This window comes from Eublepharis macularius, chromosome 3 (assembly GCF_028583425.1).
Source record: "Eublepharis macularius isolate TG4126 chromosome 3, MPM_Emac_v1.0, whole genome shotgun sequence".
Classification (NCBI taxonomy): Eukaryota; Metazoa; Chordata; class Lepidosauria; order Squamata; family Eublepharidae; genus Eublepharis; species Eublepharis macularius.
Window position 1 is genome coordinate 10,475,339 of NC_072792.1, and position 72,089 is coordinate 10,547,427.

Here is a 72,089-nt window from a genome sequence, read left to right on the forward strand (position 1 = left end):
GCCCTTTAATCTCTTTCTTGGTGATCAGCAAGCGAGATTGGGCCAGAAGAGGAGCGAGATACCGGAGGGTGGGGGGACTTCAGAACCATAGAATCTGAAGAAGTGAGCTGTGCCTCGAAAATGCTCATGCTGGCATAATCATTAGCCTTTAAGGTGCCGCTGCTGGGCTTCTGTTTTGTTTTGCTACAATAGACTTAACACAGCTCCCCCTTCGGAATTGCCACGGAAGGCATTCTAATACCCTGCGTGTTCTTTGTCTCTTCCAAATGTGTTGAGCAGCTCAAACAAGCGAGAAGGTACATGAAAGCCAAACTGTGGGGGGGAAGAAATGCTGGATCGAATCCCCCAAAATGTGCTTGACAACTTATTTCAAGGGGAAACGACCAGAAAGCACAGCGGGAGTGTACTGAAAGTACACGTGAATCGGTATGAAATCCACATTATTGTGCCAAGGAAGGGGGAAAAATGAGGTCACTCTAACCCTAAGTAAAAGAAAATAATCATGATCTCCTGATAGCTCTGAAATGAAGAAGTGATGGTGATTCATATACTTAGAAATGAAGATCCTTTCATTATCCATCCTTTTAAAAGGTTCATTAGACTCTGGTGTCAAAAAGGAGGGTAAGGCGGACAATGGGTGCCGCTGCTTGTGCCACTAGAGAGGACAGCTAATTATGTTCAGCATCTGAATAGTAGCTTTCTACCACCTCTCTGCCTTTTTTCACTGTTTATTGTCTGCGGCAGGAGCTGTGGCTGACACAGGGGAAAGAAAGAGGCCTTTGAATTCACGAGGAGCTTGGCCAAGGTGCCAGCCAGAAGGCCTCTGCTCAGCCCCTTTGACTCTGTTGTATCCAGGGGTCATTTCATAGAAAAAGAACTGCAGGAACTCATTAGCATAACTCATTAGCATACACCACACCCCCTGACAACACTGGAAGTGTGTCAGAAGGCAACACTCACCCTCTCAGGCCCCTTTCCCCAAAAATCTCCAGCTATTTCCTGAAAATAAAGCAGAATGGACTCAAAGCAGCTTACCCTCCTCTGAAGAGCCAGCCCCAGCAGCCCTGCTTGCACGCACGCACGCATGCACGAAAGTAAAGCAGAGTGAATTTAAAGCAGCTTACCCTCCTTTGGAGAGCCAGCCCCAGTAGCCCAGCTTGCACTCACTCACTCATGAGTCACGAATGAAAATAATGCAGCAGAATGTATTCAAAGCAGCTTACCCTCCTCTGCAGAGCCCTCACCACTGGAGGACGGGCCACACGGCTGCCCCCCCCGCACAGCCGCCCCCCTCGCGCAGCTGCCGCCGCCCCCCCCGGGTTTCTACAAGGGAATCCAGGTGGTGGTGGTGGTGGTGGTGGTGCTGCAGCTGCTGCTGCCTCTGCCGTTGCCTGCTGCTAAAGACACGGGTAGTGGGGAGGAAAAGGAATCACATGGGCGGGGCCAAAACCCACGTGACCTCTTTTCAGATCTACAGGAATGCTGTTCCGGCGCGTTCCCCCTCCAAATGAGCCCTGGTTGTATCTACTGGGCCTCATTTCTTCTGTCTTGTGGTGCCATGCTCCTGCCAGGTTGCATATCTCATTAGCACAAGATGTTAATGCCAGGAGACCTGCAGTGAGCTTTGCAAAACTGCTTAAAAAAAAATCTTTCTCTGGTTGCAATTTCTCTTCTAAAATACTGGAACCTGAGGGAATCCAAGGAAGCTGGTGGGCAATAGATTCAGGGTGGACAAAAGGAAGTCCTTCTTGGCACCATGAGTGACTAAAATGTGGAAGTTGCTGCCAGAGGATGTAGTGATGGCCGCAAGAATAGGGTCAAGCTAGACATGCAGATTTTGAGAGTTTGGTCTGGGTTCCTCAGACCCAGCAAGGGTTCCTTACAACCTCATAGCAGCTTTGGGGAATGGCTGTTAAGAAATAATGGAGACCCCAAACGGCCTCATAATGCCTCTGCAGAGGGAAGAGGGGGTCGCCCCCCTGAGCCATTTCCCCATGTCAAAATAACATGAGGGGAGTTTCCCCCTCCCAGATTTTACTCCTCCATGTGCACAGAATACTCTACGTGGAACAGAAAAAACAGGAAAAACCTCCCGTGTGCAAGTAAGCCATTGTTTGTCCACCGCAGTGGAAGTGCTGCTTAGTTCCAGCAGAGACAAGTATAGCATTTGCTGTATCCCTCACTAAAGTTTTGTGCCCAGTAGACACAGCATTAAGAAGACCAAAATAACAAGTTAATGGGAGGCACTGCTTTAGAGTTCTCTGAGCCAGCAATGTGATTGTCTAAGAAAGACACTGGAAAGACAGCCCTAACAGCAAAACCAACTTCTCTGGCAAGATCTGTGTGACTTCACTAATTGGAGAACATCCCTGTTAGTTACATACCTGCTGAATCACTGTCTCTTTATTCTCTGCCCTCCCTCTGACTTCCTCGAGCTCAGAGCTGCACAGAAAAATGACCCAGTAAAAAGCTATTTGATGATTGCTGTTCAGTTTTCAGCTTCATTTCCTTCATTAAGGAATACGGTATTTTAGTAGATTTTTTTATTAGGCAGTAGCCTCCCAATACACATTTCTATTTTATATAAATGTTACATTCAAAACACCAGAGAGATGTTACATTGAAGTGTAGGACACCTCTATTTTTCACAAGTGGAAAACATTTTCCTTTCCTTTACAAACAAAACTGTGGGCATATTTTTTACTGTACCTTAATTAAACTTGTCTAGAACCACCGGAGACCAGATCTAATTACCCAGGGGGGGGTCACATTCTGCTCACAGGCTACCTGTAGATGTCCCTAGTCTATGGAAGGGGAGAAAAACCAGCCACCCTCTTGTAATTCCTAGATCATACAATGACAGTGCCATCCTAAACAGAGTTACTCCAGTCTAAGTCCATTGGGTTTCAATTGGGGAGTCTTCCCTTCCCATCAAATGTTGTGGACAATGAAATTGGCTGTTGGTTTCAAGCCATTCTACCAAAAGTAATTTTAATTCATCCGGGGAAAAGGGAAGTACAAGCCTGTGAGTTGTCTTGTTTGCTTTATCCCAGATGAGTTCAAATAATTCTAAAATGTGCTCATTTATGCAATTAAAAGTGTTTGTGCAAGGATTTAAACATGGTTTCAAATGCAGTCTTAATGTTTAGTTCATGTTATGTGGCATGGCCAAATAAAATATTCCAAGCCCCTGGATTTGAGGTGTCAAATTAAACATGTTGCTTTAAAAGCTTGTTTCCTTCTGTCAGCCATTTGTGTCATATCTGAGCCCCATCCATGCCAATGCTAATACTGAACCAATGTTTTATACTGTAACTTGATGTCCTATTGGCCAATGCCATAACTGTTTCTTTCACAGGCTTATTCCAGGTGCTTATCTAACGGACTGTAGAAACTTTCAGTGTTCATGACCTTGTGTACTACTCACTCCTGTGAACTGCTATGTCTTGCTTTCTCAGTGACTCAACTTGATTGTACAGCTATGCGAGATGTTCTCAGGGCAAATTCGTGCCAAAATCCTGTTTACTATTGGGAGGGGGAAGGAGCAAACGTGTGTGTTAAGAAGAAGGTTTTCCCCAAGAATTACTATTCCTGTCAATCTTGCTCTTACTGCTTAGATGCTTACCTTGCTTCTGAGTAATCCTATGGACATATATATGGAAATGATTTGATTTCTGAATAAAACCATTTAACCAAGAGCCTGGACTTCTTGTTACAATGGTACAATTTGTGGCTTACTTTGGAGAAAGAAATATCAAGACTCTCATCCCTTAACACACTGGACCAGCCCTTTACCCTTGGTAGCACCTTTCACATAGCAACACGTTCCAGACAGGGGATCTGCTACCACCCAAACAACAAAGAGACTAGTTGTGGCACCTTAGAAGACTAACACATTTATCAGGAGATAAGCTTCTTCTAATCATCGTGCGTCTGACAAACGGGATTTGGAAAGTGCCTTAAAAATTAATGAAGGAGAAGGTGGGGAGAAATACTTTGTGTTTTATAGATTATGTTACATATAACTATCTCTGATCTGCAAAACTAGGTGCAGTTTGGTGTACGAGTGGCAGGAAACTAATCTGGAGAGCCAGGTTTGATTTCTCACCCCTCTGCTTGCAGCCAGCTGGGTGATCTTGGGTCAGTCACAGCTTTCTCAGAGCTCTCTCAGCCCCACCCACCTCACAGGGTGACTGTTGTGGGGATAATAATAACATACTTTGTAAACCACTCTGAGTGGGCATTAAGTTTTCCTGAAGGGTGGTATATAAATCAAATGTTGTTGTTATCATCATAATCATCCCTTTTTTCTTTCTGTATCCCCTCTTATTATTATTCTGTTTTTCAAAATAAAAATATATTATATTGCCAAGAGAGAGAGAGAGAGAGAGAGAGAGAGAGAGAGAGAGATCATTTTCCTTGGGTCTTGATGTTCTTAGGGTCGTACTAAGCCAAAATGGCCTTTCCAATTTCATTCACTAGGTGCAATGTTAAGACGTTATGTTATTACTGAGGGGGCGATTTGTGAACAAAGTAGACGTACTTGACCCACTTACCAGTTGTGGTGATTCCCCTTCCCCTTTTCCCATTTTTTTCTTTTACTTTACTTGCAGTATGCTAAAACATTGTTTCTAGTGGTGCCAACAACCTTGAGAAAAAGATTTCCTTCTCTTTAACAGAGGCTTTGTGTGTGGAAATGGGCAAGAGGAGATTTTTGCGGCAGGGTGGCGGAGAACATCACCGGCTAAATAACATTCCCCCCACATGTTGTTGGTAACCATGAGTTTCCTTCCTTCACCATGAATAACAACTCCTCAGGAGATCCGACTACATAAAGATGTCTGAAGGGGAGGGGGCAGGGCTTTTTTTCAGGGGGAACGCAATGGAATGGAGTTCCAGAACCTCTTGAAAATGGTCACATGGCTGGTGGCCCCGCCCCCTGATCTCCAGACAGAGGGGAGTTGAGATTGCCCTCCGCGCCGCCGAGTGACACGGAGGGCAATCTCAACTCCCCTCTGTCTGGAGATCAGGGGGCGGGGCCACCAGCCATGTGGCCATTTTCTCCAAGGGCAACCCACTGAGTTCCACCACCTCTTTTCCCAGAAAAAAAGTCCTGCATACATACATACATACATACATACATACATACATACATACATACATGTGTATGTATGTATGTAATATGTGTATACATATTAGAGATGGGCACGGATTGAAATGCAAAACAAATTTCATGATGAACCGGGACGGTTTTTGGTTCGCGAACTGGCAGTTCGCCGGAGCTCATTTCTGACAAACCAAAATGAACCACTATGGTTTTTAGAGCGGTTCATATGGTTCATTTTTTTGTCCATCACTGCAGACAGCCTGGTGCCAATCGATCTGTTACCTAGGCAATGAGGGGGATGGGCTCTTTGCAGACCTTCTGCAGCCCTGGAAGTGACGAACCGATGAACCAAATGACGAACTGGGCAAGTTCATGGCAGTTCATGGTTTGTGGTTTGAGAAACGTGATGGACCATGAACCGCAACAAACTGCCATTTTCCCGGTTCGTGCCCATCTACATATATAACACACACATGTATGTATGTATGTATGTATGTATGTATGTATGTATGTATGTATGTATGTATGTATGTCATTTGTGACATTTATGCACAAAGCCATATTTGCATTGGGGGGTGCAGTGCCAGAGGAAAGGAAAATCACCATTATTTGCCGCATTCTTCAATGCCACCCTAGCGGAAAGGCTCAACAGGATTCAAAGTGCCTGCATTGGGAGAGAACCGGATATCCCCATGGAAGAAGCTCCAGGCTTATTTGGAAGAAAAAAGCAGGATGTGGCTGATATAAACATTCTCCCTTTTGGGAGAATGGAAGCCAGCTCCAGTTTCAAAATAATGCATGCTCCGTCCGGTACAATAGCCCTGCTGAACTCCCTGTCAATTGCAAACACACATCAGAGGGGAAGAGAAGAGGACTAAATATGACTACACTAAAGTGTTTTGTTTCTAGATCCAAGAAATACATCTGTAACCCATGAATTTTAGTGACAGATCTGAGCAGTCCAATCCCAACACTCGGCCCATCTTGGAGAGATGTGATTGATACAACAGGGTTAACATTGCCTCGCCTGCAAGCTTAGGAGGTTTTGTTCGCTTTTGATAAGAGCTAAGTCTAGCTCCCAGGGAAGGATTACGGGAAGAAGGGAGAGCAAAACATTTGAAAAGGGAAACACGTTTTTGTTTCTTTCCACATCCTGCCTTAATCCCACACCGAGCAGCTGTGGCCATATTGCATGTGTGAGTGAGAGGCAAAAAAAAAAAAAAGAAGAAGTGATAATCAGACTTTAAACTAATTAGACAGAGGGCTTGCCAAACGGCTGCTGCTCACCACTGAACACTGTGCAAATTATACATCCTAACAGCAGCAGTAGCGGAATCCTTAGCAGAGCACCAGAGTAACATGTGGAGGAAGGTAATTAATGCCTGGTCTTGCCAGGCACATCCCTTTCTCTGTTCCGAGACTTCGACACCTACTGAGCATATTTATGAGCAGGAGAGGAAACGCACAACGAGCCGGTCACATCCTGCCACTCTAGGAAGAGAACTGCACCTGGTATTTAACTAGGTCTTTGGCCCTAGCTCCATTGCTCTGAGACATTGGGATGCGACATTGAAATGAGTGATGATGGACGGTTGAGTCCCATAGATGCTTGAGGGCTTCTGTGCTTTGGCGAAGGGGATCGGAAGGACTCAGTCACTGAGCACATGCTTCTGCATCCAGAATGCTTCCCATTCCTTCCCCAGCCTCTCCATGGAAAAGCAATGATGAGAGGATGAAGGGGTGGGAAAGACTTACGTCTGATGGCTTGGAGACCAGCTGTCAGTCAGATACTTTATAGCATGAGAGTCCTGATGGATCCTGACCTACACATGGAAGCCCAGGACTCTTCCATAGCAGTTAGTACCTATAATCTGCCTTGGCTAATATAGCAGCGATAGCTGTTCCTTCAAAAGTATAAATCTGCCTACCGTGATCCATTCTCTGATGACATCCAGGCTAGATTACTGTCATGCACTTAATGTGGAAGTAAGCCCTGTGGCGCAGAGTGGTAAGCTGCAGTACTGCACCCAAGCTCTGCTCACGACCTGAGTTCGATCCTAGCAGGAGCTGGGTTCAGTTAGCTGGCGCGATGACTCAGCCTTCCATCCTTCTGAGTTTGGTAAAATGAGTACCCAGTTTCCTGGGGGTAAAGTGTAGATGACTGGGGAAGGCAATGCGCCAAAAAGATCTGTGCTGGCTTTTCATTTATTTCTGGATACAATTTGAAAGGCTGGTGGTTACTTTTAAAGACTTAAATGGTTTGAGGTCTGTGTACTTGAAGTACTACCTCCTGCCATATCGTTCAGCCCATCCACTAAGATCTTCTTCCAAAGCCCTGATGATTATCTATTTCCCTGCTAATATTTTTCATAGCACCCACTTGCTTCTTGATCTTGAGGATTAAATCTAAAGGTCCCTGAAGGGAGCAGGAAAATGTAGGGAGCTTCAAATTGTAGAGCTCAGCCTAAACTGATCCAGGCTTTCTTCGACCTCCTTGGAGAAGAAGCTGCTCCAGGAGGTATCATCTTTGAGTCTTTGTGAGTTCCCTTTTGGAAGTTGCTGCCATTCTCATAGGATGATGTTTGTCTTGAAACTTGCCAGCATTTTTGTGATTGGTCCCAGCTGCCCATGGTAGCTGTTTTGCAACTGCCAGTGTCCATGGCAATCATTTTATCATCTGCATCATCTCCTGGGGCATTAATTTTGTGATCCTGCCTTGCTCAAAATTCCAAAAGCACCCACAGACCCAACAAGGTTGGTCCCATGGTCTGTCTCCTTCTGAATACTCATCGCTTGGTGTTCCAGGCCTCAGGTGATAGAGATGCATGAGTTAACCAGCCCTTAGAGCAGCTGTCATTGGTACTTTACTTTGTGATCTATGTTACATTGAAGATACATTTCAATGAAACTAATAAGCTTTATATTGTGGAGTTCCATTCATTTGAATGGATTATGTAACATATTTGGAGCTGCAGTGATTAATATGGCTGATTGTATCAATTTACTCTAGTTAGTTGTTCAAGATTTTCTATTCCTTGGCTCAATCATCAACCACCAACGACATCGTGCAAATCTCGCGTGAGAAAATGCGATCTTCCTCGTTTTTTGCGCGATGTTCCGCGTCGTTGCGACTGAAGGTAAGCAGTGTGAAAAGGGCCCAGATCAGTGTAGCTGGTAGTGTGTGGGAACCAGGCGTGGGAACTTCGGCTGGGCATCTTTTGCAGGACTTTTGCTGACTTCAACTAACTCGTTTGGATCGAGGGAGGGGAACTGGAGTATAACCTCTCGGGGAAGACTTTGCTTCAGCATTCTGGGCAATCTCTATGTATCAGTGCACTTCTAGGGAGTTTTATCTGAATAAAGACCCTTTTAACTCATACAACCGTGTTGGATGAAGTGGAGAGTCTGAGAGAATCCCTGAGAAATGTAGCTCTTGAGAGAGATGTTGCCTGTATCCTGTAGTTTCTCCATTGTATACTCATCCCTCAAGTGATTCAAAGTACAGTCCAATGGTGTTAGATTCAATGTAAAAGTGAGTGAACAGCAACCCATCAGTTGTTAGTGATGCCATTTGGAAGTGCAAGATCCCATGGAGAGAGCAACCTAGATATCTCTCAGAGTAACAAGTTTAATCGGCTGGGCTCTAGAGGTGTGAACCTCTTGTTTGTACTGCACTAGAGGGACTTACTTCATCACTGGAAACTTCTTTGGAGTGGTTGTACGAGGCACATAGACTGTCCAGTAAAGCATCCACATTTTCCACTATTAAGTTTGCAAAAAAAAACAACCCTGAGTTATGCTTGGCAGTCTAAGAGAAAATATTTTCACATAGTCTCTATGAACAGGGGTTTTTTTTTGTACTGTTTCAAAGTAATTTAACTCAGGGGAGGGAACAGAGGGAATGCTCATCCGTCTAGGATCAGAATTAATAGGACTAGTATTGATCAGCCACAGCTCTTTACACTGAGTTCTGGCCAGAGTCAAATAGAACGTTGCTTCCCATCTGCCTTTGATTTCCTCCAGAGACTTTCATCTCAAAGATGAGCTAGTTCAGAATGTTGGGTATTTGATTCAGCCCACCCGGGATAGCAAAGGGGTGAAAATTGCCTTAAACCCAGCGAGATAATTGAAAGCAGTACAGGCGGAAAGACAATGCCTTGCAAAATTTTACATAGCAAAAATATGATAAAGGACGTCACCAGTCTGAAAATGAAGGAGTTGTGTTGTTGTTTTTCCATGTAGCTTAATCCCTCTAGGCAAGGTTGCCATTTTGGGATTGACTGGTAAGGGCAAAAAGGTTTGAAGTGGGGGACAGGAAAAAATTCATAGCAAAGCTATAAAAAACAACAACAAAAAAGAAGAATGTGTATTTTAAGGGAACAGTTGAAGTTAATGTTTGATTCTTCATAATAATTATAGCAAGGTCATCTACACAGGTCACACAAAGATAGCCTTCAGTTTTTGTAAAATCCTTATTTTGCTTCAGATACACAAGCCTGGCTTATGAACCCATTCAGTTGTTTATAACAATAATTGCTCAGTGTTCAGAACCCAATTTCTAGCTACAGATGTAAGCGCTGCTGAGAATAATCACTCCGGGTCTGAAAGAACAGGCTGAAAGGACAGCCATGGGTTCTCTCTCGCTACACATGGTTTTGGAATGAGACGACAGCAAAGGAGAATTCTAACTCTGGGCCAAGCTACACATGACGAATGACACTTGAACGGCAAGTAGATTGAATGGAGGGCAAGTGAACAGGGAGAAATACACTTGCCGTTCAAGTGTCATTCGTCACGTGTAGCTTGGCCCTAAGCTGCCAGTTGAGTTGATGCTAGGTAGGGTGCACAAAAATGATTTCTTTTTCATTTTAGCTTTTCATTTGCTACCTGACAGCCATGATGATTCTATGACTCAGTATGAATGTACCCAGATTGGGAAAGGAAGGGCATGAAGGGATGAGCCGGTACTAGTCGCTCTCATGGCCTTTTTTTGGGGGTATGCCCAGGGTAATGTCAATTGTCACTTTGGGGTCAGGAAAGAATTTTCCTCCAGGCCAGATTGGCAGGGATCCTGCAGGACTTTTTTTCAGCGGGACCGTGGTGGAACGGAGGGGTCACTGGGGGAGGCGAGCCAGGGGAGATAGCTGTGAATTTCTTGCATTATGCAGGAAGTTGGACTAGATGACTCTTGGGGTACCGTTCAGCTCTATGTACATATATTTCTATGCAGGGCTTTTTTTCAGCGGGAATGTGGTGGAATGGAGTCCCAGCACCTCTTGAAAATGGTCACATGGCCGATGGCCCCACCTCCTGATCTCCGGACAGAGGGGAGTTGAGATTTCAACTTTAAAAAACTCCCCCCTTGTTCCAACTGATCCAAAGTGACGTCATTGTGCAGTCCTGAGTTCCATCACTGAGTTCCACCAGCTCTTTTCCCAGAAAAAAAGCCCTGTTTCTACGTTCTATTCATTTTCTGTAGTCTGTTCTTTATTCATTTTCACTGGCTTCAACGGGAAGCACATTTCTGGCTATAACTTTTCCTGCAAAGTTTGTGTGGGATTCTTTGGAATACCCCTCACCAAAGAGAACCCCCTTGCCAAATTTCGGATGTATAGGAGCCTACTCCGAATCCTACAAGAAATGCTGTTGTAGGTATTGTGGTGACAGAGAAAGGCAGGATACGTTGGTTAGGGAGGCTGTGATCTCAGGGAAAATGTTCTTTCCTGAGAATGAAGCAATAAACTCTTTAGATTTCAGGATGAGGGGACACAGGTCTGCTTTATGGAAGCAAGGAGAGGCAAGACAGGGGGATATTTGGATATCCTGAGCGGGGCCATAAAAAATTGAGGATATGTGCATGGGTGTGATTGGAGAAGGCTGCATATCGGCACATGTGGAAATTCTAACCCAATTTCAGGATAGATCAATATTAAACACTCAGGGATGTGCACTGAAAAAAACCTTTCAGTTTTGAATCTGAGTTTTTCCCCCCGAATGTACCGTCCCAAATGAATGGTTTTTGTTTTTGTGTTACCGGCTAGGATCTTATCTGTTTGGCGGGTTTTTCGTTAACATGCGTTTTGCCCCCAGTCTTTGCAACAAGGGCTTCCAGGCTCACGGGGGCAACTGTTTTTGCACTTCATGGCACCCAAATACTGCAGAACACAGTCCTCCCTCTAAACTATCAATCCACTGAGTTTTTCCTCATACTACAGAGAAGGCGAGTGTCAGCAGGTACACATTGTGGTGAGAAACTGGCTGGCAAAGGAGCAGCGGGGTGACGGCAGCAGAATCAAAAAATCCCGCTTTGTATTCAGTTTTTTCTTTTGCTATAGTATCAAATGATCATTAGCTTTGCAGGTTGCTGTTGCCTGTCAGTGTCATGTTTCCTTGTGCTTTGCAGTTTTGTTACCACAGCAAGGGGCAAATTCTTCCTTTTGAAGTACAGCGTTCCATTGCAAAATGGGGTGTTCTTGCATTAATCACTACCATTCTCCATCGCCCAGGCAGGCAGGCAGGCAGCATGATTCTCTGACACCTCCATCCCCACCTATACAAATCTGTTTTTTGCATAAGTTTTCCTTTTGCTGTGAGAAGGCAGGATTCTATTTGGAAGGCAGAGTAGGCGAATCGCTTGACATAAACTTGATATGGAGAATTTGTTTTTAAATAATGTTTCAGAATATGTTGGATGGGGTGGCTACAATCTTAACTAGGTCTACTCAGATGTAAGTCCCATGTTATTCAATAGTGCTTACTTTCAGGGAAGTGTCTTTAGAATTGCAGCCTATCGGCTCATCCCACCTTCCAAATGTTTCCAAAGATGATAGGCAAGGACCTGATTGGCTGGGAGTCAGTGCCATTTCCCAGGCAGCCACAGGAAAAGGGGATGCACTCATACACAGTCCGCAATTCCCCCTTCCCACCAACAGAGTTAATTAATTACATAAGGGCCTTTCCCCCTTGGGTTACAACTACTGAAGGCTGTTAAGGGATACAAGATGCTGCTGTGTTGGTCCAGTGCCTGCCCGCCTGCTGCCGCCACTGCTGTGAAGTAAGAACTGAAATGAAACTCTCAACGTTTTTAGTGGGAGTGTCTCATTATAATGTGGTTTCCTGGGTTTGGTTCAGTGTTCCAGAAGCTGCTTTAATGAAATGAAACAGCAATTTCAGGGTGTGTTTCCAGTTATTTTTTTTCTTTTCATTTTGCACATCTCTATTAAAACGTCTGACATATTGCGAGAAAAGGTTGCAAGTTTAGGGAGAAGAAAGGCGTGAAGTCTGTCTGGATCAGCCTCTGTTTCAAAATTCCAGCAGATTTGTGTCCATTCCACAGAAAGGAATGCCAAGGTAAGCCCAGTGACTATACAGCTTAGTTAGTCTCTTAGTTCTGTAGAACCCTGTAATATAGTGTTTTTCCCGGGCTCCTGTGCTCAAGTGAACTGAGACTGTACTTTAGGAAATAAAGATTTTTCTTCTTCTGAAGTTCTCAAGCTGTGTTCAAAAGATCTTTCCCAGGGTGCCTGACTGTATATCCATGTATAGACTAGAAACTTGTGACTGGGCTACAGACAGCTAGCCAGGGAAGACGTGGTGTTAAGCAGTTGACACACACACACAAATAGCCTCTATTTTTTCCTCAAGCCACAGATAGTAAAAGAAAGCGCCTGAGTGGTGCTGGCTACTGAAGAAAGGCAAGAGAGGGAGAGGAAAATGGAGGAAAGCCCTCTCAAACTTATATAAACCAATCCCCACCACCTCTTGGGCATGTAGAGGAAAAGGGAGGTGGAGGATCAGGTGCTTACAGATACCACCTCCCCTTTTACTACAGTGTCCTCTATCTTTGTAGTCCCCTTTGTTCATTCTGTTATGTCATGACTCAGACAGTTGTGTTGCCTTGGTCAGTTTTTGTTTACATTATTTTCCCAGTTCCGTAATTCTAGTCCTACCCCATTGTTGATTGAATTGATTTTCATAATTTTTAATCTACTTTGAGTCTCAATGAGAAAGGTGGGCTATACGTGAAGATAATAATTTTCATCTGCACAGCGAACAGAAGTAAGTGTCTGGCATCACAAGGAAGGATCTATTGGGTAGAAATAGTATGCAATTGAGTCCAGAGCACCTCCTTCCTACAAAAAGAGCTCCTATAAAATCCTGCAAAATCAAAGTTCTCCTCCCCAAGCCAGTGTCTGGTGTAAATCAAACTGTTGCCAACAACATGGAAGGACATGCAGCCGTTGAGATAGGTCATGCGTTTTCCTCAACTACCCATTGTGTATTTTACAATAGTACTGAAAATGCCTTGGAAAAGACAAAAGTAGAGATCAACACACAAACACATAGACTGATATACTATAAAATGTATTAAAGTGTTCCTTTGAAATAATGCAATGTATGTCAATGATCAAACCTGTCTGATCCCATAGTTCGCTCCAAATACACTCCAAAGGTCCAAAATCTTTGGTGTTGAACAATGCCTACAGAAGGCCTTTAATAGTGCAATCCTAAACAGAGTTACTCCAGTCTAAGCCCATTGAAATTAATGGGCTTAGACTGGAGTAACTCTGCTTAGGATGGCACTATAAGATTATTAAAAAGTCATTGCCTCTTTCTTAGACTGTGGTCCAAATTGCAGTAAACCTGAAACACTGTCGTCTACACCAAAGATTGATGCCCTCTCCCTCTGCATTAGTGATCCATTTTCCTGCAGTCATCTTCCTTACATTTCTGAAAAGTCAAGCATATATTCTCTTTTCTGTTTTTCCTTACTGAATCTAGGAGAATTTTATTGCAGAGGTATCTGGAAAATAATTTTAATATATGAGCTGTATATTTGGCTTTGCCAGACAGAGGCCCTCTGAATTGTGTCAGGAACCACAATCAATACACACAATAATAATCAACGCGTGAGTGTGGCGTGACCTCATATTAGTGTAATGAGCTGCGCTTGGCCGTGTCACGTACAGTAAAGTGAGAGATTAACAAAGCAAATCATTATTTTTGCACCCATACATGGTCTCCTCAGGAGCTGAAAAGAACTATTAATGCCTCTTTGGCACATTGATTCTCATAGTGATATCGGAGATTGTCAAGGGGCCTGGACATTAACCCATATATTAAATAAAGACATCATTAACAGTTATGTCCTCAGTTTCCACTCAATTGTGGATGACCTCCTCAGTTAAAACGAAGCCTTCTGCTGTGGGAGAAAGGCAAGGATGAAAATATGGGCCCCGTAGCAAAGTTTTAAATGTATAAGAAGTAGAAAACAAACCATTTAATCTATTCAGAGATAAATTCAAATCTGTGAGGGGGCACATTGGAAGGGGTGGGACTCCACGTTCAGGAATATATTTGTTTTGTGAGTGTGTTTTGTTTTTCTAATGGAGAATAAAAACAGACAGAACACTAACCCATGCTTCATTTTAACTAGTTCAGGAAGCCAAGCTACACGTGACGAATGACACTTGAACGGCAAGTGTATTTCTCCCTGTTCACTTGCCCTCCACTCAATCCACTTGCCGTTCAAGTGTCATTTGTCACTCGTAGCTTGGCCCTCAGTTCACAGACAAAATCTCAAATGCCAGTTTGCCTGGACAACTACTGGGCCATTTCCACACGGCTTACCTTGTTCCGGAAAACAGCGAAATCTTGCATGAAATCACGCGAGAAGACGCTGTTATTGCGTCTTCTCGTGCGATAACAGCATCTACTCACATGATTTCGTGCGAGATTTCGCTGTTTTCCGGAACAAGGTAAGCCGTGTGGAAACGGCCCTGTTTTTTTTCCTTCTCTCTCTTGCCTGAGATGGCAAAAGAAGTCAGAATTAGGCCAGAATTAAGCCGGGATGTCTCATTCATACATTATTCAGCCATAAACCAACTGCAGAACTTAGTTTGATTACCATAGTCAGTGGAGTGGTACTCCCACACTGTTAATTTTAATTAAGCCCTTGTTTCTTCTGTCTGAAGCACGCTAACTGTAAGCTGGGCTGATTCTGCACGGCTTACCTGAAGCCGGGACGTTGTGAAACATGCCAGAAAAAACGTGGAAGATTGTGTTTTCTCGCACGATATTGCACAAAACACACACGAGAAAACGCGATCTTCCGCGTTTTTTCTGGCATGTTTCACAACGTCCTGGCTTCAGGTAAGCCGTGCGGAATCGGCCATGGTCTTTGACTTTGTGGTGGTTTTTCTGTTTGTCTAACTGTACGAGCCTTAAGTGTCTTAAAAACTGAAGTTGATTAGTCAGATTTTTTAAAAATCAAAGATAATGCAGTTAAAAGGCAGATGACTCAAAAACAGGAATATTTCAAGCATGCTATCCAGTGTACTTGCCATTGGGGGAAAAGCTATCGGCAGCCAGATGTGCAACTCTTATTCAATCAAGCCTGAAGGACTGAGAATCATGTTCTACTAACATAAAGAGCATATTCAGAGTAGAAATGGACAGCATCCATATTCTGATGTGCGTTGAATGCACAATTACTAATCCTACAAGCAAGAGGTATACTATGGCATTTCCACTGATCACAGGGGCAGAAAACTCTATAAAGAGGCAGGGTTTGCACATCTTCTATTCTTTAAATGGCTGCCAGTCCTTTTCTGAAGAAACAATTGTGTTCCCCAGTTCCTTTCTGAAGGAGAGACTGTGAACAGCTTCATCTCTATCATTATTATACATTCTTGGTAGGAAATTTCCTTTGCTGCACTGCAAATGTCATTGTCTAGTAAAATACATCCAAGCTTTTGAATGGCAGTCACCAAGGATACACAAAGATTTCGCCCTGTTTGCTGAACAAGGGGGGCCGGCTGTGTGGCTGAGCAACACGAGGTTTCACGGCTTCATTAGCTGACTTGGAAGAGCTGCACTTTTTGAACACTGGAGTTCCAGACGGGATCTCAGCCTCTAGGATCCAATTCTCTGGGAAGTTCTTCCCTCCTAATGAATGTAGAAAACCTTCCGAGGGAATTGTGTGCTGACTTTTAAGCACCTCTTTAGTTTTCTTTCAGACACTGAGTGTAAGAAGCAAGCTTCTTCCGCAACCCAGCCTGTTTATTTCTTGGTTTAAAATCGGCCTTCCTTTATCCAGAAAGTCGTTAATGGTAGCAGAAATGTAAGCAGAGAAATGTGGGACATGGGAGCCTGCGTCGCAGAGTGTGTGTGGAAGAAAGAAAGAAACTTACACCAGAGCCTTGTTTAAGCTTTTAAAAAGAAATAAGAATTCTTTTTTGTGGGGACTCCATACATGATAGGAAAGCTAGATCTGTATCTAGCTGTCTATTCTAAGGATGCCAGTGGTTGGGAGAGCAGTCTGTCCTGCCTCAGTGCTACCAAGATGGTGAAGAGAGCAGCGAGTGTGACAAAGAGAGGAAGAGGAAGTCTCACAAAGAGGAAGTCCCTGACAATAGCAATCTTCACATCAAAGGGTAGTAAAGAGCAAAAGATAAACAGATCCTGACTTATCTTTCTAATTCTTTCATTCCCCCCCCTTCTAAAACCTGAGTAAGGGACCTCCTCTTCTTATACTTAAAACCAAAACATTAGGCTCCGTAAAATTAATGCAAAGAACATGGTTGCTATTCTATATCATAGTACAATGTTGGGAAAAAGGGTGTGATGTGTATAATAAAATAATATGTTTGTTACGACCATCTCCAGCTTGGGAAATTTCTGGAGATTTGGGTGTGGTGCCTGGGGAAGGAAGAGTTTGAGGAGGGAGGGGACTCAGCTGGAGTTTGTTGCTATGGAGTCCACCCCTGGAAGCTGCCCATTGCCCCCCCCCCCCCGCAGTCAGAAGAAGGAGCCAGACACAAAGGATTGGATTTAAAAGCCGCTTTATTGAAATAAAACGTAAACTATTAACTGCAGCCAAGGCCAACTGGTGGTACAGGACAAGCCACGGGGTCAGCCCTGACCTCTGCCTTGACCTGTGTGGGTGAGCCCAACTGCCCCAGGTGTAAGCCATTCCATAATGGCATCTACCCAGCCAGCCAGGCAAAGGGTTCCCCCCCTATCAAGCTCCTAAAGCCTCAGCAATACAGCATGAGGGTAGGACTTGCACCTGGGGTTCCCCGGAGGTGGTCTGCCAAGTGGTGGTAGCCGTACAGCATACCCTCCGCTCCTGTCAGACCCCATTTCCCCCACTAATGGGGGATTGCCAATGGGGGTGCTCACTGGCCCGCTCCCTATTCCCCAACTCTCTCCTGCCAATGCAAAGGCCAAGCCTCTTGCGCCCCACTGGTGGCCTAGCGCCACCCCGGGCCTTGCCGCAGGTTCTATGGAAAATGCCGTCACCAGTCGTAGACAGGAGAACCCATCCACTAAATGCTGGCTAAAGCGGCCTGAGCTCTGGGTGTATATTAAAACCACAACTACCCCACCCCGGTTAATCAGGCCTCAGTAACATGGCCTTGCCACTGTAGCCCTATGAGCGTGAGAGGACCCATCCTCCCTCGCTAACTAAATAGGGGCGGACCAATCCGCCCCAAAAACCTATGGGGGAGACCTTACAGACCCCAAACACAAACACGGGGGGACCCCTTCCTCGCCCAAACAAACACAGGGGAGGACCCTTCCTCACCCAACTTACCAGGGGAGGACCATTTCATCCCTGAACTGGGATATGGGAGAGGACCATTCCTCCCCCCAAATCAATGAGCAGGGTAGGACCATTCCTTCCCCCAAACCAATGGCATGAGCCAGGGGAGGACCGTTCCATCCCCAAACCTACGGCATGATCCCAGCCATCGTGGCCAGCTGTCACTGCTTCAAGGTGGACACTCAGCCTCCCTCTGGAACCCGCCTGTTGTCACCTGTCGCTCCTAGGAAAAACTACATTAGTAATGAACCAGTATTAGCACACCCCTAGACCTTCTACTGGGGGCCGTCAATCTCCAAGACCGGCATCTGCCCAGGAGAAGCAGCTACGCCCATAAAATAACCTGAAACCAATTGAAACACTAAAAACACCACAACTGATGTGTGCCTAGCATCCACTATTGCCGGGAATACACCCAAAGGCATTCAAATGCCCTCGGCCTCACTGAGCTGGTTCCCCTTACTTGGTTACTGCCAGCCACCTCTCCCTTTAGATTGTCTAGCAGGGCAGGCTGCATAGGGGTGAGAGCCGGCACAAGAGCGGCATTCATGCCTGTATTTGCAGGCTTTCCTGTTACAGGCCCCCTTAGCCATGAAGTCCCAGCTAAGCAGCCAAAGATGTGACTGCTGCCCTTTGGGCACCCAGGCCCCAGATGTTAAGGGGCGGTAGATAAGATGACCACTATCTGCCCGATCCCCCATGTTAGGTTTACCTGGGGGCATAACCTGCAGCCACAACTATTGGTGACTCTGGTCCCACGGGAGCTGGGGGTTAAGGGCCACCCTCACCCTGAACTCCTCGTCATACTGCAGCCATGCAGTCCTGATGAAGTCAGTGTAACCCCAATAAATGATATTGAGGTACTGAAACAAAGCGGCAGCCCTTAAGGGCGGGGCTCTACCCAAAGCCCCAGCGTATATCAAAAATCCTGGTAGCCAATCGGCCCAGGTTTGGCCAACTCGCCTGCATTTTATTTTCTCCTTTTCCCTCTCATCAAGATCCTCCTTGTCCTTTTCCAATTTGCAAAAAAGAAGGGAAAATACATCAACATACTCACCCCTCACTATCTTGTCATGTGTGGCCTGGGTGAGATGGTCCCCAAAGGGCAAGGCAGTGTCCCCCAAAGGCAGAGCCCCATAGGGAACCTGGCCATAGCTTGGCAATCCATAAAGGGGGTAACCCCAAGGTGAGTATGGGGCCGGCTGTAACCCAATGGTGGGGTAGCCATGGGCTTGACCAACCCCCGCTTGACCAACCTCCACTCCCCACTGGAGGAGGGGCATGCTTCCAGCCGCCGGTAGAATGCCTGATGTGGGTATCGGCTGGCTGGGCAACCCCAGCTGACCTGACCCAGGCCATGAGGGGCAGGGGGAATTCCACGTGCTAGAAGGAGAGGGACCAGCAGCCTGACACCAGGGTCCCCAAGGCCATGAGCTGGCTTGCTGTGAAAGAGACAACTTACCCTCAGACATGCTGGGCTGCACTCCCACCGCAACCTGTGCCCCTCCAGCCCGCCTCCCCTGCTCAGGCACGAACAGCACGTCTTCATCGTCTGGTCCAATAGCCTCCTGGCCAACTTCGCCTCCTTCTGTCGCTAGGCTTGCCCTGGACTCAAGATCAGAAAGGCGTTTTAAAATCTCCTGCTGAGACCCGAGCTGTGAACCCGCTCCAACTGACTTTGCCTGCCTGGATACTCCAGACGCTGGTGGTGAGGCATCCTGTGCATGCTCCAACGCCGCCAGTCGCCTAAGTGTGTCCTGACCACCCTCCAAGCCTACCTCACCGCCCGCGGAAATTGCCCCGGGGGGACCCTCTTTGGGGGGCTATTTCTTTGCAGGCTGCTCGCTCTTTGATGGGCCCTCGCCCTTACCATGTGTCATATATCAATATTACATCCAATGGCAGTACCCGCCAGTAAGCTAAACCTAAGCCCTATTGCCCAGAAATAAACACAGGCTTACCCCAAAATGGCTGCTGATCACTAGGCTCCACAAAATGGCCGGCCTCAACTTGACTAAGATGGCCACCCCAGCAAGGGAGGGGGGGTAAGGTGGCAACCACTCCCCCCTGGATCCCCAATGGCCCCGCTAACAGTCACTCCCAACCTCCTTATTATTGTTGTTGTTGTTGTTGTTGTTGTCGTTATTGTGTTTGCTTTGTTGGGGGGTTACCAAGCTACTCTAGATTGCCACAACAAAGTGGCTGGGAGCCAACTGCTTGGGCAGGAAAGCCATGGTCAAGTCTCGTGCTGGGCTTTTCACCCCAGGGCACTTCCCCGCAACACCGGCCCACAATGCTGGGGGTGAATGCCCGCCCGACTCTAGCCTCCTGTGCTCACGGGGGCAGTGAAGAGCCATGCAGTGCCAGCTCTTGAACTCCCCAACACCCGGGACCAAGCAATGCCACAGGGCAACAACCCTGGGCCCAAAGCACTCGCACCGCTGGAGCTGCAGCCACCACTCCACTGCTCCTGCCTGCAGCCATAGCTGCCAGCCCCAGTGCCAAATCTGGCTCGCTGCTCGGACGCAGCTCTGGGACACAGCCACTGCCGGGAGCCCTGCTGCTGCAAAGCTTGCTATTTGCTGCTGCTCCAGACCGCAGCCTCTGCTGCCGGCCCACCCAGTAAAAGACGTACCAGCCTGGCCCTTTCCACGTGATTGGGAGCAGACACAACACACGGCGTACTCCACCGATCATGAGGAACAACTGCCAGCCTGGTGGGGTGGAGCAGCATAAAGGCCTCTGTCTCCACCCCCCACGCCCGGCCAATCCCCAGATGTCTGGGAGCTGCTGTCTCCTCCATTCAGGGAGGCAAAGTCGGCCCCCGGCTTAAGCCGTGTTGCGGCTGCTGGGAAGGGGCTGCATTTCTTCCACATGAGCTGATCTCTGTAGTCTGGAGATGACTTCTAACTCTGGGAGAACTCTAGGCTCCACCTGGAGGATGCAATAGAGAACACTAATCATGACAACCTAATGAATATAAACACTTGCAAAAATATTGCTATTGCATAGTTCAATTTGCCATTCAATATATATCAATACACACAGTCTTCATATACAGACCTATACATAAAGTGCTAGTGCAAAGCAATGGTGATACTGCCTATAAACAGTTGATACTTTTAAAGTCCATTAGTATTCCTTAGGATCACTCAAAGTTCATAGGATCCAACTTCAAGTATAGGTCCAAGTACATGCAGGTTGGAATTTATACCATCTAACGGGCAGACCGGTTGATTTGGGGGGTCTCGTTTCAGGGTCTTTTTCAAAGATGGTTATCTGATGTTATTTTCAATATTCAGAAACTCCCATTCAAACTACACTTAGACGTGCATTGGTTGCTACTCCTAAGGAAGGCTGCTGCGTTCCTTAGCTGTAAATGGCTCTTTCCTCCTCACTTTCATATTTCAGGCAAAGGAGAACGAGTGTGTTCTGTTGCTACATCGGAAGAAGGCACACTGACTTGCACGGGGCTAGTTGCATTTTTGACATGTGGCCCAGAAGGGAAGAGGAAGAATCATGGTTCATGTGTTTTCTAAGTGGGGAAGAAGAGAGAAACAGCACCCAGAAACCACGAGATTTCCAGGGTCTAAGCTTTTGAGAGCCAGAGCTCTTTTCTGCAGATCAGAAGAACAACTGAAGAAGGAAGATGTGACTCTTGAAAATTCGTACCCTTAAAATCTTGTTGGGTCTCTAAGGTCCCACTAGACTCAAATCCTGCAGTTCTACTGCAGAGCACAGCTACCCACCTACCAGCAGGAGGCTGGAAAACAGACCGGATGCCAACTCAAGGTGACCATTTAGCAAGGCAAGGGGTTGGGAGGGACAATGTGTTTAACTTTGTTAATCTGCTAATTTCTCACCAATTCCTAAAATCCAAGAATCATTGCCCTATTTTAAAATCTCCACTCACTTAAATAATCACTGCCGGGCTCTATCTGTAGTCTTCCGTACGTGAGCTTTATACAAGCTGCATGTCTTTGAATGATATCATATTTGTTGTTTACAAAAGAGAATGGAATCAACATTATTGTCAGACGAGTTGTGTTTATTCTTTTCTAGAATGCTTTCCTGTCCTTAGACTTCAAGCCATTCCTGAGAGATGTCATTTTGAACTGTATTAGTCACTTCGTGTAGCAATGTGTACCGGCAAAAAGTAATTTGATGGAACACACGAGCACAATCCCTGCCTTTGCAAAACGGGTCAGGCCACCAAGAACCTTTCAAGCAGTAATTGGAGAAAACAGCATCTTACAAAAGAAATGTTATCTGGAACTTGTTCCTCTATTGCTCTTTGTGTTTTGCAACTGTTGTTTATTAACAGGTCCTATTTTAGAAAACAATTGCCACAGTTTTGAACTTTGCAGGCTAGATCCTATAAGGACATTACTAGGAGTCCAAGGGTGTATTGTCGAAGGCTTTCACGGCCGGAGAACGATGGTTGTTGTGGGTTTTCCGGGCTGTAAGTCCAAGGGTTCTACAGACAGAAGGTGACTTCAGAGACCATCTAGTTCTTTCCTCTTCACAGGACTTTCAATGCCAGGACGTTCCCCGTCAATTGCTGGATACGCCTCTGCTTGAAGACCTGCAGTGAGGGGGAGCTCACCCTTCCCAGGGGAACTGGTTCCATTGCCCAACCACTCTTGCTAGCCCTGTTCAGTCGTTATGGTTTTGGTGATTCAACTTCTTGTAAGGAGAGATCATGCTATGTGGTCACCCTTTTGCAGTAATAAGACAATGCACGTATTTTCCAGCTTCAGTACATACAAGCAGAAGCCCAGATTTTTTAGAATATGTGTTAATTATCCTATCCGTGGTGTCGGTATACATCAGGAAGATGCTTTCCTGCTCCACAGGGTTGGAACACCAGAATCAGAACTGAGCAGGGCTGTCATTAGGGAGTTTCTCGTAATATCCTGCTGAAATCTAACCTTCTTCTAGCTTCAACCCATGTTGTTCCATCTGGAACAACAGAGAGCAAGTTTGTGCCCTTCTCCACATGACAACACTTCCAATATTTGAAGAGCACAATCATATCTTCCCTGTTTTCTCCTCTCCAGGCTTAAACTTACCTGGATTCTTTATACTTTCTTCATAGGAATTGCTTTCCAGAAACCCAACCATCTTCATCGCCCTACTCTGAACCTGTTCCAAATCTTGTTACCAGAACTGGTCTCTTTGAGAAAAAGATAATTTGTGGGGGATATAGCAAGCGAGGAAGATAGCTATGCGAGAGGCTGATAACTACGGGATCTTGTGCACCAATGTCTACGAGGATCCCTTCCTCTAGAGACCCCTTTCAATAAGCAGGCAGATATTCAATCAAAAAGGGTTTTTTATTTAAAATATTACAGATCAACTGCACACAAAACACACAGCACACACACATAGAGCTAACTAGAAAAAAAACCAGGGAGGAAAGTTGGAGAGTTGCAGAGTTGGTTTTATAGTTACCAGGTTCAGAAGATGGAGAGTGTCCAAGGGAGAGCAGCTTCAGTGACCAGAACTTCATGGCAAGAGGGAGAAGGGCTCAGACGTGCCATTTGAGGGCGTGTGGAGGGTCCAGAACACACACACACTGTGCACATGACAGAACAGTTATATATACTGTGCAACATGCCCTGAGGCAGGACTGAGAGTCTCTGCCCTAAAACAATGCCTTGGATGGTTCTTCCCAGGGTGGGACAAAAGACTGGGAAACTGTCTCCAAGGTAAGATAACAAGACTGGTGAACTGTCTCCGAGGTGGGATAATGAACTAGGAAGGTTTGAGTAGGTCTTCCTGGGAGGAACTACAGGTATGAAAAGATTATTTGATGACCCACGATGGCTGGATGGGTGAGGCTACAACAGGAAAGCGGGTAAAGGGTAGAATTGGCAGGGTGTGTGGATTCATTCAAGTACTTCCAGATACCTCCATTGTTCTGTGGTTATGCACGAACTCCGGAGTGTGGGGCTAAGTTAGTCTTACTTCTCTTCTCACATTCCAGTACTTTTCCATCTCCTGCCTAGCCAGGCAGCTTGTCTGTGTTTTAAACACATGAGCAGAGGGGGCTTATGATATTGCCATCTTCATAAGCCTTCATATCGTGAGGGCAAGCGTGACCGCTTACAATCCTGTCTACGTCCTTCTTCAAGAATGATGCCCAGAACTGATTCCAGCACACCAGATGAAGTCCAACTAGGACAGAGTAGAATGAAACTGTTACAACTCTTGACTTGGATGCTTTGCTTCCATTAATGCAGCGCACAAAATCACATTTGCTTTTTTTGAAAGTGCAGAAGGCTTCTGGCTCATGTTTATCTTGTGATTCACACCACCATCGCAAGATTTTTTTGCACATGTTTCTGCCAACCCAACTAACCCCCATCTTGTATCTTTGCCTTTGAGCTGTTTTGTTTAAAGGCAGAAGTTTGTATTTGTTGCGTAGCTCTCATTGAGTCTTCTGAATAAACACCCTTAAGACTGCACTGTGTTTCTCATTGATTTCTATAGAAAATTAATAATGGTTGCATTGTGTGGTGTGCCCAGTACAATTTGTGCATGGAACATAGCTAATCCAAACGTATGCTAATGTAGTAGAGTAGCAATAAAGTACGTACATACACTCAAAGTCATAAAAGACAAACCATTTGTCATGATCTCACCAGCCACAGAAGACTCACAGATTTTCTTGCTGGGTAGCAAGCAAGACTGATTGTTCAAAGGCACAATCCAACCAACATTATAGGCACTTCTAAATCCCATTGAGGTTGGTAGAAAAGAGGTCTGATCCCAGCTGTGTGAAGGCAGCGGAAGGGCACTGACACCTGCTCTGTGCCTGAATCCAACTTGGTGAAGGTGGCAGGCGGGAATTGACACCAGTTCTTCTCCTGATTCCAGCTGGGTGAAGATGGGGTGGGTATCACTCCTCGCTCCACACCTGATCCCAGCTGGGTGAAGGCAGGGGTGGCCATTGCCACATACTCCACACTTGATCCCAGGTGGGTGAAGTGGGAGGGGGCATTGCCACCTGCTCTGATCTTGAGCACAACTGGGTGATGGTGGTGCTGAGCACTGCCACATGCTCTGCTGCTGATCCCAGCTATGTGAAGGCCAGGGGCAAGCATTGCCACCTACTCCGCTCCTGATCCCAGTTGGGTGAAGTGGGGGCAGCACATTGCCAGCTGCTCCGCTCCTGATTCAAGCTGTTTGAAGGCAGGGGGCGGGCATTGCCACCTGCTCCGTGCCTGATCCCTTCCTGGGCTCCCCGCCACGGTGCACTCTTGGAGGTATGGGATGCCTCTTCTGGGCTCCCCCGCACGTCAGCGCCCTCTAGTGGTTCATCAGGATAGGAAGTGAGTTGTCAGGAACATGGTTAGCCTTTTATATAGTAGGATGGGAAAAACTATCTGGGGGTGGGGTTTATATGAGGGAGCTGAGGGTTGAATTTTCAAGCAGACTCCACCAAATTTACAGGTAGCCTATTCCTGAATATTCTCCAAATACCACCCAGGTTTCTTGAAGACTGGGCCCCAGGGTCCAATTCTATGAGCCCCTTAAAAAAGTGTCCCCAGCTACTTTGTGTTTTTTTTATGAGGGAAACATTTTTAAGCAGGCTCTCAAGCCGAAACACACCGAAGCAAGGCTACCAGTGGCCAAATACAATCTAAACCAAGATAAAGCCAAACTGAAGTCGTCCTCCCCCCCCGAATCCCAAGTGCCCCCTGGACAAGCTGCCCAACCACTCTCTATTGCTTCTTATGGGGGAAATATTTCCAAGCAGGCTCTCAGTCAGAAACATACAGGGGCCAAAGGCACACTCGAAATGCAAGAGGAAGTCCAACAGAACCAAACCGAAGCAAGAAAATGGGGGGAATCCCCTGAGACCCAAAGTGAATCAAGGGGGCCAACATCAAACCAGAGAATCAGGTCAAAACAGAGAATTCCCCCCAAACCAAGCTGAAGCAAGGGACATTGTTGTAACTCAGCTCAACCAAACCAGTGTCACGCACAGAAGCCAGGCAGACAAACAGAGCTCATGCACAGATTGGCCACTCACTCCCTTTCCCTCCTCCCTCTCCTCTCTTGGAAAAAAAGTGAGAGAAACCCAAGAAGATTTCAATCAGAGGTTCCTGAATCGAATCCTGGATTCAGGAAAGCTAGATTTAGCCAAATCAGCAAAATTCCAGCTTTTTCCTGAATCTTGGATCTGGATTGCACACTCGTATAAGCGATGACCACGGGAACTGTAGCCGCCATCTTTGGCAGAGATCCACACCAGTCTCCAATTTGCATTCCTGCAGAGAAACAGCAAGGGTGTCTTTAACCCCACGAAGTGCCTTATTTACAGTTAATTACACTGTGTATGTTATGTGCTGTGAAGTCACTTCGAATTTATGGCAACCTTATGCATTAACGACCTCTGAAATGTCCCATGATTAACAGTCTTGCCCAGGTTTTGCAAATCGAAGGCTGTGGTTTCCTTTACTGAGTCCAACCACCACCTGTTAGATCTTTCTCTTTTCCTTCTGCCTTTAACTTTTCCTATAATTATTGTCTTTTTCTGAGATCGGCAAAATTATGAGAATGCCAAGAAAATAATTTGACAATTGCACTGTGAGCCTCCCAGCAGCTCTTGTCTTTTTCACGCGCATAATAACCTCAAATCGCTCTTTTCCCCCTTCTCCTAAGTGATATTTGCCCTGACCTGGAGTATCCAGGCTAGCCTAATCTCATCAGATCTTGTAAGCTAAGCAGGGTCGGCCCTGATTAGTAGTGGGATGGGAGACCACCAAGGAAGACCTGGGTCACTATGCAGAGGCAGGCAATGGCACACCACCTCTGAATGTCTCTTGCCTTGAAAACCCTATGGGGTTGCCATAAGTTGTCTGTGACTTGACAGCACTTCACAAACACGCACAAATGATATTTATTGTACTCAAGCCAAAACCTAGATGTTTCTTCTTGGCATCTAATGGTCTATATGTAGGGATTTTTGTGTATGTGTAGGAGCATGTAGTTATGTAAGGCTTCATCTGTCATCTAAAGTGGTACAGATGAAACAGAGCTTCATCGCGCAATTCCGCTTGTGATAAGTAGGTCTGAGAGAGAGCGAGAGAGAGCGAGAGAGAGAGAGAAGAAAAACACAAGACCCCAAACACATTTTGGAGTCACTGAGTCGATAGGAAATGGAGACAAGCAAGGCTTCCTGCTGGCTGTTTCTTGAGACCTTTCCTTACACCAGTGAAAAATCCCCCCAGCCTAAAAACCCTGCTTAATGTCAGGTTCAGAATGCTTTCATGTATATCCTTGCCTAACCGACTCCATGTTTAATCCTTTCAGTGTTTAAGTGCTTTCTTCACAGGTGCCAAGGTTCCCAGGCAGCTATCTCACAGAGAAGGATTGTTTTGGCTACCGCTGTTCCACCAAGAACCGGCCTTGAGAGACTTTCGCTTTCCTAGCTTCAAAGGGGTTGTTTTGAGAACTATGGGGGGAGGTTGGGCCTGCTGGGATCTGTTACTTTGTACCTCATGCTTTGCCTGTCATTGGTAACAATGCATATGTACCATCCTGGATATTGTATTCAGGCCAGTGGACTATAATGAACTAATTCTTCAGTAAAAAACCTTTTAGGAAACAATGGACTGTTGTCTGATTGCAGAAGGTAGTCTGGAGTAAGGACATTATCTAGCCACAGTTCTGACATTTTGTTACCAATCATCTTTCCAAAGCCTAAGCCGGATCAAACGGACTCCAAAGCAGCCCCTATCAGGGACCCTCTGTTTGACCCGTATGCCTCTCCCGGCTCTCAAGGATTGGAACCTCAAGGACCCGTACCAAGAGGGAATGGCTCCTCTGTTACCACTATTTACACCATCGCTCCCAGCAGTGTGGATAATCGGCCCAGAGCTACAGCCGAACCCCTGTTTTTTATGCCCACTCCTTCGCAGTGGGGCGCAAGACCTCGGGAGACGAGAGAATGAAGGGTCAGCATAATGTTCACGCAATCATCTCTGGACGGCCGACGGAGTTTAGAAGCGATTCCGGAACATACCGGTAGCCAGCCATGGCTTTACTGGAATAGAACGGCCGAGCAAACAGAGTGGGAGGCGTCCCACCATGGCGTTCTAAGTTGGGATTACACAGAAGTCACCCCGGGAGCGGGGCAAGCGGATGTAAGTGAGCACCATTGGGTGCAACTGCAAAGCAGGACTATTGCGATTGACTCCGGGATTTCTGCGGTCACCGGCTTAGCAAAGGGGATTCTAGCTGCAAGATCCCAAGAAGAGCAAGCCGTAGAAGACCCCCTACCTGGGCCAAGGGCGCCACGAGACCACATGCTGAGTATGTGCCGACCTCGCAGGCCACGGGAAATACGGAACAAGAGCTAGGGAACTCAGACAGAGTTCAAGTTTTAGAGTCCAGACTAGTGAACATGGAAGAAAGTCTGGCCCATGCGGTCCACCTGCTGTCAGTACTCATAGTGGGAGATGGACGAGAGCTGCCGACGGGCTACCCGGATATCGCTCAAAGTCTGTCTGCACTACAAAATATCGTCCCACGGCCCGAGGGACCGATTCAACCATGGCCACAGCAACCCGACTATGTTACAAAATTCTGACAGCTTGCTGCCAAATGCCCAAGGTGTGAGGAATCCACCAAAATCATCTTATTCAAACAGGGATTAAATCCTAAATTGTTGGATAGAGCTCTCATGCAAGATAACCCTCCTACGCTGTTAGGATGGATCCAGTTAACTTGCAAAGTGGAAAATCGCATGCTAGAAGTTCGTTTAGTGGAACAACATCAACAGCCCACGGGCCAAAGGCGCTCCTCAGTTCTCGTTCGAGGAGGCCGAGGGGCTGGATACGCTACGCGCGGAGCGAGAGATGCTAGATGGCAACAAGGTTTGTGCTTGCAGTGTGGCCAAAGTGGTCACTTTGCAGCGCAATGTCCGTACCGGCCTGTGCAAAGACCTCCGCTCCAACTAAGATGTCCAGCTCCCGCAACCTACTCGGCGCCACCGCGCCCAACACCAGCTCCCAGGTCAGTGAGGGGCAGAGGAGCTCCTCGAAAAAAACCTCCCCGAGAGATGATTAGAGCTGGAGGAAGTTATGGAATATGATTCAACAGCTCTAACCGGGGAGGAGAATCCTGAGAGTCCCACTTCGGGAAACGAAATGGATCTGTCGTAAAAGGACCCAAACAGCAGATCAAACCTCAGTCCGTTCCTGCTTTGAACAGACCACCAGGGTCCATACTTTTCATACCTGTAGTATTAGTGAATCCAGATAGAAAAATGCACATCCGCGTGCAAGCACTGATAGATTCGGGCTGCTCAAGAGACATTATCGCTCCAGCCTTGGTGAATGGATTAGTGCTTCCAGTACAAGAATTGGAAACGCCTGTCATCTTTGAGCAAATGGACGGCACCAATATGAACCCAGTCACTACTGAAACCACTCCGGTCGTAACCGGCATGGGGCATCATTGGGAAGTAAGATCGTTCGTCATTAGTGCCACTGCCAAATACCCCTTGATCCTGGGAAGCCGGTGGTTGTGCGACCACAACCCCTATATAAATTGGACAGAAGGAAGCATCACATTCAGCCACAATGCCTGCAAAAGTCACCGTTGGGATAAAAATTGGGGCAACGATCCTACCCACAAAGAATCAGCTCTCCTCACTCAGGAAGAAATCAATCAAATACCCAAACAATATAGAGCCTACCTCCAAGCCTTCACAGAGGAAGAGGCCAATACTCTACCTCCACATAGGAGGACAGACTGTGCTGTAGAAATTTTACCGGGCGCCTCACTGCCTAAGGGCCGCCTGTATCCCATGAGCCCCAACGAAAGAGAAGAACTCCGCAAATTCATTAACACTAATCTCCAAAGAGGATTTATACAACCTGCGAACAGCCCGCACGCTGCGCCAGTGCTCTTCGTCAAAAAGAAGAATGGGGGCTTAAGACTGTGCACTGATTTTCGGGGACTTAACGCTGTGTCATCCAGCAACGCATACCCCATCCCGCTCATCAGAGACCTTCTCAACGTCGTGGCTCAAGGTAAGATCTTTACGAAATTAGACTTAAAAGTTGCCTACTTCCACGTTCGTATCAAAGCAGGGGATGAATGGAAAACCGCGTTTAATACGCCCCTCGGCCAATTTGAATATTTAGTTATGCCGTTCGGCTTAGCTGGGGCCCCATCGGTTTTCATGTCTATGATTAATGAAGTATTACATGAATTTTTGTACAAAGGAGTGGTGGTTTACCTAGATGATGTCTTAATATATTCAGAAACTGAGGAGGAACACGTAGACCTTGTAAAAAAGGTTCTGACCACACTGATGTGTAACAAACTGCCCATCAAACTATCGAAATGTGAATTTCACCAAACAGAACTCACTTATTTGGGCTACTGCATCTCCAAAGATGGTTTAAAAATGGATCCGGGCAAAGTACAAGCAATCCAAAGTTGGCAAACTCCTGCTACTCGCAAGGAACTGCAATCCTTTTTAGGTTTCGCCAACTTCTATAGGGAATTCATTGCCAACTTTGCTCAACTTACACTCCCCCTAACCGAACTGTTAAAAACTAAAGACAAGGGGGACAATGCCAAAAAGCCGAGTGCCAATTTGCCCTGGACACGAGAATGCCAAGAGGCATTCGATCTCCTCAAAATGCAGTTTGTTTCCAAACCCGCCCTCCAACACCCCGATGAAAATCGCCCCTTTGTAGTGCAAGTCGATGCCAGCGACACCGCGATTGGGGGCGTACTTTTGCAAAAGGGGGAGGACGGAAAACTCAAGCCCTGTGCCTTCTTATCCCGGAAGTTTTCTGAAGCGGAGAGAAATTGGAACGTGTGGGAAAAGGAGGCTTTTGCTGTAAAGGCAGCCCTCACTACCTGGAGGCATTGGTTAGAGGGAGCCCGTCATCCATTCGAGGTTTGGACAGACCATAAGAATTTGGAAGCCCTCCGCAGCCCTCGGAGGCTAAATGCTAAACAGCTGCGCTGGGCAGAATACTTTTCCAAATTCAATTTCACTTTAAACTTCTTGCCGGGCAAAACGAACTTTCTTGCTGATGCCCTATCGCGCATGCCCTAACACAAAAGCAAAAGGGAGGAGACTATAGACACCGTCTTTTCCCCTACGCAATTAGGGGGTGTGGTAACAACGCGCAGTCGCACTGCTCATCCCCCTCAACCCGATCAGGGATGGAGGTTAAAGCTGAAAGCTGAAGTGGAAAAGGAGGGGGGAAAGGTGCCCAAAGACAAACTGCAACAATCGAAACAAGGAGAATGGCTTTGGGGGGACCGCTTTTATGTTCCCGACAGTTTAAGAAAAGAAGTCTTGCAGCGCTGTCACGATGCCCCTACAGCAGGACACTATGGTTACTTAAAAACGCTTCATTTAGTACAACGCCAATTTTGGTGGCCAGGCATGCGTAAGGACATTTCCCAATATGTAGCATCCTGTCCCATTTGCCTCAGTGCCAAATCACGCAAAGGCAAACCTCCCGGATTATTACAACCGCTAGAAACACCAAGCAGACCATGGGAAGTAATATCCATGGACTTTATCACTGATTTACCCCCCTCCAAAGGTCACAACTGTATTCTGGTCGTAGTGGATTTATTCTCCAAGCAAGCACACTTTATACCTTGCACCACTATACCTTCAGCTAGAAAACTGGTGGATATTTTTATGAAACACGTTGTAAAATTACATTCTTTTCCGTCTAAGGTGATCTCGGATCGCGGCGGACAATTCGTTGCCAACTTCTGGCGGGAGCTTTTACAAATGCTAGATATTGAACAAGGTCTAAGTTCAAGCCATCATCCGCAAACCGACGGGCAGTCTGAAAAAACTAATCAAATCCTAGAACAGTTCCTTCGCTGCTATATCAATTTCCAACAAGATAATTGGGTCGATTTGCTCCCCCTGGCAGAATTCTCTTACAATAACAGCGTGCACGCCTCAACAGGGGAAACTCCATTCAAAGTCATTTATGGCTTCCACTTCAATCCCTTCCCGTTCGAAGCGCTCCCCCCTCCTACTGCAACTTCCAGAGACGTAACGGAATGGTGGGGGGAAGCTGCTCACCAATGGACTCAAATTAAAAAACATCTCGACAAAGCCAAAGAGGATTACAAACGATACGCCGACCGCCACCGTGCGGCTGATTGGGATTTACAACCCGGCGACCTTGTTTATCTTTCCACGAAAAATCTGACTCAAACCAGCCGTAAGCTTGCGTTAAAATTTCTTGGACCCTTTCCTGTTCGTAAAGTAATCAACAAAGTGACTGTTGCTCTGGATTTACCAAAAAACTTGCGCCACGTACACGATACTTTTCATGTTAGTCTGTTAAAAAAAACTCCTCCTGCAGACCAGTGGCACATCCGTGCCCCTCCCATTCCAACATTGATTGATGATCAAACTCATTACGAAGTACGACAAATCTTGGACTCTAAAATAAAAAGAAATCAGCTATTTTACCTCATTAGGTGGAAAGACTTTGACTCTGGGTTTGATGAGTGGGTGAATTCTGTACACGTTCATGCTCCTAGATTAGTTAAAGCGTTCCATTCTCGCTACCCACATAAACCTGGGGGGGGCATCTTAGAGGGGGCAGAATGTCAGGTTCAGAATGCTTTCATGTATATCCTTGCCTAACCGACTCCATGTTTAATCCTTTCAGTGTTTAAGTGCTTTCTTCACAGGTGCCAAGGTTCCCAGGCAGCTATCTCACAGAGAAAGATTGTTTTGGCTACTGCTGTTCCACCAGGAACCGGCCTTGAAGAACTTTCGCTTTCCTAGCTTCAAAGGGGTTGTTTTGAGAACTATGGGGGGAGGTTGGGCCTGCTGGGATCTGTTACTTTGTACCTCATGCTTTGCCTGTCATTGGTAACAATGCATATGTACCATCCTGGATATTGTATTCAGGCTAGTGGACTATAATGAACTAATTCTTCAGTAAAAAACCTTTTGGAAACAATGGACTGTTGTCTGATTGCAGAAGGTAGTCTGGAGTAAGGACATTATCTAGCCACAGTTCTGACACTTAAAAGCAATCAAAGTGCCTCAGATTTACACAGAAAGGAGTATGGTATAGTAGTTAGAATGTCAGACTAGGATCTGGGAGAACTCGGTTCAAATTCCCACAATGTCATGGAAACTCATTGGGTGACCTTGAGCCATGAAACAGGGTCAGTCTAACCTGCCTCACAAGGGCGTTGTAAGGATAAAATGAAGATAAAATGGAAAAAGGCGAGGTATAAACCAACCACAAATAAACTTTTGGAAGGGGGGGAGGGAGGGAGAGAGAGAGAGAGAGAGAGAGGGAGGGTTGATCATTCCTGATCAGCTGACTTCCTGGCAGCACGTAGTATGTGCAGAGGGTTCTTCCTGCTGGATAGTGTGTGTACGTGAATACAGAACCGGTGGTTGATTTTTTTATGCTCCTAATTTTAAATCCTGCAGTGCCTGAAATGGTCTGATGGCATGCTTTCCAAACAACTTTCTTTATATTACTCTGTAAACATGCTAACACCACTGCACTGTCATCAGCTCTATAAAGCACTGTGAGAAACGTGTGACGGTGTGTACGTCAGTGGATGACTCTAATGTGAAACACAATAATCACTCCATATTGAATAATCAGATGGAAGTTCACATACTCTTATGCCAGGAAAAATCAGTCAGATGAATATTACCCTCTTGTGTATTTTTTTAAAAAAATCTCTTCTTCCCCAGTAAGGGGACAAGCGTTGTCACCAGAACATAATTCCACTTGTCTCAAAATCACAGCTATGACTGGCTAAACCCAGCTCACTGAAAATTTATATTTGATGTCAAAACTGTCTCAGAGACAAATCTAATCCTAAAATACTTTTGAAAAAGCTTACAGCCGTGTGTTACTTCTAACTTACTAATCCTTGGAAGAAAGGTTTGGTATGGCAATGAAGGCACTGGAGATCACAGACCAATGACGTTTGCTTTCCTTTTTCTTCATATAGGCATCTTCAACCCATGAGTCGAGATCTTCAGGTGCGGCAAGGAGCCTCACCTGCTAGCTTTCAAGTCCCTACAGAGCTGCTATGTGTCACATTTTGCTGCTTTTTGGAAGGAACTGCTGGATGGATGTGCATGCGCAGAGAGCACACGTGCAATCCCTCCTGCCTCTGCATGCCAGATGATTAGCAAAGCAGATGGCAAGCCAAGGCCACTCGCGGTGGACTGGACTCCTCTGTAACTCTAACTCTCATCAAAAGTACATGCGAAGGTTGCATATACAGCAAAATGGAAGACAGACCCCTGTCCAGATGTGATTGAATGGACGAATACATTGCATGCATATGCGTCTACGGCTAAATTAACTTATTCTATGCACAACAGACCACCACAGGAATTCCAGGAAAAATGGAGAGATTTCTTTGAATACGTAGCTGGAAATTAAGAAAAATCAAGAATAGTTAGTATGGAAATGGAGCAATCATAAAATCAAGATCTTAAAAATGTTGGCTATAGAATGTTGAGGATAAAATTTTGGGTCGATAATTTTCCTTAATAAATAATTAAGGAAAAGGAGAGGAGTAATATTACAAAATTTAGCTGTGTCGTTATATATCTTGCTTATATTTTTAGTTGGAGCTTAAACCTATTATTCTGTACTCTGTTTAGGATTCTTTATGCATTTTCTATTGTCTTTCTTCTTTTAAATAAAGTTATATATTTTAGAAGAAGAAGAAGGACTTCGTGGTGCTGAGCTGGCATTTCCTATTGGCTACTCTCAACACCAGTGAAGTCCTAATTCTTGCTCATGTCACATAGTTGTGAGGGCACTTGCTTGGGGTGTCTCATGTCTGGACAGAATGAAGACCCCTAGGTGATACCAAGGAAACTGTGTTTTATCCTAACACGAACTATTTACAACTCTCCAACAGAGACTTTTTCCAGTGCTGGGAGAAATGAACTCGAGCTCTTCTCCTTGCCAGGTATATACTCTACTGCTGAACTACTGAGTGAAGGTGGATAAATTTTCCCTCCGATCATCTGCTAGAGCTAATCAAACAGAGAGAAAGAAAGAATCACCTTCACAAAGCTTTCTCCAAACCAAGTAGGTACATTTAGAAAATGCATCTAAAAATACTAAATGCTATAAGGACAATATAGCAAAAATACATGTACTACAAGACAGAATTATATCAATATACAATACAGTGCATAGGATAAGTATAGTTGAATTTGTTCCCCGATACTTGAACTCGGTTTTTGCATTGTGTGTTCCCTACCTCTAGATGAGATTTCCTACCTTGGAAATTGCTAGACAGGATGGAGTCGACAGCCAGTATTGTTCTGCAAATGACATACATCCCATTCAACTTCCAAGGTCAATTTCAGCAATCAAGGAACATGTGCCAAGTTGCCAACACAACAGCTGCCTTTCTGAGCATCTCGTTTAGCCTTTTAGGTCATTTTTAACAAAGAGGAAGTTATAAATATTTTAAATACAGTAAATCATTGGAGGAAGGCACACCATGCATAAACAAAACACAGGGCATAGACTATAGGCTGAAGAATTTCTACAGACACTGAGTTTCTCCTGGGAATCCATCTTAGCATTATGAGCAGAGCATGTTTGTACTCCAGGTCTATCTCTTCTAAGATATATATCAAGAAATAAATTAATGTACAGTATTGTGTATACTAATGTCAAGTAGAGGTGTGCAAAATGGAACCAACAAGCCAAAAATGCATCTGGACATCCCTGGTTTGGCTCCTTAAAAGCAGCTTCCGGAACAGCGAAGCAAACTCTGCAATCGAAGCTGTAATGACTCCCCCCACTGAAAAGTTTGTGTGTTTTGGTTTGGTTCTTACCATGCAGCAGTGTTTGAGGCAGGCACAGGTAAAGTATCTGTTTTGCCCCACCATTTGGAATGAAGAGACAGACACAAGGCTTGGGTATAAATCTGGGCCATTTATTGGCCAACATTAAACTTAATAACAGTAAGAGCATCACTAGCAGTACAGGTCAGGACCAAGGGATCACCCTGGTCCTTCTCCCCGACCTGTCTGGACGAGTCACCCCTGCCCCAGGTGCGAGCCATCCATGAGAATGGCTGTAACCCGGCTGGCCAGGCGAATGGTTCCCTCCTTAAAGCTCCAAGCACCCCAAGCCGTGGAGCCTGAGGGAAGGGCTTCTACAGGGGCTCCCACAGGCAGTCTGTCCTCTCAGCTGGCTGCCATAAAGCCTGTCAGCTAATCCCTGACAGACCTCTATTCCCCACCAATGGGGAGGTGCCACCGGGTGCTCACCGGCCCACTCAGTCTACCCAAATCTAACCTGCCACAGCTACGGCCAAGCCTCTGCTTAGGCCCTTGCACCCCACAGTTGACCTAGTGCCAACCACCACCCTTGCCGTCCGTTACCACAGAATAATGTGTTGCCCTTCATCAATAGGTGAACACTGACACCTCTGTAAAGGTTGGCAACTTCAACCCTAATGCCAGGAAAGGGCAAATAAATACCCTTCCTGCTCCCAAAGCCTTTTTAAAGGGCCCTTTTGGCCTTATGCCATGCCCTCTCATCACTTCTATAGAGCTCGGCAAATGTAGCCTTTATGCAGGGGCACAGCAAATAGATGCTCAGTCCCTCCTGACAGCTTTCTCTACGGCTCGGCTATACGCCTAGCCTCTCACCTAGTGGGTCTCAATCTTCCCACCACCATGACGGGGAAGCATTGTAGAACAAGGTCATCACCACCCAGGTGAATGATCGGAACGTAAGACGGAGGACCGTACCTCCCCTCAAGCCATCAGGCCACTACTTGCCTGGGCGCTGCAAGCCTGTGTGAGCCTGTAAGGAAAGGGCCATGCCCTGTGAGCCAAGGTCAACACCACGCGGCGAATGACCAGGACGAGAGGCAGAGGTCCGCACCTCCCCTCAAACCATCAGGCCACTACTTGCCTGGGCGCTGCAAGCCTGTGTGAGCCTGTAAGGAAAGGGCCACGCCCTGTGAGCCAAGGTCATTACCACAGTGAATGACCAGTATGTGAGGGCAGAGGACCGCTCCTCCTCTCAAGCACACTGGGCCACCTTGCCTATATATGCACGTCTGCATAATGGAAGGACTGCACCCTTGGGAATTCCAGCTCATTACCCCCAGGTGAATGACCAGGAGTGAGGGAAAGATCCCCACGTCCCATAAAACAGAAGTAACAGCTGGCCATCACGTTCCCTGTGGCTAAGTGCAGAGCCCAGACCCTTCCTTAAGGGCTTGGGTCATCACTGTACAAACGCTCAGGATCTAACTCTCGTACCAACCATTAACGTCATGCAGCCCTGGAAAATGCCCAGGCTAACCTCAAACTGGGAGGTTTACTAGTGAACCTAAAGGCGCATAAGCCACCTGATGGCTGCCACTGGATATAAGGTGAGCCCCTTAATTTTCCACCCCTCCCATAACTGTGGGAGATATCCACTAGCCATTTAACTCCTACAGACCAACCTATGCCCCAGCCTAGAGACTTAGACATAGGCGCACCATGTGCTGGGGGCTATGTCATCTGGTTGCCAAACAACCACAGCCATCCCTGAAGGCATAGCTCAGAGGAAATCTGAGGGACAAGCTGCCTTGTTCCATCTGCAGGAGAGACCAGGTGTTGCCTTGAAACATAAATGCCAGGAGCAGTCTCCAGAACCCATCTCAAAATCCTATACGGCTTGGATGAAAGGGTTGGGTATGGGCACCACTGCCCAACTGTTAACCCCCAACCTGCTGCTCCCTTTATGTCTGTCCCCTTATAACTGAATCAAGTAATAACTCAGAGGTCAGACTATAAAATCCAAAGGCAAGCCCCAAGACGATACAACCCAGGAGTCTAAACATGGGAGCCCGGAGACTGTCGCCTGATGCCAGGAGCCCCCCCCCCCAGTCATGCACTAGGAGCCAGTGGACTTACCTATCTGCCAATCAGGTTCATTTTCATCTCAACATGACTAGGTTACAGCAGCCGGGGACTAGGCCAGCCGGGGAAGGGGTTTAACAAGCTACCACCCTGAGCCTATAAATCCTTGCTAAGCCAGTAGCAATAATATGTGAAGCAATCTGCCCTTCAGATGACTGCAAGCCCCCCCCACCCCACCCCCGGCCTCAGCCAGGCCTTCACTGCTGTTGCTGTAAGTACTGTCTCCAAATATAGTGAAAACATTGGTGGTGGGGGGGAGCTAGATAGGCTGGAGGCCTGCAGGCTGGCTGTTTGCCCTTAGCAGAGCTACTACTACCCCCTTTTTTTAAAGTGGCATGATGTAAGTGTACAGTAATGTAATGTATTGAAGTAACACGTACTCCCAAAATGGCAGCCCAAACACTGTGTAAGCTGCAGAGGCCTCTATAAAATGGCTGCCAGTGGCCTCTATAAAATGGCTGCCAGTGCTAGGAGGATAAGCAGGCTACAGGGTGACACACTCAAAATGGCCACCCCAGCACAGCATTAAGTGTAAAAGCCCCACTAAAATGGCCTCCACAGCCAGTAAGCAGAAGGCAAATCAGGCCACACAAAGCCCACACTCAAAATGGCCACCACTGGTGCGGTGCATATTGCAGATGCCTTCACAACATGGTGGCCATTGCCAGGAAGCTAAGAAGATCACTGGGTGCCACTCTCAAAATGGCCACCCTACCACAGGATAAGCTGCAAAAGCCCCACTAAAATGGCTGCTACTGCCAGTAAGCAGGAGGTAAATCAGGCCACGCAAAGCCACACTCAAAATGGCCACCTCCCAGAGCTCTGCATATTGTAGATGCCTTCACAACATGGCCACCACTGCCAGGAGGCTAAGCAGGCCACTGGGTGCCACTCTCAAAATGGCTGCACCCAACTGAATAAACTGCCGAGCCCTCCCACAAAATGGCCCCTGCTGCCTGAAGGCCTTAAGCTGAGCTATTGCTGCTAGAAATATTCCGTCCTAAGTAAGTATAAACGGCGGGGGCCGGGGGGGGAGGAGGGAAAAGCCTAGACAGAGAGGGAGATTCCTACCGGCATCCACCCTGCTAAGCCAGTAGCAATAATGTAATCCACCCCTCAGATGGCTGCAATTCACCCCTGCAGCCTACAGCAAAGCCTGTTGCTGCAGCTGCTGGAAGAATTTCCTTCCAACAAAGTTCCTTATTCGCAGTTCCTTATTCCTTATTCCTTATTTGCAAAGCCAAAGAAAAATATTGTGGGAAAACTGAAAAGCTCTAAGCTCCAAAATGAACTTTGCAGGTGCACATATGATACACCTCCATATTCAGAAGATTCAGCACTCTAAGTGGACCTATACCGGGTCATCCTACAAAACCCAGATCTTGAGTAAACAGCTTCAAAATAGGATGCCCGCAGAACAATTCAATAAGAAGAAAAAAACTTTGGATCACCACAAATCACACACAGCTGAATATGGAAGTGGTGAAAATATAAGCCCCACTGCCACCCAAAATAATCTTTGTATCACCCCAAATCATATACCCCTGAACTCCCGAGACTGTCCCCGACAAAAGGACATGTGCTGGTGCTGATCCAGTCTCTGGTTCTGGACCTAAGGCCTCCTGTGTGGCCTGCCTGGAACAGACTTGTATTAGACATTGCTTTGAATGAGGAAGTGGCGAAAATATAAGCCCCCTGCCCCCCAAAATAATCTTTGGATCACCCCAAATCACACAGCCCTGAACTCCCGAGACTGTCCCTTACAAGAGGACATGTGCTGGTTCTGATCCAGTTTCTAGTTCTGGACCTAAGACCTCGAATTTGGCCTGCCTCCAAGAACCTCTGGTAAAATTGTGTTTATTTACCCGATGTCCTTGATACTGACTGTACTAATTGCGCACTGTGTGATTCACCTTGAGTCTCAGTGAGAAAAGTGGACTATAAATGACATAAAAATAAATAAATAAAATACGCCTTTCTTCATAGGATGTCATCCAGAGCCTAATAATCTTTGTTGCCCTCCTCTGAATCCATTCCAGTTTGCCTGCATCACTTCTCTCACGTGTGAACGTGCTTATCAAGTTTGAGAACTTAGCAGAATACGGAAGTTCTGTCTGGGGCCTGCCTCATTCACACATGAAGGTCATTACTTGATCATTGCAATTGCATGATGCTTGGCTGTGCAGCCTTTGGAGAATCTTGAGGAACAGATTCCTTCTTTCAGGAAAGCTGGAGGAACTGCAAACTCCTCATTGAGACAGGAGGCTATATTCTATAATGCATGATGGTACTTGCAATTTTATGAACCTAAAACATTTCAGGTTCCTCCTGGTAGTTTTCCAATGCCCTCTAGAGTCCCAATTTAAAAACCTGACCTGTTAATTGAAATATATCTGCCATGTTTTGTCTAACTTAACTCGCTGGAAAAATGGCTTTATTTTTAATATATATATTTTAAAAAGAGGTAACTCAGCAGTAGCAAACACATTCTTGAAGAAATGCCTTGAAGGACATATTGTGGAGGTCTGGATGTGAAATACATTAAAAAGTGTTTTGCTTCAAATCTTAATCTCTTCTGTGGTCTCGGAATGACTAACACGGGAAGATTGAAACACAGCCAAGCGATGTGTATCACCAAACACCTGCTAAGACAAAAACGCATAGTCGCTTCCCTTCAGGATTGCCTGCAAATATTATCTGCCGCTTGGAGGGTACCCAATTGAGTGTTGCCTGTGCAAAATTCAAATCAAGCGGTTTAAAAAATGGGTTTGCTGCATCCCCTAATGAAAAAAAAAACGCCTCTGGATAGGTTATATCAGGCAGCTAACAGGAAATGAACAGCAGAGCAAGACCAGAACGCCAGAGCTTTTAATCTCCTGGATACCTCTTTGACTGTATGGATGAGGGAATATAAAATGTGTTTCTGTAATGCTGAAGGCAGCAGAGAAGAGAAGAGAAACAGGACAGTGAGAAATAGAGAATGCTGCGACGTGGTCAAGCATCTCGGTTTCGGAGAAAACGTGTGTTTTTTTTTTTTAATGCTGCATTCATAAACCCATATAGATGTCTTTTGAAAGAGAAGCAGCGGGGATCAATTTGGAGCAGGACTCCACCAAGCTTCTGGTTTGGATCTGACCAGCTTTTCCACTGGTGAAAAAAGGAAAGAGGGATTCCCTTTGGCCACCTCAAAAGGCTATGCTGGGGACCTACTTGAGTAAAAGCTATGTGGGTTGGGGACTGGATTACGGAGAAGAATTGAGTGAAATTGAGGGGGAGAAATCTAGCTGGATCCAACCTGGAGTTTCCAAATGATGTAAGAATAACACCCCCCTTGAGCAGTTACAAACTGCAGAGTTAAGAGAGCTTATGCCAGCCACCCTCTTTCAGTATAATCTACCTCACAGGGATGTTTTGAGGATTAAAGAGAAGGGGAGGGGGGACAGCCAGATCAGAGTGAAGTAACCCTAGAAAAGTCATGAGCCTCAATCCTCTTTTGGGGAAAGTTTCTACTACATTATTATGTTTTTGACAGAAGACAAAGAAGTATGTCTACAACACTGTGCTTTTAGGACACTGCATTGGTCAAAAATATCCCCCAAATATGTATGTATGTATGTATGTATGTATGTATGTATGTATGTATGTATGTATGTGTGTGTGTGTGTATGTATGTATGTATAGTATTTATTAACTGCCTTTCCTCCAAAGGCACTCAAGGCAGCTTATAAAATAAAATTAAAAACAAAATTAAAAAAATGTAAAATAAAATACTTTTAAAACACAGTCCTAAATAAAATAGTGTCTAGCTGCCTCCTGAAGTTGGATGGTGAGGGGGCCAGGTGCACCCCTCTGTTCTACAGCTACAGGGCTGTCACCAAAAAGGCCGTCTCCCATGTACCCATCCCCTGAGCTTTTTGGCTGATGTGACAGTCAGCTTTTCTCTGGGATCTTAACTCTCAGTAGGAATGTATGGGAGAAGATGGTCTTTCAGACACCCTGAACCCAAGCCATATATGGCTTTAAGTGATAAAACCCACACTTAGAATTGGGTTCAGGAGTGGGTCAGTAGCCAGTGTAGTTGCTGTAATATTGGGGTCACGTGTTCCCAATTGCTAGTCCTAACAGCAACGGTTTGTGAATGGAATCTGAGATTGGATAAGAGAACATGCTCGCCCTTCTGTGCCTTCATCCTTTATAGCCATCCTATGAATATGGTCTCTGTCAATGTCTGTTTCACTATTTAGTGAATTTAGTTAAGAAACTGTAAAGAAGCATCTTCTGGGACAGCAGCTATTAGGAGTAACCTTCATATTGTGGATTTCCAAAATGGCTCCTGCTAGAGTCCTTTTTGAGCTTGTGCTAGATCAAGGTTCGGTAATAGTTTTGAATCGGCTGTTTCTGTGACCTGATAGGAGACCAGGACGTTTTGACTTGGCCTGGCACATGAAATGGGGCTTTTTGGGGCACAAGGGATTTGCATGTTTTCTGGAAAAAAAGGGAATATCCATGTAAGGAGTGTGTGCCCAGTGCCAACGTGCCTTTTGGAGAACACCCAAGCAGCAAGCTGGTGAAAAGCCAAAGATGATGTTATGGTCATGTGGCTCAGTTATAGAGAGACATGCAGTTTTGTGATTGGTCCATAAATCCTAAGACTACAGTTTACCTCAAGTTTGTTTGTTTTTTGGTACACACCCCTAATTTCTTATGCAGCACTCCCCATTCCAGTAAGATGGGGAGCAATTCCAAGCAGGTCTACGTACAGTAGAAGTAACTCCCATCATATTCAATGGGGCTATTCCCAGGAAAATTCAGCCACACACAGCAGTTCGGCTGAGATTTTATGGTTCTTGTCATATGCTTTATGTCTACTTCAATGCTAAAACTAGATTTGTCCTCTAATGGACATCAAAATACATCACCGCTAATGTCTTTGTTTTCCTAAAAGCCGTGTACTGCTTGCTAGTGAATGAGTGGGGCTGTGATAAATGATCAGACTGTTGGCTTAAGAGAAGCTGGTATTAATTTCAAAGAGTTTAGCACACTCTTGTGTTTGTGGTGTTGGAAAACTCAGTGCTCACAGATCTGCCAAAACACCTGGCACCCACTTCCAGGAAATACATCCTCCTTCCAATAGTAACAAGAACAGCAACAATAATTCCCTGTTTCAGCCGTTGAGGCCTGAGCCCACCCTTAGGATTCCCTATTTGAGCCATTAAGGAGCTATGGAATGTATAATCCATGAGCACAAGTAGGCTGAGGAATATTCGGGGTGACGATGGAAGTTGAGGAAATAGCTCTTTCCGTCATTTATAGCAAGGGACTATTTTTAGCTGCTGCATATGCAGCTCCTGATCAGAATTCCCCCCAAATGCACCTTTTCTCTCGCTGTAGCTTTGACTAGGAAACACTTCTCTTCCCATTGGGCGTTCTAAATTCTGGTACGCTCGTTTAAGTTCATTTTAGGGCAGTCAAAAACCAAGATCCCGTCTTCTTGAAAATGTATCCCACGTCATTGGTGAAGCTCCTTCCACGTCACAGAATGCCAGTGGTTTGTGTTCGGCATGGTCACTGGGGGGGGGGCTTGCCAAGAACAGGGACCCAAGGAAGTCTGTCTGTGATCAAGCCGAGGGCGCAGGGATGTTGTGAACTTCGCAGCAAATGGGTTCCGCAGGCACACGTACCACGTTCAACAGCTGCAATCCTTTGTGAAACAAGCCTTGGATGTGTTTGTTTCACTGCTCAGTAAAACAGTTTTGCGGTGGTGCAGTAGCTGTGGTGCTGGAGTTTCCCTTCCTGGCCTTGCAGGTGCTTTGCACCCGCACAGTAGATGGAACTGCTTCTCCCCCAGAATCATCAGTGATCAGGACTGGTAATTAAGTGTAGCATTGTTAAGAAGAGGATTCTCTTGATTCCTCCTTGATCGGTTTCTCCATGAAATTCAACCATCTGTTTCCTTCCCTCTTTTTAGGAATCTGCAGTCTGTGCCATGGGAAGGCACAGGGCTCAGAGTGGCAAGTCTGCCCAGGGGAGTGGGGAGTCTTGGCCCTCTCCATAGGCAATTCCCACAAAGGCCAAGTGGGTGGTGGCAGCAGGTGCAAGAGAGACGGAGCAAAAGCCTGTCTGATGGTTGGGGGGGCACCATCTTTGTGGCATGTGCCAGGTGGAGACTTGGACTGTCACTGGTAAACCCAGGCACCCTAGAGGGCAAGAAGGGGCAGTTTGTGTAGTGTTTAAGAGCGGCAGGACTCTAATCTGGAGAACTGAGTTTGATTCCCCACTCCTCTGCTTGAAGCCAGCGGAGTAACCTTGGGTCAGTCACAGCTCTCTCAGAGCTCTCTCAGCCCCACCCACCTCACAGGGGTGTTGTGGGAATAACAGTAAGACTGACTTGTTAACCGCTCAGCGTGTGGCACTAATCTGTCCTGAAGTGTGGTATATAAATCAAATTTTGTTGTTGTTGTTGTTGTTATTGCTGTTATTACTTATCAATGGGGCTGTTCCACCACACCAGCAATTCTGAGGGTTGATCCAGGCAAGAGCGGCAAAGTGCCTTAGCGCTTTTAAGAAGTAGTTCCCGCACGTATATCCATCATCTGATTTGTCACCCGTTGATCACCCACAGCTGCATATGTGAATACCTTCCATTGAAAAGCATTGTGCTGCCCTCCTGTTGTGCAATTGTGCGGGATGGCTGATTCGCCCAGGCAAGTTGCTACTTGCTGTTGTAGCCCTCCAGTGATGAATGGGCATATGCAAACCAATCCTCAGCTCTTTCGTTCTTAATGTGCAAGGCAAAGATTGTGTTCTTTGTGCATGATGTATATTGGCACAAGGCCGTTGCATACCGAACCATGTAAGGCCAGACGTTGAACGATGATGATGGTAACACCACAGAACGGCATTTTAATTGAGAACCATTTGCTCTGTCAATATCAAGAATAAAAACCCCTCTCTGGTCTTTGTAGCCTTCGCAGTTCTGATCCCATAGCAGCAAGCTCCTGAATTTTCATTTGCACATTTGCAGAGCTTTCTGGCACCTGTTAACCGAGAAAGGACGTCTCAAGCGAGCCACCGTTCATCTTACGAAACTACAGCAGTGATTTCTGTATCCTCAAGCTCAGTGTACTGCTTCGACAGAACAAAAGTGCAGCCTCTTTTCTAGGGCAAACAGAGAGTGACAATCTTGTTTATATAAAACAGGACTGCAAAAAACAGGTATTTAGGTGGATTCAGGAACAAAGCGGCACAGCAGAGAGGGCTTCTCGAGGGTTATGAAGAGGCAGCCTTTCCTCCCTCGATTTCATCTGTATAGTCAGCATTTTAGATGTATTGTTTAGATCTATTGCGGTTGTTTTATTAAAATACTGCCTTGTACTGAACAAATAATCCTTCTGATAAGCACGACAGTGGCTCCGATTTCCCCATGGCTAGCAATATAATAGTTCCCACTGCCAGTTACTTTATTACCTTGTATCAATGCTGCTGCTGCTTTTCACAGGGGGCTTGTATTAAACACAAGGCAGGATTCAACACATTTAATCAAGAAGTAGAACTACTACTGTTACCGGGTCTCCTCCTCCTCCTCCTCCTCCTCCTCCTACTACCACTGCTGCCACCACTGCTGCTGTTGCTGCTGCCACCACTACCAGCAGACTCCTTGCCTTATTTTAAAAAGTACGTGGTGGACAATGAAGGGGGCAATGCAAAACTGAAGTTACTCCAGGCAGGGGGGACACAACACTGTTCATTTGACAAATGGGCAGCTGGCTACCACAGTCGAGGTGGAGAGGTACCAATAGAAAGCGGCACTTCTCCCGTTAAATGCAACACAAACGCTACAATGATTGTTGTTGGGGGTTTTCCGGGCTGTATTGCCGTGGTCTTGGCATTGTAGTTCCTGACGTTTCGCCAGCAGCTGTGGCTGGCATCTTCAGAGGTGTAGCTCTGGCGAAACGTCAGGAACTACAATGCCAAGACCACGGCAATACAGCCCGGAAAAACCCCAACAACCATCGTTCTCCAGCCGTGAAAGCCTTCGACGCTACAATGATTGTTCTTAAGCAAAGGGTTGCCTGCCAGCCAGCCAGCTCAGACTTTAACCTGGTTACAAAGGACCTGGCTGGAACAATCCCTGCTCAGCGCCAGCCCAGAACAAGCAAAGGGGCATATGGAGATTTATCTGCTACACTGATCTCTGCTCCGTTGAGCTTTTGGAGAAACGTAGCTAGGAAGTTTCCCTAACCTGGCATGATTCCCAACAAATCCCTAGATGAATGAAGAGTCTTCCCTTCCCTTCTATCCCACCTAATGCAAAAGGCAAACAGTGTAACCCTGCCTCATCTGCTGTGGAGTCGGCTTAATGCTGCAGAACTGGGGGGAGGGGTTAATGGTAGTAGCAAGAAGCAACAGATTGTCCATCATGATAAGGAACAGAGAGAGAGAGAGCTTGTGTACGTAATTTACAGCCGAATAAGTAATTTACGCATGCGATGTGTGCACACAAATTCATGCGCATGCACACAAACGTGCACACCAGCCCCAGCAGCTACCACATCTTCGTTCTTGGCTTATTCATATTTGTGTTCCCGCCGACAACACTGAATCTCTATGGAGTCAAACGGCGCATGTGACGGCATCATTCTGGGCAATGCAGAGCAGTTTGTGAGTCCACACTTAACACCTATCTGAGAATCATGAAGTATTGAGAAATCAAGTGATGGGCAACGGAGTGATGTTCAATCACGCACAAATCGGCCCCAAGTCAGGTGTGTGTATTGTGTGGGTCTGAAATTGTGGCTGCTGCTGCTGAAAGGCAAAATTCATATTTTCCAATTTACTATATAATTACATTTTGAATAATGTACCCTACAGAGTGAGATCACATATTCTTCACAATACCACATCTATGCCATTTATAACATTTATAATTGTAGCTCCTGTTTACTACAAGTCTCTATATACTCTAATCTGGTGCTGAATATACTTTATTAACATGCCTTGCTGAGGCTTAGAGTTTTCATCTAATGCAAATGCATGATAAATTGTGTCAAATTGGCTCTAGGTATTTCAGCCTTGCTGACAATTTTCATTGTATTAAACTTACATTTACTTTCTAATTAAAATTAAGCTCACCATGCCTGCAGCGATGGAAGCTCTAACTTAGGTTTCATCAGGCAGACAAAGACAGGTAAGTAATTGATTCTTCCAGCATTCCTGTTTAACTCTAGCTAAAACTTGGTCTGGCCAGCTCATTGGCTGGTCAAAGTAATCGCCTGGTTACCCAAGCTGCGTTTGCCATCACCACCTCTTGTGCATCAACGGAGCAAGATTGTATAATGGATTACATCATTTCTCCAGCTCTTTCCCAGACTAGCTGATCTCATACCGAGACAGAAGTAAAGACAGTTTGACAAATAATAATTTATGTCATTGTTTTGATTAGGGGTCCTGAGAACCGTGATACAAGCACCATCCCTGAGCAAGCTGACCTTGATCGAAGCTCTCGGCCTGAATGTGAGACAAGAGCCTCAATGGCTTTAGTCAAACCTCGTCTCGAGCACCGAGCCGAGCAGTTTGGCATCTATTGCTGTATAGGGACAGGTCGTGCCTTGGTAAATAAGTAAGAAATAAGTTGCAGCTGGCAGCTGCTTTGCCCAATCCACAAATGAAATCATCTCATTTGCTGGAGAAGAGACATGTATCCCCACAGGGTTATGGTCAGCTTGCTAGAGTGGCCTACTTCTTGAGGACAGAATCACACACAGTTTGCCCCCCGCCTTTGTGCCTGCTCATCCGGATGCATCCTTTAAATAGGAGAAGATGTTGCCTTCTTTTTAGCATAACAGTTGGTGACGTTGATTCATGAAGTGATCACGAGGACTGACTGTGAGATTCGCTAAGTTCATAGACTGATCCTGAGAGCCAAGCTACAAGTGACGCGTTACACAGGATGGACACTTGTCAGTTTACCTCAAGTTTTGATGGGAAATGTAGGCGTCCTGGTTTTACAGCTTGGCTCTCCATTACAGCTGCAAGACCAGGATGCCTACATTTCCCATCAAAACTTGAGGGAAGCTGACAAGTGTCCACCCTGTGTCAGGCATCACTTGTAGCTTGGCTCTGAGTCACCCAAGTACTAAGTCTCAACTCAAAAATCTCAAATAGATCTTTTGCTTCCTTTAGGTGTCTCTTGACAACTGGGGTCTGCAGCAACAGGGGTTCCCGTGGCTGTGAAAAAGCAGCCTAATTGTCTAGACAGACACATCCAGATTTGTCCGTATGCATCGGAACAACACAGCAAATGAAAGGCCCCCAGAACATTCCGGCAAGCGGGACGCAAACCAAACCATTGGATTACCCAGCATTCCTGCTAGGGCCCATTCACCTGAGTCCAGACTTGCTGTAACTCAGTTGTGACTAGACATGGGCACGAACAGCATTACGAACAGAAAAAACCAATGAACAGCCCAATCTGCTGTTCGTGAGCAAGCTGTTTGTGAGGCCCCATCCTAAACGAACAGGTGGTCGTGGGCAGCCCTTCAGCAAGCCAGACAGTCTGGCGCCTGCTGCAATCAATCCCCTAGGCAACCGGAGGCAGGGAGGGACTGAACTCTGTCTGAACTCCTTCTGCCTTTCCTTCTGCCTTTAACCCTTCAAAGTACTTCCAGCAGAGAATCCTGTTTTTGCCACTGTGAAGAGAAAATGACAGCCAATGGGGAGACCCATGGATCATGCCTTTCCTGGGGTGCAATCTCTCTGAAACATGGGGGGTCTTCAGAGGACAGTGAGGACTATGTCCCCTGCAAATTGGGTGGGTATTGGACATCAGGAAGGTCACTTTTGTAACCCCTCAAACTAGCTGCCAGCAGATACTCCTGTTTTTGCCAAGACAGGGCCCTTTGAACTATCAGCTGGCAAGAGGCAGGATCTTTAAAGGGTCAGGTAAGTGGATTTGAGGGGAGGGGGGCTCAGTGGGAGGTTGGGGTGGTTCTGGCCCCCACGAACAATGAACAACGAACATGTCCGGGAACAGTTCATGTTCGTCCATGTTCGTTGTTCGTGGGTGGCGCCGAACGACAAACAGGGTGTTCAGCTTTTCCCCCCGTTTATGCCCATGTCTGGCCATGACCTCTTGGAACTAAGGCCAGTTGTCACACTTGGGTTTAAAGGAGCCTCAGGGGCAGGGGAACCCATCACAGAGTTCCTCCCTTTAGAACATAGAAACATAGAGTTGGAAGGGACCCCATTCAACCCCCTGCACAGTACAAGAAGTTCACAGTTACCTCCCCTGCACCTCCCCACTGGCCCATGTTCTGTGTCCAGATGTTCACATTGAAACGTGGTTTATTACCGGAAGCACGTTGATCATGTTTCATTGTGGATTGGATTGGATTTATGAATTTAGATTTGATGTGAATTTTGCCAGTGAATTGTAATTGTTTTGGAACATACATAACCAGCTACATTGGCGATGTGTACTGTGGATTATACATGTTCCCATAAGATTTTGATAGGATTGTTATTAGGCATCCGCATAGTGACTACTCACTCTGTTCATTGTTTGTTACATTCTCCACGTCATGGTTGTAGGTTTTGTTAGTCTTACATTCAACACCGTGGTCCTTTGTGGTTTAGATATTTCTAGACTGTGCCCAGAGGAAGGGGGGAAAAAAGTTCTCCACCCGTCCCTCAAACTCAGCAGCCAGGACGCCCTTTTTTATTCCCTTCCACACACAGCTAAAGGGTGCTGTCCCTTTCATTCGAGTCTGCAGTCCCTTCCCCAGGCCTGCAGCCTGCTCGCTAGTCCTGCCTCACCTTGGGAGCAGCTCTGTCTGACATTGATTTCGGCTGCCTGGTCCTCTCTGCCTCCAGTCCCAGAGCCTTTCCTGCCCTTTCCTTGAAAGGTGCTTCTGCTCTTCCCTTGAATAAGCTGCCTGTGCATACATCTTACCAGGGCTCATGTCGAGGGGGAACACACAGGAACGCAGTTCTGGCAGTTCCCCAAAGAGATCACATGTCAGGTGGCCACACCCACCTGACTCTCGGCCATTTTGGGCCCGTTTTGGTCCGGATTGGGGCCGAAACGGCCCAGATCGGGTCTCTGGCGAGTGGTGGATCAGTCTCCCACTCAGCAGTGGCCTGATCCTGACCATTTTGGGGCCCTTTTCAGCCCCTTTTTGCCATTTTGGGCCCAATTTCGGCCCTGAATGGCCAGGTTTGGGTCCAAAACAGCCAGGATAGGTGATGTCAGGTGGTGTAGCATAAGCAAATCAGTTATGCTAATGACACACTTCCGATGATGGCAAGGGGCATGGCATATGCTGATGAGCTATGCTAATGAGTTCTTCCATCTCTTTTTCTATGAAATGACCCCTGCGTCTTCCATTCCCTGCCCTTGGCGGCCTTCTCTCTTTGCACTCTGTCCCCCTTTCTCTCAGCTGGGGCTGCCTTTTTATCAGATTCCCGCCTGGGGAAGAGGAAGCTGCCCAGCCCACCAAAACCTTGCCCTGCCCCTGCCTCGCCTGCTTTTCTATTCAGCCGGACCAGTAGTGGTATGGGGCCTACGTGTGGCTCTTGTCTCTCTCCTCTGTCACGCTGGTAACACAATCCCCATATTTCAGAGATAATCTAGAGCAAATAGTAGCTTGCCTAAGACCACCAACTTAGTTCATGAGGCCAGAGATAACGGTTATCTATGAGCCAAGGCTGGAACATTCTCCGCAGAGCATCCCTTTGATGCTGCAAGCGCAGAGCAAGTACCCCGTGCACCAGCTTGTCTCTTAACAAGTGCCTCTTCTTAGTAGCAAATCACACAAATACAGCAGCGAAACAAATGTGCTTCCGTGCTTGCTTGAATAGCTGCCTGGAAGTTGCACATGTAAAAGGTCCTGCCAAGTCAACTACAGCTGTAGGGGAAATACAATGTGGAGGACTTCTCAGCCCTTTAAAGCCATTTTCCTTAGATATGGTGCAGATTTAGACACAAGCATACTCATAAACATACTTTGTCCTTAAATTACATGTGAGGTCAGCTCCTGACTGATTCACCCCAATGTTTTATGATGAAGTTTATACTGAATACATTAGTGTGGCAATTTTGCACCTGTGCAGGATCAGCTTCGAGGCTGCAGCTTGCAGCTCCATTGCCCGGTCCAAGAATGAAATCGTCTCATTTACAGGAAAAGCATACAATCACATGCAGCTCGTTTCCTTGTTGTGCTCGAGAAGACGGATACATCCTTTAAATGGCTAACATTGATGGCGCCTGCACAGTCGGTGGTATCTGTTCAGGAAGTGATCCCGAGAAGTGACTGAAAGATTTGCTAGGTTCAGGGGCAGACATTGAAGGCAATATAGCAAATTTGAGTCAATTCTCATGACTATCAACAGCCAGCCTCTTCTCATAATTTTGCAGTTTGTAATTTTGTAACCTCTCTTGTCTGTTCTTCTTTAGTTCAGAACTATATTGTATTAAATGACCTCTAATGGTCATTTTACTTGCATCCCAAACAGTTCTCAGATCAATGCCTTGCTTTAAGTTGATTCCAAAAAATGAGTTTAATTTTTTCTTACAGTGCTCAACAATTGCTTCTTTTCGCAATGATGCTTCATTTAATTTCCATCTAGATTTTCTTTTTGCTATCAAAGACAGGAATGTGGACTGAAAAAAGTCTTTGGTAAAATATCTTGTTTTAGAAACCTCTAGAAATCCAAATCTTATCTATTCTTGAAAAAGATCTATATCTTTCTGCAAAATAAGTATACTCTCTTGAACGACCATTTTCCATCGCAGTATATCTGACAGTCCTAAATTGTCCATCAAATAATTAAAGAAAGCTTTTGGCAACTTCCTCTTGTGTAAATGCATTTGTTCTCGGATCAGGAAACAGTTTTCTGGCATTTTGCCCATGACCATGTGCTACTAGAGGCATAAGCTGGTCAGTGCATTGCCACAAATCTTCAAGAAGTAGAGGCAGCCAATATCTGTTATTTCAATGCAATTATTTTATTTTATTTTTGCAGGCAAAATCATGGCCAGCTTATGGTGACCTCAGGGCTTTTTGTCTGGGGAAAGAGGTGGTGGAACTCAGTTGGTTGCCCTCCGAGAAAATGGTCACATGGCTGGTGGCCCCACCCCCTGATCTCCAGACAGAGGGGAGTTGAGATTGCCCTCCATGCCATGGCATGGAGGGCAATCTAAACTCTGTCTGGAGATCAGGGGGCGGGGCCACCAGCCATGTGACCATTTTCAAGAGGTTCCGGAACTCCATTCCACCGCGTTCCAGCTGGAAAAAAGCCCTGGGTGACCTTGATGGGTTTTTGAAATGAGAAATGCTCAGATCATGCTCCCATTCATATTCAGTTATTTTTGAGAGTGGCATTGTGGCTGTAACTACAAGTTTATTTTTGTCAACTTTTTTGCGGCAGGGGAAATAGCTGGACAAAGAAGATGGAGAGGGTTTGAAAGAGAGATATGACCAGGGCTTTTTTTCAGCTGGAACGCAGTGGAACGGAGTTCCAGAACCTCTTGAAAATGGTCACATGGCTGGTGGCCCCACCCCCTGATCTCCAGACAGAGGGGAGTTTAGATTGCCCTCCGCACCGCTCGGCAGCATGGAGGGCAATCTCAACTCCCCTCTGTCTGGAGATCAGGGGGCAGGGCCACCAGCAATGTGACCATTTTCTCCGAGGGCAACCCACTGAGTTCCACCACCTTTCCCCCCAGAAAATAGCCCTGGATATGCCTTACATTATTATTATTATTTGCCGTACATTATTTTTGGACACCATTTTTAAAAGCCAGATCTACAGCTATCTGAACACTGGAAAGACGTGATCAAAGATATGGTGAAATTAGTATAGTGAACATGAAAGATAACAGTTTCCACTAAGTGCATAAATCTGTGAGACAAACAGTGTAATCCTATGTAGGGTTGCACCAGTCTAAGCCCATTGAAAACTCCCGTTTAGACTGGAGTAACTCTGCATAGGATTGCGCTGAAAATCATATATTTATTCCTTGTGAGTGTTGGTAAATATGTGGCAAATAGAATCAAGAAACCTTGAATGCAGGGGTCATTTCGTAGAAAAAGAGCTGGAGGAACTCATTAGCATAAGCCATTAGCATATGCCACGCCCCTTGACATCACTGGAAGTGTGTCATTAGCTTAACTGATTTGCATGTGCCACACCCCCTGACATCATCATGGCTGTTTTGGACCCAATCCTGGCCATTCAGGGTAGAAATTGGGCCCAAAACGGCAAAAAGGGGCTGAAAATGGCCAAAAAGGGGCTGAAAATGGTCAGGATTGGGCCACTGCTGAGTGGGAGAGTGATCCACCACCCGTCAGAGGCCCGATCCGGGCCGTTTCGGCCCGAATCCAGGCTGAAACAGGCCCAAATGGCCGAGAGTCAGGTGGGCGGGGCCACCTGACGTGACCTCTTTGGGGAACTGCCAGAACTGCGTTCCTGTGCGTTCCCCCTTGAAATGAGCCCTGCTTGAATGTTCTTTGCAGGAGACGAGTAGCAATTCCATTTTATTTTAAACATCACCACTAGTCTTTTCCCTCCCAGTTTTTAAAGCCAGTTTTTAAAGAAATACTTCATTATATGATTTTTATTTTGTTCCACTCATGCAGGCGTCAATAAATGGCCAGGAGTCAGGACAGAGACTGTAAAGAAATTCACCGAGTGAACACCGTCAACAATATGGCTCATGTAGAAGTATAATGAAAAATTGCGTCTCTGAGAATGTAGGCAACGTAGGAGAGTGTAATGCCGTCAAAAATGCCCTGGTACCTTACTAGTGGCACACACATTCCCTTAATAGTGCGGAATGTGTCTAACAAGGACAAATTTTAAAAAAAAAATAAGGAACAAAGCTCTTTCTTGAATTAGCTATTACTAAAAAAGATTACACTGCCACCTTTCTTTTACCTGGCAAAGTATCTGTCCGGTCTTGCCAAGTAAATCCCCAAGCACTTCACTGCATCACCTCCTGGTGTGAGTTGAAGTTACTTTATTGATGAGATATACCAGTATCAAGATGTTCAGACGGGAGCATTGGCAGAAGTGACGCAGGGTGGCAAAGCAAGGTTAATTATAGGGGAACGTTCCTGCCCCTGGGAAAGAATGTCCGTTAGGGGTTTGGCGCGAAGGGTCCAGGATCTCAGAGAGGAGGGGAAGGATGAGTTCATCCCAGTCCTTTAGGGAGGGTGATACGGCTCTGACTGGAAAGTCAAGGCCATGTTCTCAAGCCGGCCGGGAAATAGAAACCAGACACCTGCAAGATAAGCAGTTAACAGCCAAGCAAGGAAACATGTACCCTTTGCATATTCTCAGAGGTTCAGAACAACATGTAGTAAGACAGACATGGCAGATCTATATCAAACCAACCATGGCAGATATATGAAGGTGTCTCTGACAGTATCCATCATTTAGGACACACAAGAAGCATAAAGACTTCCCCTATTGAGGAAAACACTATTTTGAAATGAAAGCTCTCTTCTCTATTGTCTGTCATCGTGGGGTTCACCACTTACCAAACAAGATCAGATGAAACGGCACATCAATAGGTGACGACTCGCACCCTACAAGATTTGTGAGCAGAGCGGAGCTCAGGATCAGGGCTTTCCCACCTATCTTCCTACGGCAATTCACTCAGCCCCCCCCCCTGAAATTTTGCTCCTGGGAATCGGGACCCTTATGATAAACAGCAGAGGGGCCAAAGTGGGGAGCCCAGCAAGAGGGAATCAGCAAAAATAAGCCCTTCCTTCCTCTAATGTTTCTTAAGCAATGCAAAACTGAATTATTCAAAGGGCCTTTTCAGATTCAATATAACCCCATGGCTCTTAACCAAGTCCGCAAAAGTCAACTGAATCCCATCGACAGTGGGAAGCACTATGACCTTCCCGTCTTGTCTGGGTTCAGTTTCAATTTGTTCACTTTCAGCCAATTGACCATGGCTGTCAGGCAGCGATCTAAGATTTCTACTGCATCCTGTGGGGACTTGGATAGCGAGATATAGAGCTGGGTGTCATCTGCATACTGATGACATCCAGCTCCATAACTACTAATGATTTCTCCGGAAAGCTTTACATAAAGATAGAATAACATGAATGCACATTATTAGAACACTGGGCACAATCCAGACAATGGTTAGCAATTCTATCTCTTATTTGTACTTGTGGGGGAAGACAGAGGTGTGAGGACGACAGTCATTGATGCAAATGCAGCAAGGGGGGAAGGGCACATGACTCACCCACAAATGTCCCATGGCACAGTGTCTCCATTTAAGGGATCTTAAATGCTGAAAAGAGGTTCCTGCCACTCAAGCTCCCTGCGGGACCGTCTCTCCCCGTATGTACCCTGAAGACCATTAAGTTCAGCAAATAAGAACTTACTGGTGGCCCCTGGCCCCAGGGAGGCCCAGCTGGCCTCCGACCAAGGCCAGGGCCTTTTCAATCCTGGCCCCAACCTGGTGGAACTCTCTGTTGGAGGACACCCAGGCCCGCCAAGATCTTATATCTTTTCGGCAGGCCTGCAAGGTAGAGTTGTTCCACCAGGCATACGGTTGAGGTCAGCCTTTGATCGTTTTAGGAGCCTCCCTACCGGTCTCCCACCAGGGGGGTGATAGAATCATTGCCCCCCCCCATGAACGCACTAGAATATTAACTGTGGCCCCGCCCACCCACTTGTGTTTACATTATGATTGGGAAAATTGGAGGGGGCCGCCATTTTGAGATGCTGTTCTATGCATTCATGTTTTTGGATTTTTAAATGTACTTATGTTTTTAATTGTTACTGAGCATTTTATTGAACCCTGCCCTGAGCCTGTCTGTGGGGAAGGTGGGCTAAATTTTTTAAAAAAAAATATATCGAATTTAATAAATAAATAAATAAATAAATAAAGCTAGGCCATAGCGATCTAGAGACAGTGAAGGTCTGATGGGGCACAAAGTCGCTTTATGTGCTCAAAGAGGATCCGTGTGATGGCTGACATGGGTATCAGCACTATCATCCAGGCGATCAGTGACGTTGCTGAAATGCTCTCGGGAGCAAAATGTTGTTTCCATTTCTACAAAATGACTGTAACTTTGGTGACATTTCCAAGTTCCTCTTTTGCTTCGCCTGTCCTACAGAAGCAGCCACTAACTTTAAAGTGCCTACATCCTACTTGGATTTTGTTACATGGTGTCCTTGGTTCAATTTTTCATTGTTGGATGTAGAATAAACATATTTTGGAATAAAAGGTTGTTTCCAGGCTTCAGAAAAAGAAAAAAAAAGTAGCCACTTCTTCATTATTTATTTTTTTCAAATATTTGTACCCTGCACTCCCAACTTCTGTTCCCCAAAACAAATAAAAACCATTAAAATGCAAAATACCAATACTCATAAAACCAGTGGCAAGACCAAGAATAAAATCAGACATCATCTTAAAAGAAGTTTAAAACATTCCGGACAAACTATGGTACCATAATTTGGATCTCTATAAAGTACACATTTCCTGCATTTTATTGGGGAGGGGACAGCTTGATCCATCGAGCCCAATTCATCACCAGAGCTTGTGGATATCCTGCCCCCCTTCCAACACGTACAAGTAAAATTTTTATGCTGGGTCACAGAACAACACAACTCATGGTACCACAAAGCCAGTAAATTGGTGCAAAAATGGCAGAAGCTGGAAATGCTGTGTACAAAAATCCCAGTCAAGAAGTTCCTGTTCTAGACTGGTCATGCAGACCCTGTCAGACATGGATCTATTGAGCCGTCATGTTCCCTAACTATCCTTCCATTTCCCAGGAAAATTAAGCCAGCCCTTCAAACACCCATCAGCTGGATTCTGGTTGGATTCAGAAAACAGTGACTGCTCTTGAGCATGTTGATTTGATAGGGCTTAATCCTAGAAAAGGGTCCTTAGGACTTCACAGTGAATATGCTGACAGTCAGGCATGGTTCTGGTTTTACCCCGATTATCCAATTGCCTGCTACGCAGTCCTAACTCCTCTGCCGACAGATATGGGGCTGGTGTTATAAAATAAACACCTTTACTAAAATGACTTCCCAGTAGCAATCTACATTCACTAAACTGACTTTGCACGGGCATTTTTTAAAATATATATTTCATTTTCTAAACAATAAAAGGGATACAAAACAAAAAAGGAACAGGAATACAAATTACCCCAGGGGTAATTTATCTGACAGTTCCCATTCTTTCGTTCTTATATCTTCTTTCATAGAAAGAGGCATAGTTTCACTGGAACATAAGAAGAGCTTTGCTGGAGTAGACCTGTGGTCCATCGAGTCTAGCACCCTGCCTCATGCAGTGGCCAGTTAAATTGGAGGGCCAACAACACTGCACAGAGACCGAGGCCTTCCCCAATGGTACCTTCTGACACTGGTATTCAGAGGTTGACTGCCTCTGAATGTGGAGGTTCCCCTTAGATACTATGGCTAGTAGCTGCTGATAGACCCGTCCTCTATGAATGTGTGGAATGTCTATATATTGCACATGAATATAGTGACCCTCACTATATCCATGTGAAATTAAATAAGTAGGTACTAGATCAAATCAAGCCTGAATTCTCTCTAGAAGCTAAAATGACTACACTGAGGCTATCGTATTTTGGTCACTGAAAAATAAATCGTATGTTGGACCCAGAAACCTAATTAAAGGTTTCCATCTTTGGACTGTTAGCAGAGTTTATCGTTTAGCAGCAGAAGCGTGATGATAGGTGGTTGTGAGCTGGTTCTCCTGGCTGATGTGTGTGCAGGACAGAAAATAACAAAGGATACATTTGCTTATACTTAGAAAGGAAATAAGAGCTCTTTATTGTAGGAACTCCATACTCTGATAGGAAAGGAAGAGAGACAGATCCTAACTACGTATCTAGTCCAAGGATGGATATGGATGCTAGGACAAGTCCTGCATCCATGCTTGCAAGATGGAGGGAGGAGAGAGAGATGGTGCCTAGAACAGAGCCAGGAAGAGAAGAGTGAGAGAAAGGAAGTCAGGAGGAGGAAATCCTGAGATTTGTAATCTACATATCAAAAAATAGTCAGAGCAGTAAACAGGAAACAGTGCCCTGGCCTCTTTATCTTTCTAACTCTGAAACCTGAGGAAAGGGACAGCAGTCGCTTCCAACAGTCACATCATGAGAAGACAAGATTCTCTGGGAGACCCAATAATGCTAGGAAAAGTAGAAAGCAGTAGGAAAAGAGGAAGACCCAAAATGAGATGGCTGGACTCAATAAAAGAAGCCACGTCCTCCAGTTAGCAGCATCTGAGCAAGTCTGTTAATGACAGGATGTTTTGGAGGTCTTTTATTCATAAGGTCACCGCAAGTCGGAGGCAACATAACACACACACACACACGCACATTAAACTAAATGATTCATTCACTTCTTTTTGTCTGCCTGAATCTAATGCCCATCAGGTTCATTGGGTGTCCCCTAGGCATAGTACTGTGGGACAGGGAGAAAAAACTGTATCCACTTTCTCCACTTCGTGTATTAACCTCGATCATGTCCACACCTTGTCTTCCTTTTTTCTAAACTCAGCTTTTAGACTCTTCCGCCTTTCCTTATAGAAAAGTTGCTCCAACTCTTGATTGCCCTCTTCTGTTCTATTTCCAACTCTGCAGTATCTGTTTTGAGATACAGCGACCAGAACTGTACAGAGAGTGCCAAATGAGGATACACCATAGAGCTACAGAAGAGCATTACAACACTGGGCATTTTATTTTCAATCCCTTTCCTAATAATCCCCGATGTGCACTTTTTCATCATTGCTGCACAGAGTCAAGCTTTCCACTACAACCCCAAGATCAGCCTCAGTCTCAGAGTCTCTCTGCATGAAACATGTTACATGGGGATGCTCAAATGGCAGGAGATGCAATTTTAGCCAGGAAGCATAGTTTAAAAACACAGAGCCAAAGGCTCTGTCAGTTTCACATCTCTAGAGCTGGCAGAGATTGCTCCTCAGAGGGATTGTTTATTTCATCTTTGCCTTCCCTAACGGGAGATGAAGATGAAATAAACAAACCCTCTGAGATGTGATCTCTGCAGGCTCTAGAGAGGTGAAACTGACAGAGCTTTCATTTCTGTTTTTTTAAACTACCCTTCCTGGCTAACATTGCATCTCCATTGAGTGTCCTCATGCAAGATGTCTCATGTTGAGAGACTCTCAGTTGGCCCATGTCAGCCAGTCCAATTCTGACCCTCTCGGCATATAAAAAGGGCCTTCTTTTTCCTTCAGTGTTCATCACCTTACATTCATCTACATTGAACTTCATTTGCCATGTCTTTAAATAATTTTATTTCACCAAAAGAAATACATATTAATAAAATTATGAAATCTATCATACAACCATAACATTCGAAGTGAATAGCGTATGCCTTATCCCATGTTGTTGCCCACTCACCCTCTTTCTCCATAACTGCTAAGTTTACTAAGGAGTAAATACAAGTATTTGATTAACAGTCTTTCAACAGCAGGGACTTTCTAAGTGGGAAACCTTCTCTCCATATGAGGGGAGATGATTAATAGTTTTGCGTTTTACTAGGATTGCCCTCCTGCGTGTAGCTCCAGATGCCTTGATGTGATGATGTACAAGTGGCCTTGAGAAAAACTGGGAACCCGTATCGGCATAACTTGTGGTTCATGAAACTGAACTTTACCCATAAACCATGTCTGCCCGTTCACTAGGTACTTGAGGGACCGCCTTGTCCCATATTGTCCAACCTGCCTGTTAAGATCTGCCCCACAAGCCCTGCTGCCTGTGCCCCTGGCCTTCAGAGGTGAGGTGGGTGGCAACTAGAGATGGGCTTTTTCCGTAGTGGCACCACGCTTGCGGAATGCCCTTCTTTTTGAAGCTCAACTGGCACCTGTCCTCTTCTAGGCACCAGGCTAAAATGGGGCTGGTACTTTCAGTCTGAAAGCTTAAAGACCAACTAGATTTCTAGGGTATGAGCTTTCGAGAGTCAAAGCTGCTCTTTAAGGTGCTATTGGACCCGAATCTTGCTCTTCTACTACAGATCCACATAGCTACCCGCTTGAAAGTCTGAAAACAGTTATTTTAAGCTACTCAGTCTATATTTTTATGCTGTGGGTGGGTTTTTAATGCTGGATTTTAATTATTAAAGTTTAAGGTTTTGTTTTAATTATGCTTTAATCTTGTAAGCCACCTTGAGCAGATTCGATGGACAGGCAACATAAAAATAAATTTTAAAACTACTAGGGACACTATAAACGGAATGGTTTTGCACTCGCCCGAGACAGACCGTGTGGAAGGGTTGGAGAGAGTTGTCTAGTATGGGACAGTTATGAAAGAATCCCATTTTGCTATTTTTGGCTTAATGGATCACAACGACTGCTTTTCTGCCCGTTCCGCTGTGCCCTCTAATCTCTTAATGGAAAAACAAACACTGTGAATTAAATACAACTTGACTCTTGGAAAAGATCTCGGTGGAATTATGCTTGATTCTCTCTTCTAACGGTGCCGTTAAGAACGGTTCTTTCATCCTCGAGTTCAAATTTTGGTAGCAGCCCGTGAGTCGTTGCATTTAATCAACAGTTCTTCCCTCTTCCTGTAAGTAAAATGTCATGCGGAACTGTGGCTGATGCTTTATTACAATCAAGCCATCGCATGTCCACTGCGTATCCTTGATCCACTAAACTTGTTATCTGATCAAGACAAGAAATGAAGTTAGTTCAGCTTGATTTGTTTTTGATGAACTCTCATCACCAGCCGATTTACTTCAAGGTGCTTCCCAATATCTGCTTTATTAATTTTTGCCGCTGTATACCAAGCAAGTACTGAAGCGAAACATAGCAGTCTTTTGTCAAAAATCTGAAAGGAAAATAGCTTATTTTAATGCTGGAAATATAAATAAAAATACAATGACTTCCCAATGTATCTGTTAAAAAAACACCTCTATTAAGCATTGTTTCTGTACCTTTTGGGGCCGCTGAAATTATTTATGATGTAACACAGTGAATCATATAGATTTGGATATAAATACTTATGTGGGTTTAGCATCTTTAGTGCCTGCCTTTACACTGCTATGTTTACAACATTCACTACCAACCATGTAGCTGACTATATTATGTATTACATTTCTTACTGGCTGGCTGGCTGGCTTGCTTTTAGAAGCAAAGGATCAATGCATTTCCTCAACCAAATGTGAAGCCAAGAACCATGTATCCCTCTGTTGCATCTCATTTCTGTGCTCAATCCCACATTTCAGTGCTCATTTCCAAAACTTACTGCCTTTCATTTTTGGAAACCAAGCCAATGGACAGTATTGTGTCCCATGAAGAAATGGCACCGCCTGTTTTGTTTTTTTTAATGAGCCACAATGAAGCGAAAATTTTTCCCGTGTGCTCTCAACTTTTCAACCTCAGCCCATTAATTCTTCCAGAAAGACCGGAAAGTTCTCTGAGGGAAGCCAACCTAGACAGTCAAGGGAGAAAGGGCTGCTAGATGTTCTCTGAATTGTTCTTGATTTCTGGTCACAGGAGATGTCAAAGCTCAATGATACATGGTATGCTTTCTGTGCAGAGGACCGCCAATACAATCCCCCCCACCTCGATCCAGTGAAAGGATCCCTGGCGAGAAGGCTGGGAAAGGCCTCTGTGTGAAACTGTGACAAGTTGCTTCCTCATGTACCACTTGGGGTAGCCGAACAGCAATCCAGACAGCAATGTTGTGCCTTGGGCTTTCCCCACCTGCTTTCCTATTCTGCCTGCAGGATCCCAATTGGGTTGCACAGCGCTGGGAGAGAAAAGACAATTAGGAGGCTGTAGGAAAGCACGCTGCCTAATCTCCCCACTTCATCAAGGTATTTAAGGGGATGAGCTTCAGTCTCTCTGTTGCAAGCTGATGGACCTTTCCAGCAGCAGTAAATAGCATCAGGTATATACAAACATGCCCTGACATGGATAGCCCAGACAAGCCCGGTCTTGTCAGATATTAGAAGCTAAGCAGGGTCGGCCTTGGTTAGAAATTGGATGGGAGACCTCCAAGGAAGACCAGGGTTGCAAAGGCAGGCAATGGCAAACCTCCTCTGTTAGTCTCTTACCTTGAACAACCCAGCAGAGATCACCATAAGTCTACTATGACTTGACAACGCTTTCCACTACTACCATATACAAATGTATATTGATGTTGACAGTTTGTCGTGCCTTCCTGCCAAGACTTCTGGGAATTAAAGTCTGGTGACGATGCTGCGAGTCTTCTGTTATAAATGCTGGCTCTAATACAAGGAAGAATGAAGGACTGTTGAAACTGTTTAGGTTTGCACGCGCCCAAACACTTTAGAGGGGTACTCTTGTGCACGAGTGGATAGAGCTTTGGGAACACCAGCTTAGTTTGGTGAATGGTGGAGACGATTCCGTGCAGACTGAAACACACCATAAACTAAAAACAGGGATAAAACGGCTTGCAAGCAGGTGGCCTCAGATAACCAAAGCAGTGAGGAAAATCAAATATATATATCGTACCCATGGGTAGGTACTATATTGCATTTATATGGTGTAGAGAAAATTAGTCCCATTTTACAGCTGAGACACAGCGATAAGCGACTAGTCCAACAACAGGCACTGAACCAGTCACACAAAATTCTTAAGCAGAAATAAGTCTAATTATAAAAAACGACATCTGTGACTATGCATAGACCTTTTTCTTCTCTACTGAACTAAAATCTCCCCATCAATGGGCTTTTCAGAAAGCTTCACTCCCATGCAGAATACAACTTCTAGAGCATTGCATGTCTATTTAATTTAGTAATTTCTATTTAGAAATTAAGTATTGATTCCAAAAGTAAACTAGGACCAAAGGTAAGGTTGCCAGCTACCAGGAGATAAAACATCTTGGATAACTGAAGCTTTTCATGGTCTGGAGATAAATAACATCACCTGGTAAATAATGTACCAATAAGTCTCTGTTAAATAGTCAGGACATTTTTTTCGTTTCCAGCTGGTGGGCAAACCTGTTCAGAATGATTGAAAGCAAAGTTTTCAAAATGTTTAGCATAAATGTTTTATATAACATAATCTTCTGCATTAGCTGATAATTCCTACTTACACTGTTGACATATGCAATATCTTTTTACAGTATATGCTTATTGTTTAAACGTGAACAATCTCAGCCACAATTAATACGCTGTAATGCATATGGTGATAATACATTTTTCAAGAGTTTTTGATGTCATAGGGCCAAGCTACACATGACGAATGACACTTGAACAGCAAGTGTATTTCTCCCTGTTCACTTGCCCTCCACTCAATCCACTTGCCGTTCAAGTGTCATTCGTCATGTGTAGCTTGGCCCATAGTTTTACTTGAGATCCAAAGATGCTGCTAGTCCTTCTGTGACTATATGAGATTGGTTCATTCGAATAATCTTTTTTTGTGTGTTCCAATTTTAATATTTATTTAATTAAGATATGTGCGTTAATCAGAAGGTGCAGCAATTTGCAACTCTCTCCCAAAGACTGAATATTTATGAAATTTAGTTTGTTGAAAAATAGTACAATTATATATAATGCAGCAGATGGTTGACTTCTGTGACCCACCCATGTCACTGCTCCCAGCACTAATATTCAGAGTCACTGCCTCTGAACATGGAGGTTTCATTCAGTTGTTGTGTTTTTAATAGATACTGATGTCCCTTTCCTCTATGAACTTGTCTGTTCACCGTTCAAAGCCATCTCAATTAGTTGCCATCTATGCATCCCGGGGCAGCAAATGACACATGTTAATTACTTCCTTTCATAGGTCACAAATCTGCCATCCATCGACTTCATTGGGCACTTGTAACCTCTAGTTTGATGGAAGAGGGAGGAAAAGGATTCTCGACACACTTCTTCCACCCCATGCATAATTTCATAAACCTTTCTCATTGTTGTCTGTCCTCTAAACTGAAATGCTCCAAACCTCTTAGCTGTTCTTTTGAAGGAAGATGCATCAACTTGACGATCGTTTTAGTTGTCATTTCTGCACCTGCTGCAGCTCTGTGATATCCCTTTTGAAATACTGTTGTAGTAATCCAGATGTGGCCACCCCATAGACAGTTTTCACTCTCTATCTTAATGGTAAAAAACACAGGATTTGCCTTTTTCTCATTTTTGTAGAACTATCCAACAAGATGCCCAGATGTTTCCTGGTCAGGTACTGCCATTTAATTATCAACAAATAATTAAAAGTAGGATTTTTGGTTCCATTATGGATCACCTTACTCTTACTTGCGCTGAGCTGTTGGGATTTGCTTGGCCAGTCTGGAGAGGTCCTTTTGGAGCTCTCCGCCATCCATTTCTGCCCAGGTCCAGTACCAACTTCTCTGGGACTTCACTGTTTACTTCCCTTCATTATGAGAACTTCCACCCCCACCCTTCCTTTCTATTGTTAACCAGTTCTAATCCATGAGAGGACCATGGATCCTTAATCCATGGCAACTGAGTTTGTTCTGGAGAAATTCAAATGCAGAAGCCATTGTTCCACAGTAGGATCGTTCCTCTATATGGTTAATAATTTCAGTTACAATAAAAAGTTTTCAGCAATACCAGGAATGGATGCTAGATTGACTGGTTTACAACTTCCTGGATCCCGTCTTAAAACATAAGTGTTACATTCACTATTTTCCAGATTTTCAGTAGGAAAGTCAATTTTAGCGACAAGGTGCATATTTTGGCTGAAGAGCAACCATTCACACATGGGTTCTTTAAGAACCCTGAGGGGTGTGCCATTAGAAGACTCAGAGCCAAGCTACAAGTGACGCCTGACACAGGTTGGACACTTGTCAGCTTGCCTCAAGTTTTGATGGGAAATGTAGGCGTCCTGGTCTTGCAGCTTGGCTCTCCATTTAATTGAAGTTTACAGAGTGGCAGTTTATGGGAGGGAGAACATGCAATCCAGAAGGGATTGCAGGCGTTGGGCTCTCACCAGGTGGGCGCCCCCCTTCCCCTCTGCTGGATGCGTATGTGTGGGTTTCTGTAAACTTCAATTAAATGGAGAGCCAAGCTGTAAGACCAGGATGCCTACATTTCCCATCAGAACTTGAGGGAAGCTGACAAGTGTCTAACCTGTGCAGGCATCACTTGTAGCTTGGCTCTCTGATTGGAAGGCAGCAGAGGAATGGATCATGCAGAGATGTGGTGGGCAGCCCCATCGAGGGATGAACATTTTGGGTTCATGGTAGTTTTTAATTATTCTGTTTCTGGTGGCCCACCGTCTCGTAGGCATATAAATATGCCCTGGCAGGCACTTTAAGAATTACTGCTGTAGCACATGAAGGTATGTCATGGTTCCATATGATATTTGACAACATTAGTCTTGGAGGTGATCTTTCAGCCTCATTTGAATTCAAGACATTTATGATTCCAGATGTTCAGTCGCAAGCTGCTGATCTGCAAAGTGAGGTATAATTGCTGCCTACTGAACTATTGTTGCTACTAAGCCACAATTATTTGAGAACAGTTAAGTTCCCACCCAGTACTAGCATCAGCAGATGTTGTATGAACCCCTGAGGAGTCTCTCCTATGCTATACTGGGAGCTGAAGGTAGTTTAGTTTCCATGTTTTCCGTAGTCACTACCGTTATAAAACTCAATCCATGAAGTAATGTTTCTCCAAACATTTGTTATCCAGATATACTCCCACTGACAAATGCTCTCCTGATTTAATCTTTGTACCTCACTAACATCCATATGTTTAATTTATTTCATTATATATGATCTTCCCGTACAGTACTGGAGTGGCTTACAGCTAAATCATGCAGCGAATTTCCCACCTGGAAGTGACCAGGGTTCCCCCCCGCCCCTCTGTAAATAAATATCCCAGACAGGAGCTACATTTGAGAATGTTATTGTCAAGTCCAAACAAAGCATGATAGCCACGGTTCAACAAGGAGTTTAGTGTTCATCTGCAAGGGTTTTCAACAGGCTCCTCTGACTCCCGTTTGGATTGATGACTTGATCCAGACGATGCATAATTATTAAGCCAGACGGGAAAATATAGACGTTGGCCATTTTCACAAGTCCTAAATTTTCCACTAATTTTGCCTTATGATTCCGTCAGTTGTGATCTCGCTATCAGGACGGACCGTTCACATTGCCTCGACTTGTGCTGCTTTGTTGCATTTCCAGAAGTTCACATTCTGCAGAAAAAGCGCAGTTGAGGGCAGTGGATGAGTTTGTGTCACAGCTGACAGAAGCACCTTCCTGCCCATTTTGCCTTTTAAAAAAAAAAACAGGAAGCAAGATCACTGTTGCCAAGAGCCCGCAAAGGTTTGCAGGATTCCTGGCCGTGGGCAGGAGAATCTCTTCCTAGGGTGCAGAAAACGATAAAGGAGGGGTTGAGTGCACGGTCTCTGGAGAATTGTTTCCAAGCCTTCTCATGCAAGTGGGAAAAAAGCGCTAAAGAAGCATTACACAGAGAGATAAATGGGAAAGTTGCATTCTCAAAGAAAGCGCAACGATGATGGGAGGGTGACGGGTGTACAGCTGTGAGTACAGCGGAACAATTGCGATATTATGAAGCTACAATAAGGACATGTGAAAACGGCCATTGTCCATATGTGGTTGAAACCATGATGCGCAATTAAGTCTACTGGGACCAGGGCTTCTTTTCAGGGGGAACGCGGGGGAATGGAGTTCCGGAACCTCTTGAAAATGGTCACATGGCTGTGGCCCCGCCCCCTGATCTCCAGACAGAGGGGAGTTGAGATTGCCCTCCATGCCGCTCAACAGTGTGGAAGGCAATCTAAACTCCCCTCTGTCTGGAGACCAGGGGGCGGGGCCACCAGCCATGTGACCATTTTCAACAAGGGCAACCCACTGAGTCCCACCACCTCTTTTCCCAGAAAAAAGCCCTGACTGGGACTAATAAGGCCCATGTGATGTGCAACAGTTATGTGATGTCACTTGTGGGGAAAAAACCCTCTGAAAAATGCAATGCTAGTATCTGTGAAGGCATGCTATCCACACACATCCACACGTGACCTGCCTTATACCAGATCAGTCCATGAGTCCATCAAAGTCAATCTTGTCTACTCAGAACAATGGCAAAAGCTTTCCAGGGTCTCAGGCTGAAGTCTTTCACAGCACCGACCACCTAATCCGTTTAGCTGGAGATGCCGGGGATGGAACCCGGGCCCGTCTGGATGCCAAGCAGATGCTCTTCCACTGAGCTACAGAAAAGGCTCAGGTGTGACACATTCCTAGTTACAATTAGAGTGGTACTGAAATTGAGGTGATTCCCCCCTTTTTATCCCCTATGGAAGCAGCCCCTTTTCTAGCAATGTCTCATTGCTGAAGCATTTCTCCAAATGAAGTCCAAATGAATTAGTTTCAATAGGAATAAGAGTTGCCCCTCGCCTTGGTTGGTTCCTAATGGGATACTAGGGCAGATGCTTGGGAGCTGCCAACCAATTGCACCCCCCCCCCCCCGTTGGAATGAAGGGACAGACACAAGACTTGGAACTAAAGGGCCGTTTTATGCATATATAACATTGACCATTAAATACAGCAAGGGCCAACTAAGCGGTACAGGTCAAGCCACGGGGTCACCCCTGGACCACCACCTTGACCTGTCTGCGAGCCCCACAGCCCCAGATGTGGCCATCCATGGAAAGGCTTGGACCCAGCCGGCCAGGCAAAATGGATCCCCCCTTCAAGCTCCTAAAGCCTCAGCCGTACAGCATGACTTGCACATGGGGTTCACTGCAGGCAGTCTCCAGTTGGGGTAGCCGTCACAAGCATACCCCCTGCTCCTGGTAGACCCTCATTTCCCCACCAATGGGGAAGTGCCAAGGGGTGCTCACCGGCCCGCTCCCTACCCCCAAACTCTCTCCTGCCACCACCAGGGCCAAGCCTCTGCTTAGGCCCTAGTGCCCCATGGAGGCCTAGAGCCAACCGAAGCCCTTGCCGCTGGTCGTCTAGGAAGACGTCATTGACCTCTAAAATCGGCCCATAACTTAAGATAAAGTAAGTGGGCAGGTGAACCCTCATCACCCTCTGTAGAGGGCAGCAAATTCAGCCTTTATGCGGGAGTGTGGTGAATGCCCAGATCCTCCCAAAAGCTTTCTCTATGGCTCTGTTAGCCTTTCGCCTAGCCCTCTCAGAGGGAAATGAGTCCCAAGCTTCCCACCACACCAACGCAGAAGCATTATGGACCAATCATCAACACACCAGGCCACTACTTGCCTATGCACTGCAAGTCTGTGTTTGCCTGTAAGGAAAGGGCCATGCCCTGCAGCCAAGGTCATTACCATGCAGTGAAAGACAAACGTGAGGTGGAGGACTGAACCTTCCCCTCAAACCATCAGGCCACTACTTGCCTGGGTGCTGCAAGCCTGTGTGAGCCTGTAAGGAAAGGGCCACGCCCTATGAGCCAAGGTCATACCACCCAGGTGAATAACCTGAACGTGAAATGGAGGCTGCTCCTCCGCTACAGCTTATGAGGCCACCATGCTTATGTGTGCAAATCTGCCTGAGCCTATACCGGAACGGCCACGCCCCGCAGCCAGGGTCATTACAGCCCAAGTGAATGACCAGTATGTGAGGCGGAGGACTGCTCCTCCCTTCAAGTGCACCCGGCCACCTCGCCTCTGCATGCACATCTGGGGGGCCTGTAACGGAAGGGCTGTGCCCTTGGGAAGCCCAGCTCATTACCCCCAGGTGAATGACCAGGAGTGAGGCAAAGGACCCCACATCCCAACAAACAGAAGTAGCAGCTCGGCCATCACTTCCCCCGTGGCTAATGTGGAGTCAACCAGACCCTTCGTTAAGGGCTTGGGTCATCACTGCATTATCGCTCAGGATCTAAGGGTTGTGCCAACCCTTAATGTCATGTGACCCCGGAAACTGCCTGGGCTTACATCAACCTGGGAGGGTTACAAGTAAACCTAAAGGCGCCTAAACTGCCTGATGGCTGCCACTGGATATGAGTCAAGCCCTTTCCACTCCCCCATAACTGTGGGAGAGATCCACCAGCTCAGCCATAACTCCTACAGACCAACAGGTACCCCAGCCTAGAGACCGCTGGCCACTTGGTCACGTTCACCACATGCTGGGGGTGATGTCATATGGTTGCCAAGCAACCATAGCCCTTCCTGGAGGCATAGCACAGAGGAAATCCGAGGGACAAGCTGCCCCATTCCATCTGCAGGCACTGCCTTAAAACCTAAATGCTGGGACCAGTCTCCAGAATCCACCAGAACCCATCTCAAAATCCTATGCCACTCGGATGAAAGACGGTTAGGTATGGGCACCACTGCCTAATTGTCCACATGAAGTGGGCTGAGGGGTTATCTAGTTCCCTCCCCAACAATCCAACTGCCACGAGGACTGGAAAATTCCAATCATATATGATTTATAGTAAGACTCCTGTACTGACTGGTCAACGGGCCACTGCTCAGCCCACCAGCGCCCCTGAACTGAACCCAGAAGCCATCTGGCCCCAAGGCAGTGGAAACTCCATTTCTAGGTGCCAACACCTTGGAGACAAGGCTCAGTGCCCCACCAGCTGCTGGAGCTCCCATAAAGGCTGGCCAGCTAGCAGCCGACTGGCCCAGGTGCAGTAAACCTTCTTAAGCCTCATTTACTTGTCCCCCTCCTCAGGCCCACCTCATCCTTCTCCTCCACTTCCTGAAGAGGAACGTTAACTCCTGACATGCTGCTCCCTTTACGGCTGTCCCTTTAGGACTGAGCCAAGTAACAACCCAATGGCTAAACTGCGAAACTCGAAGGCAAGACCCAAGACGATACAACTCAGGAGTCTGAACATGGGAGTCAGGAGACTGTTGCCTGACCCCCCCCCCCGAGCCCCCACAGCCAAGCACTAGAGGCCAGTGGACTTACCTACCTTGTCAATCATCCACTGTCACCTCAACTGGACTGGATTATAGCAGCCCAGGCCAGATCCGCTACTGGTTGTCAATTGTGCTAATCTGGTAGAAAGATCAGATCACAGCTCAGACTTCAGTGACAACTTTGCAGATTTCAGCAGATGCCATAACACAGCATGTCCTTAGGTGGCCTGAGTGACAAAACCTCAAAAACAGCTCTTTAGGCCCACCAAGGCTGCAAAATTGAGCAGGGAAAAGGAGGAGGGGATTAACCAGCCACCACTCTGGGACTGTAGATCCTTGCTACACCAGTAGAAATAAAGTGTGCAGCAAACCACCCTTCAGATGGCTGCAAGCCCCCCACCCCCACCCACCCCCCGGCCTTAGCCAGGCCTTCACTGCTGCTGCTGCTGTAAGTACACTCTCCAAATAAAGTCAAAAAAGTGAGGGAGGCCTAGATAGGCAGGAGGCCTGCCAGGGCTGGGCCTAACCCTGCCTCAACCCTCCTGACTGAGAGATACTGAGAGCCCAGGATTTCCCTCCTCCCCTTGGCCCCCTCACCATCCTCAAAGGAAGAGTCTGCAGGGCCACTTTGCAGGAGGCCTATTTTCTGGCTGCTTGCCCTTAGCAGGGCCACTACCCTTTTGGGTTGGCAGGATGGAAATGTACAGTTATGTAATGTAATGTAAAATGACAGCTTTTAGAGCTTCAAAGCCCAGTAGGAACACAGCACCCCCCAAATGGCAGCCCAAACACTACGTAGGATGCAGAGGCCTCTATAAAATGACTGCCAGTGCAAGGAGGCTAAGCAGGCCACCGTGAGACACTCAAAATGGTCACTCCTAGCACAGGATAAGCTGCAAAAAGCCCACAAAAATGACTACTACTGCCAGTAAGCAGGAGGCAAATCAGGCCACATAAAGCCCACACTCAAAATGGCCACCCCGGTGCTGTGCATATTGTAGATACCTTCACAACATGGCTGCCACTGCCAGGAGGCTAAGAAGGACTCTGCTTGCCACTCTCAAAATGGCTGCACCCAACTGACTAAACTGCCAAGAACTCCCCAAAATGGCACCTGCTGCCTGAAGGCCTGAGGCTGAGCTATTGCCGCTGGCAATACTCCCTCCCAAGTAAGTGTAACAGCAGGGGAGGGAAAAGCCCAGACCGGGGGGGGGGGGCTACCAGCACCCACCCTTCTAGGCCAGTAGCAAGAAAGTAGGAATTAATCCAGCCCTCTGATGGCTGCAAGTCACCCCTGTGGCCCACAGCAAGGCCTATTGCTGCTGCCTTAAGTCCTCTCTCCCAACAAGGTAAAATGGGGGGGGGGAGAGGAGCCTAGGTGGGACAGAGGCCTGCAAGGGCAGGGCCTCACCCTTCTTCAGCCCTCCTGACTGATAGACAACAGGCCCCCAATATAAATGAGAAAAAGCCTCTGCCCGACCCCTGAGCCTGGCGCTGGGCCCTGGCTCTCCTCCTGGACTCTGAAGGCAGCAAGCGGGGGAATCACACAGCTTCTCCCAGGCAGCTCTCCCTACTTAACCATAAGATGCCCTAAACAAAGATACCTGCCCCGGCATCACATAATGGCCACTGATAACCACACCTCTGTGGTTGCCCTAATAAAAGATGGCCACCAGCCCACCCAACCAGTAACAAGACCTGCTAAGGCCGGAAGGCCTGCCCCCCCCCCCATCTGCTTGAGCCTATCCCAAGCCCTCAAAGAGTAAATGGGGAGGGGGGAGGGAAAAGCCCAGACAGGGAGGGGGGCCACCAGCATCCACCCTGTTAGGCCCCTGGCAATAGGATATCAAGCAATCAGCCCCTCGGATGGCTGCAACTCACCCCCTGTGGCCTACAGCAAAGCCTGTTGCTGCTGCTACTGGAAGAACTCCCTTCCAACAAAGGGAGCCTAGGTAGGCCAGAGGCCTGCAAGGGCTGGGCCTCACCCTGCTTTAGTCCTCCGGACTGATAGACAACAGGCCCCCAATGTAAGTAAGAAAAAGCCTCTGCCCGACCCCTGAGCCTGGCGATGGGCCCTGGCTCTCCTCCTGGAGTCTGAAGGCAGCAAGCGGGGGGATAGCGCAGCTTCTCCCAGGCAGCTCTCCCTGCATAACCAGAAGGGCCTTTGGTAAAACAGCCTCAGAGGAGCTCAGCTGAGAGAGCTCTGCTGAGGCCCAGCAAGCAAAGCAACTGCCTACTGGGAGGGCGGAGCTGCCTTCTGAGGACTCCGGCTTTGCCCCCAGCCAAATCCCTCCAGATGTTTGAGGAATGCCTCTGCCTCATTCTCCTTCCGAGTGGGCAAAGTATGGCCCCCATCTTAAGCCACTGCGCGGCAGCTGGGAGTGCCACATACTGGACATGAAGCAGAGAAACAGTCGATGCACTGATAACATGTCATGTCCCTCTTCAAGCAAATATGACCAGAGATATATGCAGGAGATATCTAGTTAGGCCCATAGCGCCTAAGCATATCAAGCCATTCAGGGGGTAGAACAAAGCGACAACCTCATTCATCTCCTTTAAAATGTGGAAGTCACGGCTAGAGGATGTAATGACGGCCACAGGCACA